Here is a 72,089-nt window from a genome sequence, read left to right as displayed (position 1 = left end):
AGATGTCAAAATCCTGATACACAGATGCGAAGTCTCTGTTGCAGTGGAATTTCTGATACACCTCTACAGAAATCCTGATACACAGATGCCAAGTCTCTGTGGCAGTGAGAATTCTAATGAACAAATGCCACACCTTCAATAGCAGATACCAAGTGTCTAGTGCAAAGAAACGTCTAATGTGCACATGTCGTAAATAGATTCCAAATAACTTTTTACAGTAAAAGTTCTGATAAGCACATGCAAATAGATGCCAAATAACTTTTTACAGTAAAAGTTCTGATAAACACATGCAAATAGATGCCAAATGACTTTTTACAGTAAAAGTTCTGATAAACACATGCCACACTGCACAGAACAGAACAGTGTCTTGAGAAAGCTTCACCAGACCTGGGGTCGCCAAGTTATGTAGTGAAAACGGTATCAGGTAATAATGTCCCCGTACATATTGTCCCCATACATAATGTCGCAGGGAAAAGCCATTGAGGACATTATATATGGTGACATTATGTATGGGCACAGGTTGCAGGGATTTCCCCTGCATGTTCAATGCAATAATGTCTCTGCAAAAAACAGCGACTTTTTGGTCAGGGGACATTTTTGCAGGGACATCATGAAATGGAACCGGGAAAACAACTGAATGTTATACTTAAGAGTTCAGTTTATCCTGGATTAGTATATTGATCACGAAAAAAAGGAGGATGTGTGTATTTGTAAAATGCACAAAGTCTCTTTTTTTATTGAAGTTTGTTTCTTCATATAACTTAGAGCAGAAGCCTCTAACACTGATGCATTTCGGACCGAGGTCCTTCTTCAGGGTGTGTTCACCTATCAGTAGGTGAATCTGGCAATAACTTGAAATATTCCAAATTTCGTTGCTAAATCCATGTGCTGTTGTCGATTTCAGAGAATGAATGTTCTCTAGTTATTTCCTGGAACAGTAGGATACGATAGGCCACTCTGCTTTGGTCACTACACATACACATATGAATCCAAAGAACTGTTCATCTAACTTGAGGCAATAGAAAAGGAAAGATCCGCTTCCACTGCCTTTGAGCCATTCGATTTGACCAATCATCAGCACTTGTTCCGTAAATCTCAAGCATCCCTCTTCCGATATTCTCCAGGATTGCTCGACTGGTTAAGTGGTGGCTTCATGGGCTAAAATGCAAGGGACTACCATACATAGGTTATGCTGTACAACCGCCTCCGCATCTCCCAGCTCCTTCCGATGAGGTTCCAAGACGAATGATGGTGAATTTCTCACCATAATGTTGGAATCTGGATCCTTCAGGACCTATTTCTCTTTTTACTATCAGCGGTAAACAGTTCTTCTGGGTAATGGTGTTGCTCTGGGTCACAATTCAGGTGCATCATCTCCATTAAATGTGATGCGGATTCGGGGATGGGAAGTCATGGCTGATTCTGGATGGTAATCATCAGTGCTCAAAATTCTCCCGATTGATCAGATTTCCAGATGTCCTATGGCCCTCCCTGCTCCTTCCTTCCCTTGCTGGTGAGCAGCAGGGTGAGCAGTGGGAGGGAGCTTCAGGAGTGCCTGGAGGCAAACGGGCATCGGTTCAAGCCATGGAATGTGAACATTACATCAACAATCAAGACCAACGTGCAAAGCACCTTGATTGGCTGGTGCAGCCATCCAGGGTGCTAATGGAGAAGGACAGGCGGACGTAGACACGTGTAATAGTGTTCTCACAGCGCCCTAAATAGTAATTTACTATGACAACACTGAAAGAGATAATGATCTTTAGAATACATTAAGCTTGTACCTGTGGTCTCCTACAGATCAACCAGGGCGTTCTCGGGCAACTATGGATAGTCAGGGACTACATTCAGTGAAAAAAAGTGAATTCATAAACACAAAATCACCTATTTTACCTGTATTAACCCATGCTATTTGCAGTTTGTATGGACCTGTTATAATAATGCAATGTTTGAAGCTCACTGCTATCCATGGACAGAACAGAAAGCATCTTGTAATCATTGGAAAGCGGGTACGCCAAGAGCTATGCAGTGGTGCATGAGCCTGTTTGTATCAACATGACTCCATCCCAAGCCCAGCCTGACTGGAGAGACCTTTGATGTGGGTTTACTGCCAAAGGCCCCTAAGAGGGAGACATTATAACGCTTCTGAATGCCTCAAAGAAACCTAAACACCAGGACTCCATAATGATTGCCCGGGTCCACACAGAACCGTCCTTGTATATGATATTGGGAGAGATCAAGAAAGAGATTCAAGGAAGCATTGAAAAATTAGGTACCAGGGTTGCCGCCTTAGCTAAACAGGTGAGTATGAACAAAAAGGAAATTAAGGAAGTCGTGAATATGGCGCGTGAACAAGGTATTGAGTGGTCAGAATTGTCTAACAGAATTGTGATCCTCGATGCACATTGCAAAACACTACAACTGAAGCAAGATGATGCAAAAAATAGGTAGAGGTGCAACAATGCACAGATCAGGGAAATCCCTGTGCATGCTACCCAGAGGAACCTCACAGGACCCATTCAAGACACATTTCACAGCTTATTGAAACTCCTGGAGGATGGATATATGGCCTTTTTGATAGGTCACAAATGCGCATACTCGGCAGTGAAGCAACAAAAAGATTGCTCCCAGATGTCCTGAGTCATGTTCATTCTTTAGCTCAAAGAAGGCATCATGGGAGCAGCATGGCAATCATAGCAGAGCTTCTTCAGAGGCTCTCACATCCATCTTTTTCAGGATCTTGCGCCATTAACTCTTTCCAATGGATAACCCTACAAGATGTAAACTCTTGGTTCCCGAGCAAAGGTACAAAGTATCACTGGCGAATCCCCGATTCCCTGAACTTTACCCACAGTGATGACAGGTGATCCATCCCCGATTTGAAGTCGATGATCCGTTCTGCATTTTGAATCCAAAAAATCAAAAACCCCTAGTGGATCCTTCCAATCGAGAGTCCTGGAACAAAACCCAAATCATAGGTCGTGATTGACAGGTCAGGAGTCAGGAGTTGGACATCCCTGGTGAAGAAGAAAGATAAGAGAAGGCGCACTGAGAATGGCAAGAGGGAGTACAGACATTTACTGTCTATATTTCTGATACTTCTTTATCCTCACTTCTGTCACTTGTGATGTGGATTAGGTGTCGGGGTGGGGGTTTTGAGGGGTCAGGTATTGAGGGGAGGGAAGGTTGCGCAATTGTGTATGGACATTCTCTTCTATGGTATCCTTCCCCCCTCTCATTTCTCCCTATGCTCTGATGTGGTTCTCCTCCAGTATTGCTGACTGGGTTCCAATGTCTGAGTCTTCTAGTTGGTAAGATGGACAACCATGAGGAAAAGCCATTTTGCAGGACACTAACAATACTTTTTTGCATTCGAAGACAAAACACAAGGGCTTTCAGAATCAATGTTATCATGAGTCAAAGGTCTTCATGCTTCAAGTGACTACATTGTTCTTTCTTCACTCACCTTCTTGGCAACATCCGTGATGTGAGGAGAGAAGGAGAGAGTGGAGTCGAAGATGACACCAAGGTTTCTAGCCTCACAGGAAGGTGAAGGAAGAGGGCCCACGAAGGGTGGATAGAGTGAGAGAGGGAAAGCGGGAGCAGTGGTCCCAATGAGAAGGATCTCAGTCTTCCTGGCATTAAGGCAGAGATTGTTGGAGGTTCACCTGTCCTGAATCATGGATAGACAGTCAGGAATGAGTGGGAGAGGAAAGGAGGCTGAGAGCAGTCTGAAGGAGGCTGAGTGTCATCCACATAACACTGAAAGTTAGAGGAGAATGTAGAGATAAGGTAGGCCAAAGGGGCCCGGAAGACATTGAAGAGCCAGGGTGAGAGTTTCGAGCCCTGGGGAACACCACATGTGGAGAGAGAGGTGGTGGAGAGAAAGGATGCAAGTTGGACCTGGGAGGGTCTGTCCACAAGGAAGGAGGTCAACCAAGCCAGGGCCTGATCAGTGATGCCCGGGTTCTCACAGAGACACTTGATCAGGATGGCATGAATGACCATGTCGAAAGCAGAGGAAAGATCCAGGAGGGTGAGGACAGATGGAATGTTAGAATCCCCAAGGTCTCACCTTTTTTTCACTTCTCATCCTCTATGACTCTAATATCTCTTCTCCTCCCATCCCACCCCTCTACTGACAATGCACATAGTTACACTAACGTATATCCTTATCTCCCCATTCACCAATTCATGCAAATGGTGACTGGACATACTTCACATCTCTATCTCTCTTGTAATGACTGTATGTAACTACCTTGCTTTCCCTGTTATCCCACTGCCTTAATTGGGGAAACCCCTCTCTCGCGCACTTTCTGAACATAGGGCAAATCCCTTTCTATCTACATGGTTGAAGGCTAGGGTGGGGTCAAGATGGTGTGGACACAGGCAAATGTCTTTGTATCAACAGGGTTGGGACTGGGTCAAGATGGAGGCACTTATCAGACTATTCGCCTAGTGCGTCAAAATACTTTCCACCGGCCCTGGATGAGATGAAACCAACCAACCCGAATGGTCAGGGGCTTACCTTGCCAATAAAGGGGAAAGCCACGTTAAAACGATTGTTAGACATGAGTGCATGGTTCGCTATTCTCCGGGAAACTCATCTTTGGCCCCAGAATGAGTTTAGATTGACAGACATAAAAGGTTTCCTATACAGTAGTTTGCTTCCAAAGGGATGGAAAATCACGGGACAGCAATTTTAATTGCTTAGGAAATCCCATTCGCAAAGCAAGCTATCCTCAAAGACTCTTGTGGGAGATATATCTTATTAAAGGGCCTACTATTTCAGACCCCACCTACCCCACACACTTCCATATGTCTCTGTAGGGTAGACGATATCACTTCTTTCAGAAGTACTGAGATGAGGAAGAGTAGGGTTGAATTAGGGAAGACACATTCAGAAACTGGGATGAAGAAGAACACTAGCAACCCAGTAGAGACGTAGAGCATCATCACTGAGAAGAGGAGGAAGTGCAGAGTAATGCAGAATACCCAGCGGAACCAACGTGGACGGACTAGACATTTTAAACCAATTGAATTTGATCATATGATAAAAAGAGAAGAAGGACTTAATTGGAAGATAATCCCGCCGGAGAGAAACCGGGAGATTCAAAAGCGAGAAGAGACGGAAGGTGAGGAGAGCCTGAACCGGGACGATTACCCAAAGGCAGAGGCATCTCGGAAAGGTCTGCCGTGGATGTAGTGGCAGACGAGCAGAAGCCCCAGGCAGCCAGCTAGTTGAGGATGCTGGTGTGGATACTTTAAGGGAGACGTGCAACTCGAAGGCAGCGGAATGCCGCTGAAGCACCTATCCATTAAACTACTCCTATCTGACACTGACACCATTACCCTGTACCTGATCTACCACCCACCCGGCCTTCTCCTTGCCTGCAAGAACATCCTACACCTACTTAGCACTAATATCAAGCCAATTTCAAAAACTATCATCCTGGGCGATTTCAATTTAGGGTTTAAAGACCCAGATGACACCAACGATGGCTCTCTGGCTAGCATCCTCCAAACATTGGGATTCAAACTGTGCATCACAGCACCCACCCACATCAAAGGTCGAACACTGGACTGGTTAGCCGATCTCAACTGTCAAGTCTCCATCCTTTACAATATCCCATGCCCCACGACGGATCATTCAAAGGCCTTCCTTCCCGCACAGCCACACCTATGCTGCATACCATAGCATGGAGCTTGTGCAGCCTTACAAAAGCTGTAACTTGCTGTTTCTGAACATAGTCCAACCAGAGCATCTCCCCAACCCTGATCCTGGCATGCTTGCTAATTTCTATTCCAAATTCATGTCACATGCGGTCGACACCATTGCACCCCTGGCTCCCACCATGCACTACAACTCGTGTTTCACATCTGACCTCCTAGCTCTCCATACAAAAAAACAAGAAGCAGAGGCCACATGGAGAAAATCCGCTCAACCACTCACAAAGCTTAATTCACCATGGTGGCAAAAACCTACAAGCTAGCCATCCTCCAAGCTAAATATACCACTTACAATACGAGAATTGCTAATTCTAACTCTAATACTCAACTTTTCACCATTCTCAGAGAACTTGAGTCACCTTTCCCCCTCACACTTGATTTCCCCAAGGGCAAGATCTGGTGCACCAAGGTCCAAAATGCCCTCCTTGATATAAATTGTCATGCTTCATACAGAAATCCAACAGAAGCAAGCCTGCACTAACAGTCTCCTCCTAAAAAAAAAACCCTCCAACAGACATGTGAATCACCCCTCTCTTCAGCTTCACCAGAATCACAGAAGATGAGGTCAGCTCCATACTGAAAAGTCTGAAACCTTCCAGATGCAAAGGGGACCCATACCCTGCCACAATCGTGAAAGACTGTGCGGATGCATTAATCCCCTTTATCACGACATTCATTAACTCCTCCTTCTCTTTCTGCCATGTCCCATCTAGCCTCAGAGAAGTCTGAGTATTCCTGCTACTAAAAATGTCTTTATTGGACCCCACCACCCCTATGAACTACTGACCTATCACAACAGTCCCCTTCCTCTTAATGATTTAGGATAGGGCAGCCTATCTCCAAATCCAGCAGTACCTTGAGTGCAACCACGTCGTGGGCAGCCATCAATCTGGGTTCCACGCAGGTGATGGCACTGAACCAGCACTGCTCGACCTGAAGAACCAGCTAAACAAGAGCAAGGACGCAGAGAAGCCAGCTCTCTTGCTTCTCCACGACCTCTCTGCTGCGTTTGACTTGGTAGACCACAAGATTCTAATTCAGCATCTCACCTCTGCCGCTAACTTCTTGCGAGAGGCCCCAGTTGGGTTGCCTCCTTCCTAAAAGACAGAAAAATGTAAGTATTTTCAGACAATTCCAGTGCCCCTCCAGCACCCATTTCGTGCTGCATCCTGCAAGGGTATTGCGTCTCTCCCTCACTATACAATATCTTCACAAAACCTCTCTTCGACCTCCTTGATTCAATCGGCATATCCTACAACTATGCCAATGATACGCAGATTCTCCTCTGCCCTCAAAAAAAAAACTCTTACTCGTCAGCCTCCCTTCAGTCCTAAAAAGCCTGAATCACCAATACTCTTCCTTCTCAATAGATGTAATAACCATCCAAGTCTCCCAGTCAGTGAAGACTCAGGGAGTCCACTTAGACGCCTCCCTATCAGTTAAACACATGTCAGCGCCATTTCCTTCTCTGCTGCCCACACCACTAAACTCATGAATGCCTGTAGACCCTTCTTGTCTGCTACCTCACCATCGCCTGTGCCTTCATATGTTCAAGGCTAAACTACTACAACGTCATATTCACAGGCACAACCAAGCGCAACATTCACAAACTGCAAGTAATCCAAAACAACGCTCTCCGCTCAGCACTGAACATTCCCAATCGTGATCACTTCACTGCGGCTAGTCGAAAGGCACATTGGCTCCCTATTCAAGAACAAATTACCTTCAAGGCAATGTCAATCACTCACAAATGCCTCTTCAACACGGCTCCCCCTTACCTCGTTCAAAGATCCACCTGAGCCCAATCCTCAAGACCGGCCAGATCCACCTACACCAACCGACTCATCCTGCCAACCAGAGGCGTTGCTAGGGGGGGCTGAGGAGGCTATAGCCCCACGTCTTTTGGTTGTAGCCCCGGATCGAAGCTCAGGGGATACAACCAAAAGGCTAGCTAGCGCCCAGTCCCGACAGTCCCGACATTAACGTAGCCCCAGATCTTTTTCAGATCTAACTACACCCCTGCTGTCAAAAATTTAGACTCCCAAGAGCGGGTGGATCCTGTTTCCCAGTCAACACGGTAAAACTTTGGAACGCACTCCACCCTGCGCTGAGAGCAGAGCAATCATATTGGACCTTTCAGAAATTGCTGAAAATCTGTATCTTTAAGTAGTTCATTGCATTTCTGCTCGCACATATGCCCTGTTTTGAAGTCGTATACTTCCGACCGTCATGTAACCCTGAATGCAACTAGCGCTTGGATTCCCCTGGGTTTGATGCGTGATACAAATTTTAAAATAAAATAAATAAAAATAGCAGCCCACGCATGGCACTCATCTTTGGGGTGGTTGCATGTGTGTGAGCCAGCTCCAATCATCTGCCATGATAACAAGGGAAGGATGGTGAAGAGATTAGGCAGATCGTGGGGCGGTCCTGTCATGCCTGTGCATACTGCACTGGTGATACTAGATCCTACTTCCTGCAGATTACAGTACTATACCCTGCAAGGCTATCAGAGTGGGCATCATGTCACAGGATCAGTTATACAGAAGACAGGCTACACAGGGGAAAGTGACAACAAACATATGTTTTAATATTACACAAGGAGTGTGAGTTGGCTCTCGCCTTTGTCTCGATTCATCACTGGTCCGATTGTAAAGGTTTTCAGTTTCCCTCGGGAATTTCAAACTCAGTTTTCTCACTGACTGGGTTTAACAAATTACAAGTTTATTGACCCTCTCTTGGCTTTAGGAGTTAGGGATCAAGCATATATTCTTTCAAACAAAAACAGTTTCTCAGGCTATGCTGGGCTTTTAGAGTCAGTTTGCCAGCAAGCCTTATTTCAGCCACTGCATAGGTTCCCTGTGGTGCCTGGGCTCTAATCCCTGTTTTCTCTGGGCCTTAAGGCTCACAATCACAATATGCAACATGTCCACCAACACTTCACTCTGGATAATGGCATGCATTATTCAGGGCGCTACAATTCACTGTTTGGCCATGTAGCATTGAAGCCAGCGAATAAAGAATCAATTTGCTCCTGATTTTAAGATTCACTTTCCTAGCATTCAGCGGTTTAAGCAATGAAGAAGGATTCAGTTCACTCTGGACTTTAAGATTCACTTTCCCAGGAAGCAGAATTTCTAGAAAAGAACACAGACGCACTTCGTTTTGGGCTCTAAGGCGTACTTTCGCAACATCATGAATTATGGTTCAGTTCTCTCTGGGCTTCAAGGTTCACTTTCTCAGGATTCTTCATTTTAGATCATCAAGAAAGGAGTGCTGAGTTATCCCTAGGTGCTCCTCAAGCTGAGGGTTGGCCTAGGTTTTATTTGTTCCCTGGTCTTTTCCTGGGAGTTCTGTGATTCTCTGGTGGTGTGGCTGTGTATATATGATAGGTTATTTATAACGCACTTAGCGTGGACCGAGGATCGAACCTGTGTTGCTCTGTGTCGTCCTGCTTCCAAGGCGAGCACGCTGCCACTGAGCTATCCTCACGAGACTGTAGGGCTCTTGCACTTGGGTGACCCGAAGTAGGCCTTCTGAACGGTCTGGTTATGTGCCTATCCATAGCGCCTGGCTTCAACCCTCCCATGTTGGTCTCTGTGAGGAGAGGATGCACTTTACCACCCCTCCCACCCCCCATGTATTTCCTTGGAGTGGGTTGCTTGTTACTCTCCGGTGAATGGCCACTCACTGGACCTGCTGTGCAAGAGGGAGGTCATTCCTTTTCGGTTCCATTATGTTCCGGTCCGACCTTTGAACCTTTGGGTCTTTCCTGTGCTGCATAGAGTAAGTATTTGGAAGAGAAGAGAGGACATAGAGGTCATGCTCTGATTACGTACCAGCAATCCTCGTTCGGCCTCTACCTACTCTTCCTCACCACAGTACTGACGCGGTATTCTTCATCCACGATGGTGAGATCATCCCGGTTCCTTCGGTACAGGCAGGCAGATTATGGGATGGGATAGGTTCTTTATACCTTGGGCTATGAGCGGGAAGTGCCAAAGAAAAAGCAGATTATTTTGTAAACGGTTCTGTCGGTAGGCGGATGGCCTTAATGCGCTGTGACATGGAAGGGTAGGACTAGGTGTAATGAAGATTACCGGTAAGTAATTAGACAATTGCGCACAACTTTATGTATGCACGCATTTCAACAATCAGGGATGATAGGGGTGCACCCCCAGGTCTTTCTCATAATCTGAAATGTAAATCTTCTGTGTTTTCATATTTAACCCAGTCTCTGATTGGTGTTCAGAAAATGTTTTCTGTGAGTACAATGGAAATGGAGGTCAAATGGGGAAAAAATTATACTATTGAGCTATCTACGGCTTCATTAACTTTTTGAGGTCCCTATTTTCAGAGTATTGGCTGCACCTGTGACCCCTGGAAAAGTGGATGGATCCCAGTAGAAACGCTTCTATCCTCTGGAATCCTGGCCTAGGTGTCCAAGTCTCTGAACTTGGCCGTGTCTAGGGGCATTTCTGGGATGCAGGACACTGAACTCTAAGATACAGTGACTGACAGGACCTAGACCTAGTCTTCACGCTCGATGACTCGTCCTGGGAGGATAGCTCAGTGGCAACGTGCTCGCCTTGGAAGCAACGCAGGATGCAACGCAGGTTTGATCCCTGGGTCCGCACTTAGAAACCTCTGGGTATTTAAGCACGCTATAAATAAGCAACTAAGACAACAACAAACAAATTCTGTAACGGCGCCTTGATGCCCCCGGGCTGTGTGAGTGATTTAAAAATACAAATAAAATAAATAAATATATTTGCGTTTAAAAAATACTTATAAAAAGCAATACAAGTTTTCGTTAGTGAGTTATTTTTCTAAACCAGCAGGTGGCGCTATGCTATCGCTATCCAGTGAACGAATACTTCAGCTAGCTGAGTCACCTGTCTGTGTCTTTGCTGTCAGTCTGCGCTATTTGTTAGTCACTTCACTATGCCTCGCTTATTCCCTTTTCATCGGCTCTGCACTAGGGATGTTTGCCTAGCTGCAAAGCCCCATGTTGTAAACAGCACTAAATGGCCCAATTCAGAGGTCCGTGTAAAAATATAAAAGTGTTGTGCCAAGCAGGAACAACACGTTTCTTAAGTGCACCATATTCTTAACAAGAAAGAATGTGGTGCATGGACATGAAATCCTTGGCTTTTGCACTTGCCTGATTTATGGCCTGACAACGGCCCTGGTAACCATCAGAAAAGCAAGACAGGCTCCTGAGTGTGCTCTGCTTGCAGAACACTGGCTTGCATTTTAAATAAATAGAATTTAATTACGCACGAGTGAGGTGTTGTTAGCATAAACTGCACACATTTCCCCTTAATAAGAAAGGCATTTACTAGGCACCAGCACCACTTTTCTTCCATACAGAAAACTCAAGGAGACTTTCTTAAATTAGAAAAGTGTCAGACTTTTCAGAAATGTGTGCATTGACACTGGTGCGCACGTTGCTCCAACAAGGAAGGAGTTTAGAAGCTTTTGCTGCCGGAAATAACATCTCCCTTCCAATCCCTCCACCCACCTCAGAATGGTGGTGCTGGAAACCCGAGGGGAGAATGTCAGCTTTTCACAACATCAGAATCAGGCCGTCAGTGATCTGAACAAAGTGAACATATTCACGGTTAAGTTGTATTATCCCAAAATATTTTTCAAATGTTTATTGCCAGGACAATCCTGCCTTTGGTCTGCATGACAACACAGGTCTGTCGCGGTTTATTATGCAGTAACACTCAACTCAGGGAGTTCCTTTTTTCCCAATGAATGTGGCGCACGATAAATGACTATGATTTTGATTTGGTTCGGTTTGGTAAGGCCTCCAACCAGTCTCGCACCAAACTCCAACAAGTACCCGGTGCCACAATGGACTAAGAACCAGGCCGGTGTGTAGTAAGAAGATTTATTAATTAATTTAAACCAAATTTGGCAAACAGACTAACATCAGCCACCAATGGTGTAGCAACTCAAGAAATAAATTGACCAACCAAGAGATAATACTGAGATATGCAGTCACAATTTACTTTCAAATCCCCCACCAATACAGAAAAAGAACAATACATGACGCACAGTGATTGCTGATTTGGTTATAATACTTTTTCTCCCAGCAACCTCCACCCTCCAAACATCAATTAGACTTGACCCCTCTGAATTGAAGGCCAGTGGCAGAGAGTGGAACACAATGGGAAAATCCTTTTGGGATTAATTCTGATAAAAATGCACTCTTTGGAAAAGGGAATCAAGCGGAAAAATAGTTTGTTCTACTTGTTACCACAGATGCAATATGTGGGACAGAAAAGCAATGGGAAAATTTGTTTTGCCACACCTAAACAGAACAGGCAGGGCTTTGTGGTTTTGGTCAGAGCGCAAGGGGGCAATTTTGTTTTGCACCCTGCACATGCGAAGGCACTACCAGGCTTCACACTTCTTAAAATGAAGGGGATCAATGGGGAATTTCGTTTTGCACCCTGCACACTCACGTGAAAGCAGGGTTTTGGGATTCATTCTTTCGGCAAATCTTTATGTCTATACCGGCTCAAAACACACTGGGAAGAGCTTGCTGGTTTTGAATGTCAACAAAACACATCCCGTGATTTCTATAGGGGAATTAATTGATATACTTTAATTAACTATGTTAAGGATCTACACAGACAAACAGGATATTTTGCTATGGGGAAATAACTAGAACAATACTTGAAAAATTCAGGGCCTACACAATCTATGGCTTTGAGTGTAGGTTTTACTTACAGATTAGGCATTGGAATGGGCATCAGGGAACAGCAGGGCACCGCTGGGACAAGGGTGTCAGTCAAGGATAGTCTCTGTTGAATCCTACAAGGGGTTCCAGCCAGTTTCTGGTTCCTGTCTCCAATGCACGATTTGGGCCTCTCTGCCTGGATGTTTCTCCCTAGAGTTCAGCAGCAGGTTACCTACCGGAATAAGTGGAAAAATCCCCAGCCCTAATGCAAACGTATAGGGCAAATGACATCACAAACTTGTCATGATTCCCACAAAAGGGATTGGTTGATTTTCTCTACCCACCTCCCACCTGTGTGCTAATAGGACAAGGAGATGGGGGGGGGGGGGGGTGAGTCAGGACAGCTGTGGGAGGAGAACGCTTCACCATCCCACTTTGACAGGTAGGTTTGGCATGTTCAAAAATAAAAAAAATCTATCAACATGGCAAATACCCTAATTTTTCACATCTTTACATTTACATGTATGAATATATTTTTAATGACTACATTTTATGGCAAATCAGAGGATGCTAATGTGAAATTGGCATGCACTTCCTATGCAGGGATACATTTTTTCTTAATTTACTCATAAGCCGTATCAGTGAACAATATGCCACTTCATAGTTTTCATGTTCATTATTTCCTTCACTCCCACGCCAACTTTCAAATCTCTCAGAATCAAGGGAAGGTCCAAATCAAATTTTTATTAATACATTTAGTTATGTTCATCACAAAAAAATCGTTTTAGCATGGTTCAAAGGGGGTTACTGTTGCCTATAATAAAAGTCTGTAATGACCATTGTGGCATCTATGCTGCCCCTTTTATGCAATAATATGTATTTTTCTATTTATTGAACTGCAGCCTTTTCCCTTTGTTCGCTTAAGTGGTATGTACCCTTAAGCATGTGGCTCATGTTTATGTTGGCCTCCCCTTTGAAGCCCTGCGATGGCCCGGATAGCAACTCTAATGGACATGTTATGGGAATTGTAACCTCAAGGTCAATTCTGCTGAAAAAACAGGCACAGCCTTATCTGTTTTTCAGATTGGTTCAATCTAAGCAGTGTATTTCTTTCTATATTTTTAAGTATTAGCCCAGATTGATGGTTGACAATCAGATCTCCCTCCCCAAGACAACAGAGGAAAGGTTTTGGAGGTTGTTTCATCTGTTTGGAGAAATGACCGACTGCATGTAAATATCCTGCAAGCAGTGGCTTTTAAGCTCACACATAATGCATTTTCCATGACATTTTATAACGCACCTGGGCCTTATCCATATGTACTATGTTTTTTTATAATTTCACAGTTTCAAAATACATGAGTATCACTTCTGGATTGTCCATATGTATAGGGCAGTTATATGAGAAAACCATGTTCAAACTTTGAAAGTCTAGTGAGCACTTCTCTTAGCATATTGTCATTTGGATGAGGGAAAAACAAAAAGGCAATTATTTTATTTCTTGTTAATGCCAGGAGCTTGATTTCAATTTTGATGAATGGCGAACAATCTGTTATTACATTGAAAATAATGCATGCACTGCTGTCTCTTTAAGTACAAGTACAGCTCTTCATGGATTCAGTAAAACAGCATTGTCAAGTTTGCCTTTCGTTTTCTTGCTGAAATGCATTGCGTATATCTTTGCACTTTTTAGATTCAGGCCCACTTTCCTTAGAGTTTAGGCCTGTTTTTGGTTCAATGGGCCTCAGGTCTAACATCACCATTTCTGTGCTGGCCTTATACTTCAATGGGCATTTACAAATCACTCTGGTCTCTAAATATCTGCATTATATTTCACCCCACAGGCCCCTCTTTCAATTTCACAGAGTGCCTATTTACCTACCTTGCGCTCTGTAGTGTATAACACCTGCTGGTGAAAGTCTCAACTCTTGTTGACCAGCTTCTTACAATATCTGTTTTTGCACTATGCAACCTGCATGCGCAGATTGCCAACGCAGAGATTCTCAAAGGGTTGTGCAAGCAGCAGCGGGCGGGTTGGGGAGGACACCTGCACGCACGATGCCCCTTCTGAATACACTAGAGATTGAGTTAATTAATTTGTTGCATAGATGTCAACTTGTTAAAGTGGGCTTGAAGGTCCCTGATACGTTGTTTCCCATGCTCCAAAAATGTACATTATCTACATAGCTCCACCCACCTCACCAAAACGACAAAGTATGCTGTGAAGGCCCCACCATTGCATTAGAATAAGAAACGAGCACAGATTACTTTTTGTGCCTAACTCCAACATACATAAATGGCCCCTTTTTTGTTTTGGTGCTTTTTGGTGGTGTAAACCACCATATTTCGCCAGAACATTGGTACTGTATAAAAGAAAGGAGAAAGGGGAGTTTGGGAGCAGTGTATTGCGTTGGCATGGCAACTTGCCGATGCTTGTCATTGAAATGGCAGAAGCGCCAGCACCAGCTGGGCCTTGTTTTTTATCCATGCCCCTTCATCGTTCGAGTTTCAATGAGTTTCTCAAAAAGGGGGATCATGCGCTCATACAAGCAGCAGCAGCAAGGCATTGTTCCCTTATAACAAGGTTTTTTTTATGCTGACGCTCTTGCAGATTTCGTGCCATTTGCTTATTAGATTTCTATTTTTTTTTCGGCTGCTGTCTCTTTAAGACCAGTTACCTAAATGTAGCCATGGGAAAATGGCGGCAGGGCTTTGGCTTGGAGCAGCAGAACAGGTAAGAGCTAACCGAGTGGAGGCTTCAGGATTGGGGAACTGTGTCTAGTGTGAAGGGTGGCCAGGGAGGCTTCACAGGTCCTAAGAACCAGACCCTCCAGTCCTGCGTCTGCTCTTCACAGGCTAAACACAGCGCTGAAACACACAATGGGCCTCATCACGACTTTGGCGGTAACCCTTAAATCCGGCGGTAGCGCTATTACCGCCGGATTTAAGGGTCCGCCGAATCAGGGCTTCGGCGGATTTCAACCCAGCTCTGAGCTGGTGTGAAATCCGCCGAAAATTCGCGCTCATACTGCTGGCGGGAAATCCGCCGGCGGTATGAGCGTGAAATTTCCCCATTGTGCCCAATGGGGTATGGGGCATTCCCGAATTGGCTCAATGGGGAATGGGGACTTCCAAGTCTGCCGAAATCGTGATCCCGCGCTATTAGCGCCGGGGTCTATGGCGGTCACGCTAATAGCCCCCGCACTTATAGCGCCGGCCCTACCGCCGAAGTCGTGATGAGGCCCATTATCTGTGCGGGGTGGAGGCTAGTGCAAGCTGCTAATCAGGAAGCAACCGAGGCTTCGAGGGTAGAGCAGGCCTCTGATGCGAAGCAGTACAAATGCTTAATGGCAGAGCAGACCGCCGCCTGGCCTATTCGGCCTGGAATTAGCACGTCGATTAAGTGCTCTTTACTTAAAGGAAGAAAACCATTCAGTGAAACTTCAGGGTAATCTCCTTTTGCCGTTTTAGTCTCTTCATCCCTCAATGTGTGGTTAGTAAGTGTTGCAATCAGGGCTATCGCCTGCTATCATCCGCCCTTGATTAAACAAGTAGCAGTTCATGTGTTACATTCTTACTGTGCCGTAGTCTGAGGGGAGGAGTGGGTGGAGGGTGATACTGGGGGCGTGTTATTTTTGGATGGGGCTCGGAATTGTTGAAATGCGGTGCTATGATGTTTCAAGCGTCGGAGCCAATGGACAGGGCGTCTTATATTTGGATTGAGGTGGGGGCTCAGAGCTCAATTGTATTTTGGAATGCTTGGGTATAACGCTGCAAGAGTGAGTTTTAGTGCTTCGGGAAAGTGGCTGAGCTCTGATGATCTGATGAAATGTTAGGCACAATAGATATAATTGTATGGTGTATTCTGACCCGATATATATAATGTAATTCTGTCAGTGGTGGTATGTCGCTTATTCGGCCACCCTGTTTATAATCCTACTCCCGTCGCTCAACATTTGAGCAAATAAAGCTGATTCCGCCAGTGTTTAAGGCTGTGTCCGCTCTATGGAAGCGGGTAAATTAAACTGGAAACACAGTGCTGTGGCATAAGGCATTTCTACACTGACAGGGTTATTCGCTAAGGGCCATCGTAGACATGGCAGATGGGAAGACCCTGCTTTGCAAAAACAGCAGAGCAATGCATGGCCACGTTAACCAGAGGGCGCTTTAAAAGGTGTTACTATTGCCTAGTTAATCAGACATGTTAACCCCTGCAGCCGTCCATTTGCCTTTACTCCCAATTATCTTTGCGCATGCACACAATGTTTTTAACCCCCATGAATTGGCATGACACAAGATTTCAATTGGCAAAATTGGCCGCAGTTTTATTTCCATGACAACAGAAGTATTTGTACACAATAGTGACCTCATTCTGCGCGTGTGGCGCTTGCTTGCCGGATTTCCTTTGCTTCCCCCTATACTTGGTATAGTAGGCCCCCAACTCCCCCGACCCATTGTACCTGTTCCTATCCTGCCCGTGCAGGGGTCCGTGGGTGGGGAGAGCGCCGTTTGTTTCGGGGGGGAAGCTGAGCCTTGTTTGTTCCTACCAGGCGCCCCCGCCGTTTAGGCCCAAGAGGCGCTGGTCCAGAAGAGCGAAGACCCATTCTGTTTCCTTCTGGCTCGTCCGGAGTCTATCATTTGTGCTTGGTTGCCCAAACACCGCCAACTTGTCATCTTCTGACCTGGGTGCCCTGCGACAGCACAACCCGGGTGTCCTCCTCCTTGTATTTCGCGGGTGGGTGGGTGGAAACGAAATTCCTTGTCCTTGTCAGGTGGCGGCGACCGGGTCCCAGTGCAGGAGCGAGATGCCTGGTCCCTGGTCCCGCCTGCTTATATCCTGCAAGCCCCGCCCCCTTCCTTTTGTTTATCCTTCGCGGGCTTTCTGGCCCATTCAGCTTTGGCGCCGTTTCGCCCCCTTGTCCTTTACCCTTCCGGGTGAGGGCCCCCGCTCCCGGCGGCATGACCCCGCAGGGGTTACCCTGCTGCCTCCTCCATTTTGTGGACGTTTTCCGTCGTCAGCTCCATAACCCCTGCAGCCGTCCATTTGCCTTTACTCCCAATTATCTTTGCGCATGCACACAATGTTTTTAACCCCCATGAATTGGCATGACACAAGATTTCAATTGGCAAAATTGGCCGCAGTTTTATTTCCATGACAACAGAAGTATTTGTACACAATAGTGACCTCATTCTGCGCGTGTGGCGCTTGCTTGCCGGATTTCCTTTGCTTCCCCCTATACTTGGTATAGTAGGCCCCCAACTCCCCCGACCCATTGTACCTGTTCCTATCCTGCCCGTGCAGGGGTCCGTGGGTGGGGAGAGCGCCGTTTGTTTCGGGGGGGAAGCTGAGCCTTGTTTGTTCCTACCAGGTGCCCCCGCCGTTTAGGCCCAAGAGGCGCTGGTCCAGAAGAGCGAAGACCCATTCTGTTTCCTTCTGGCTCGTCCGGAGTCTATCATTTGTGCTTGGTTGCCCAAACACCGCCACGCCAACCGGTGGGTTCCCGCCCTCCGTTGGCTCCCTTCTTCCTCATTCCTTCTCACAATTCCAGCAATTTGGTGCAAATGTTCCAGAAAAAGAGCTCCATTCCCTTAGGGGATAAGTGCACCCCATCGGCTAAGAAATACTCGGGGGTCTTCCCGTCAATCAGACCATGCCTGATCTGATAGAAACCTCTGCCCTTGCAGAATTTGGCCACTGCCCCGTTCAGCTTCCTCCTTGATTTCTCTACCGCCGAATGGTTTGCTGCCCCCCTCCATTGCAACCGCGGAATCACCTCGGACCAGATGATCTCCGTCTCCCCCATCTGTGCTGATATTTCCTGTAAAGAGCTTGTGATGTCTCTCAGCAAGGTCCCCCTCCCTAAGCTGGTCAGGTCGTTCCCTCCCAAGTGTATTACCAACACATCCGGCTTCCGCCGTTTGTTTAGCAGCGTATGCAATTGCCCTTTCAGCTGGGCCCATTTCATCCCTGGCACCCCGTGCCATTCGATCTTGAATTCTCCTGCCGTCAAGATCTCTTGCTGCTGGTTCCAGCTTGCCTTTGCCCTTGAGATGAATGAGTGCCCCACCACCCATACTGTGCGTAGTTTCCTTTGGTGCACTGCTGGTAAATGACATGGAGGGAACGGCATGGTTATCTTTACACTTTTTCCGGCCTGACATAACGTTTATAACATCCTGACGACCATCTCCCCAATCTCTTAATCTCTTCGGCCCCTAGCCCCCCGACTGATGCTGAGGTGGCGGCCCCAATCCGAAAGGAATGTGTCCCAAACTGGCCCCCTGCCATACCCATTCTCTCCAGCCCAAGGGACATTACTTTTTTGAACTGAAATCGGCTTAGCGCGGACCCATCCTTGTGAGTGAGCCATGGCGCCTCGGCCCCTGATGGCCGCCTCTGTCGCATAAAGTTTGCCGCTGCCGCCACCGGGCATACCCTGCTCGCCTGAATGGCATGTACGGTCAGCGCCGTACCCTTTCCTTTCTGATCCGTCTTTGACCGCCTCACATAAATGACGACCTGAGCGCTCCCCACTTGGATGTCCCTGACGCGCAAGAACCCACTCCCTTTGCCGTTCTTGTTTTCCGGCACCAATTCGCTGATTCTGAGCACCCCAAAAAATGCCACAGTAAAAGCCGCCGAGAAGAGCACACGCTCCGATTCATCCCGACATACTTCCCCCAGGCATTTAATTAATCCGTGCAATTTCCCAATATCGATTGGCCGTCTCTCATCCGGTTTTGCTGTGCCTTGCCTCGCCCAGCCTTTCATGGCCAGTATGACATAATGCTCCTTAGTGGGGTCCTTCTCCCCGTGTACTTTTGCATGATGTGCTATGGCCGCTAGGTGATAGCTTACCCAAGCCCGAGTCTTCCCTGTCTTCCAGCACCAGCCTATGAATGCTCTCACCGGGTTCTCCCCGGGGTCCCCTGCTAGTACCTCCTCTTGGAACTGTGCAAACCGAATCCAACAAGCCCTGTACCTCTTGGTTGTACCGGGTGCCAGGGCAGTTTCAACTAATGCGGTCAGATCGCCCCAATCATCGCCCACCATTGTACCTCGAATGGGGTCATCTCCTCCCTTGCTTCAGGGCAGCTCTCCCGGAACCGGTCCCACTGTAAACGAGACAGAGAATCAGCGGCCGTGTTTTTCACCCCTGGAATGTGCCGTGCTCTAACCTCAATGTTCAACTCTAACAAACTCCTGGTGAGTTCTCTGAGGAGCCTCAGCACCCTCGGGTTACTGGACGATCCTGTGTTAATGATCTGTACCACAGCCAAGTTGTCCGACCATAGCGAGACCTTGGAATTTTGCAGCTGCCCGCCCCACAGCTTGAATGCAACCACTATGGGGAATAGCTCTAGTAGCGTGATATCTTTTGTGACCCCCTCCTTGTGCCATTCCTCTGGCCACGCCATGCCGCACCATCTGTCCCCCAGGATAGCCCCGAAACCCAAGGACCCGGATGAATCCGTGAACAGTTTGAGCCTCTGACTGCTTGCCCAGTCCGCCCTCCAGATTGCCACCCCGCTGGAACCTGACAGGAAGCCATCCCACATTCTGAGATCCTCTTTTACCTCTGCACCCAATCTGACGTGCTGTGCGGCATGTTGTAAGCCCACCGTTTTTAGTTCTACACTTCTGGCAAATGCCCTCCCTGCTGGTATCACTTTGCCTGCAAAATTGAGGTTTCCAGCCAGCACTTGCAATTCCCTCAAGGTCGCTTTGTTTTTACCCATCAGCTCCCGAATCAAGCCCCTCAGTTTTTCTACCTTGTCCTGAGGGAGCCTACACTCCCCTTTAACTGAATCGATCTCGATCCCCAGAAATGTCAATGTCGTTGCTGGCCCCACGGTCTTTCCTGGTGCAAGGGGAACCCCTAGTCGTTCCATTTTATTTTGAAATATCTCCATCATGGATCTGCACTCATCCGTCCCCTCCCTCCCCACGAAGAGAAAATCATCCAAGTAGTGCAACATTCCCCCATTTTTTATCTCCTGCCTTACCGTAAACTCCAGAAAGGAGCTGAATGCCTCAAAATATGAGCAGGAAATGGCGCACCCCATGGGGAGGCATTTGTCATAGTAGTACTTGTCCCCCACCTTAAAACCCAGCAAGTGGTGACTATCCTCGTGGATTGGTAATAGACGGAAGGCAGATTCTATGTCAGCTTTCCCCAACAATGCCCCTTCCCCTGCCGCTTTTACCATTAGTATCGCATCCTCCAGGGAGGCGTACTGCACCCTGCACTGTTCCTCTGGGATGCCGCTGTTCACTGACTGACCCTCGGGGAAGGATAGGTGGTGTATCAGGCGGAATTGACCCTCCTCCTTCTTCGGCACCAGTCCTAGCGGCGATACTACCAGATTGCTCATGGGGGGCCTAGAAAATGGGCCGGCCACTCTCCCCAGCCCCACCTCTTTGTTAACCTTCCTTTCCACCACCTCGGGATTCTCCAGAGCCGATCGTAGGTTGGCCGCCTCCCTTCCCCCTTGAGAACCTGCCCCCGGGATCCTAAAGCCCCACCTGAACCCTTGCCATAGCAATTTTGCGTCGGCTTTGTTATGGTACTCATTTAGGAAGGGAGTCATGGCAAGAAGGCTAACTGGTGTGGGCAATGCCCTTTTAATCATACATTTGTCATTCATTGTTACCACAGCATTGCCTTGTTTTGTCGGCGCATCACTCAACATTCCCTTTATTCTTTTGTTTCCCTCCATCCCCGGGTTTAGCCTCTCCCGGAGTGGCCCTGCGGGTGCCCGTACCACCGCCCCTCTGGTGCTTGTACCTGCATGTCTTCCCGTATGAGCAATACCCTTCTGCAAACCGCCAGCAGACTTCTGGCTCCCCCTGGTGGGCTGCTGCCCGGTACACCCAGGAGGAGGGCCCGCGAAAGGACCCTCTCCCCCGTTGCGGGAACCCGCCTCTGCCTCTCCCACCCCGAGACTTCTCTCCTGGTGACTCGTCCTGTGATTCCCTGCAGGGCACCACTTTGTCCATGTACCCCCCGACATCCATCTCGTCCCATGACATTGCTGGCCATATCTGCATTTTTAATCTAAAGCCTCGGTCATACTCCAGCCATCCCTCGCCTCCATACTTCTGATACAAATCATGCACATATTGTTCGTACGCTATCATCGCCAGTGCATCCTGCGGGTACCTCTCCAACATTACTGACATGTACATCCTATAAGCTTTTAGCCAGTTGTTAATGGAACGCTCCGCCTTGGTGGCCTCCCTGTCCCTTTTCTCTTTTTCCTTTTCAGACAGTTCCTTTAGTCCTCCCCCCGTGGGGACGATCCCCAACAAATCAAAGATGTCAATGAATTCCTTCCTCCACAACCTCTCCTTGATCCCCCATGGAATGTGCCACACCAGAGAATTCACCGTAGCCCGCATAGGTGCGAACCCTGGCATTGGCCTCCCATACTGGGTTGCCTGCCCCCACAAACCCCCTGTTTCACTGCTGATCAGGCCTGCTGCTACGGGCTGCGCCGCGCTCAGCCCCCCTATCAAGACTGCACCAGGCCCTGCCTCCTTCTGCATCCCCTGTGCCCCTGCCGGCGACCCTGAAGCCAACTGCTGGGCTCCTTCCATGCTTACCGACGCCCCTGGCCCCTGGTTTGTCCATTCTTGACCCCACGGGAGCCCTGCCAACTGTGCTTGCTGCCCGCCTCCCATAGGTGGGCCCACACTAGGCAGCCCGACAGATAAGAAACCCCCGGGCGGTATCCCCCTCTTCTGAGGCAATTGACTTATTCCACCTGCCTGTGCCCAGCCTTGAGTGCTACCGCTGCACCAGGGCCCTCCCAGCCCTTGTGATGCCCCCAGATGCGTGGCTATACCTCCTTGAGACAGTCCCCCTACCACCATACCAGTACTGGGCACAACATTCGGCATTTGCCCCATTTTCCCCCATGCTTGCATGCATTCTAACACCATACCTTTCACTGTCTCCAGGGATGTTGTTCCTCCACCCGCGACATCCACCGTTCTGGTCGCAGGCGCGTTGGGTGGGCTCACTCGATTCCCTGGAGCCTCAGCAGGTGTAGGAGCCGTTAAGGCCGCATCCTCCTGCGCCCTCCCCTTCTGCCGTGGTCTCTTGGTGCTGCTGGCCTGCTCCTTGCTCGCTTTAGCCCTGGCCGTCATTGTCCTTTTCCTTTTGCTCCCCTGGGTCTCCTCTTCTTCTTCTTCCTCCCCCAGGCTGTGGATCTCGGCCTCGATCACGGTGGCCTCGCTGCCACTGTCCTGAAACATCAGAGGGGAGCTTTCCACCCCCTGGCTGCGCCCTTCCTGGCTAGGTTGGGCCACCATCCTGGACATCCAGTCCGGGCCATGGGTTGCTGCTGCCACCCTGGCCAATTCCATGAATGACGCCAGATCCATTTGGCGGCCTCGCAATGGGTCAACCACCTGCTTCTTGCTTCTCCTGGGCCGCTCGTTGCTGCTGCCCGTGTTCAGTGCTCATGTGTAGCCGCTCCTCCCCTGCGGCTGCCTCCTTGCGGCCTGCCGAATGCTTCCGTCCTCTTGGAGGGAGGGCGTGGGCGTCTGCGTGCCCCTGCGTTGGCCCCTCCGCCCGGGATGTTTCTGGCCGTGAGAGGGGGGGGGGCGGGGAACCGGGGGCGGGCTTGCGCTCGCGGATGCGCCTCCGGCTGGTGTTCCCCTCGACCTGTTCCTCCGACCGGGTTGCAGCCCCGTGTGACCCGGCCGACTTTCCTTGCTCCTTGCCTCCGGCAGCCGCTAGGCGGGCTCCCCAGCAGCTCTGCTCCGCCTTCGACACCTCGATACCTGGTCCTGGGCTGGGCCCGCCTTCTCACGCCACTGCTTCAGATCAGCCGCGCTGCTCCTCCGCGCCCGCGGCTGTCTTCCCCCGGCTGCGCGATCCCGCCTGCCGGATCCTTGCGGTCGACCTCCCTCCGCGTTCCTGGCTCTGCTCGGCTCCTTCTGCTAGGCGGGCGATCCAGCTAGCAGTCCTCCGTCTCTACTTCCAGCCGCGCCGCAACTCCCGATCAGCTGGGCCGCCCTTCCACGCACGCCGGCTGTCCTCCACCGGCTGCACGATCCCGCCTGCTGCTTCCTCGTGGTCGTTTTCTCGACGCGTTTCCCGGCCCGGTCACTGGTCCTCCTTCCTTCTGCTGGGAAACGAAATTCCTTGTCCTTGTCAGGTGGCGGCGACCGGGTCCCAGTGCAGGAGCGAGATGCCTGGTCCCTGGTCCCGCCTGCTTATATCCTGCAAGCCCCGCCCCCTTCCTTTTGTTTATCCTTCGCGGGCTTTCTGGCCCATTCAGCTTTGGCGCCGTTTCGCCCCCTTGTCCTTTACCCTTCCGGGTGAGGGCCCCCGCTCCCGGCGGCATGACCCCGCAGGGGTTACCCTGCTGCCTCCTCCATTTTGTGGACGTTTTCCGTCGTCAGCTCCATATCCCCCGTCCTGACCGTGCTAGAGCCATCTGTGTAATGGTTTCTGCTGAGCAGACAGATGTTTGGATTAATCGAAGCCAGAGTGGGCCAACTAGGCCATGACGCCAGGGCATTCTGGACTTTACTCCTACAAGTCCCTGCACCAGACACAAACCACTGTATTACAAGATTATATATAACTCACAGAGTACATTCAGTTGTCAAACGAATGGCCAAGACTGCAGAAGTAATGTGCCGGCGCCATTTAGTATGTGTGGGCTCTCAGTTCCGTGTAGGCTTTGCTCACAGGTAACCGGGGCAGCCTATAGCATGCGGTGCCTGTCCCTGCTCACCCTAGGAGCCCTGGCCGCCTTCACGCTGCTGCTAGTAGCTACACCAGGATCCTAGCACAGCCTTTGGATTGTCGAGCCGCCCACCAGCACGCTCTTCCATTTTGAACGATTTTTAATTGTTTTGTCAGCAGCATTGTCTTGCATTCTCGGTGGCGGCTCCTTCCCCAGCCCTGCCAGCCTCTTAGGGGCCCCATACTTTCTTAAAATATGTCTTTTCGGTGCACACCAGCAGAATTTGGGCGTTTTTAGTTTTACGTTGGCTGACCAAATGATTCCTATCGCTAGGCCCGCCCGGTACGGTTTACCCAGCCAATGCATTCTGGGAGTTGAAGTCTTTGTGGACTATTGCGGCACTTACACACCTGAAACCAATGATGTGTACAAGGGAAGAAGGGTGTCGCTGTGACACGAGGTCATCTGGCCACACTACTGTGACGCCTCGGTGCAAAAAAAGGTGTTAAATTTAGGATGTAAAGCATAGTGCCACCAGGTGGTGCACACTTTCAGAAGCCACTTGTGATAGTTGTGTGCTATAGAGAACACAACATAGCACAAATGGGCATAGCATGCACAGTATGGTCACAGCATAATGTAATTAGACACATCATAACAAACAGCACATAAGAAAGGATGGCATTACAGAAATAAGAATAACAAAATATATCATAACATAGTCTGAGACAGCATACCATAACACAGCATAGTGTAACATAACAAAACACAGCATGACTGCACAACACCGCAAAACACAAAGCCTATCAAGGTATAGCAACACAGCCCATAGTTTGTAACAGCATAATACAGTTTCAGAGATATTGCATATAATGGCATAGCACCATTGCATGACCTTGCATAGTCCAGAATAACATAGCATGACACAGGACAACCCACCATAAGGCTCCTGCTGTTTTTTATCGGCACAGTCACTGAAAAGTTAGCAGTGCAACAGCCAGTCAGATTCCTATACATACAAATTGCAGCGAACATCAGTAAACGCCCAAACTATTGGCTTTGCCAGTGCTTGTTTATTTAGCTGAGGCATCAAGGCTATACTATTTTGTGCTCTAGGCTGCGAAAAGTGCAAACTTTAAGAGGTCACAGGAAGTCAGCAGTTCGGCAGAAGCAGATCTCAGTAAACCCATTGTGGAAAGCTCGCTGCTTTGCATCTAAAACGATCATCACTGTAGGAACGCAATTGCCTTGCTTCTCAGCCGGCCCTCTTCAGTGTTTCCCTGACACCTTTGCAGCCTCAAGAGCTTCGTGGTTCTTTTATGGCCAAACCTGCGAGTCACGGTTCAGTTCACAACTATGTTGTTGGCGTCACGCACCTGGGTGGAGGGACCCGCACCCCCAAATGTCCCAACTCCAACTGCCCTTTCAGTGACGGTCCTTAATGGGACCCTCACTCAAATGCATCTTTTTCATTCTAAGCTCAGGTTGGGAAGCTCGGAATTGAAAATTTAATAAAAATGAGAACCCTTAAAAGCAGGCACTTTCTCCCGTATCTGTAATCTGACATGGGATCTCAAATGAGAGCATAGAGGTGCACAGCGGCCAGACTTAGAAGGGCACCCCATTGAGAATCAGGTGAGTTTCCAAGGTCACGCCCTTACCAATCGCCCCCCAACCCCCAGCAACTGTGTGCTACTGTTTAGCAGAAATGCATTTGGGACACGGTTGCATTTGCGTGTTACAGATGCAGTTTTGAGAATCAAGGCCACACAGAGGTGTGTTTTACATGCATCGCCAGGTGCACACAACACCTTGGAGAATCAGTCCCTAAATATATCCTGGGCCAGGAGCCAGCCTTAAACGTTTTGGGGAGGCCTGGAGGACAATATTAAAAGTGGGTCATGAGCAGGGTCATGAGTGATCCTCCAACGCCACATGCCCCTCCAATTGCCTGCATGCCCACCATCAGTGGTGCCTTTGCAGTGTACCCTCTTGCCTTGGTAAACCTTACGTATAAGCTGTCTTTCTGCTCCCAAAAAAGAACGCAGGAAAAACAGTAAAGCATAGGAACCTGTGTTGAATAAGTTACTTGTGCAGAGTATTGTGGGGAAATCTACACTGAAGAAAAGGATGCAGAGAAAGTGCTGAATGTACAACACACAAATGCAAGCTGTGGCATGCGCACATAATCTGAAAAAGACATGTGTGGGAAATGTGCGGTGTTAGCGACCATCTGCAACAAGTGTCTATGACAAATGTGTGACAGGCATGGTATCAAGAGAGACACAGACTCAAAAGAGTACGATTAAAGACCTTTATTTACCAAGGTTCCTGGGTTGGTGGAATACCTGACTGGCCCTAACTCGAAATGGATGGTTCCCTTAACTGATGTTTCTAATGGCCGTCGTTGTCGGCTGTCTGTGTCTAAACCTATGCTTGCCCTCATTCTGTACACAAATGTGATAGTAAGCCTTTTCAAAACAAGAAAAATAATGGTTCAACAAAAAGTGGCAAACCAGAGTTAGTTTCCGGTGGTCTTCTCGGATCTGAATGATCCGACCACGGCTGATTTGCCCGCAGCCAGAAAGTTCACATGAGAAAGGTGCGAACCACCAAATGTTTGCACCTTTTTCATGCGAACACACATACATACCCACACCCCCACCCACAACACACCCATGACACACACCCCACCCACACCCTCAACACACCCCCAACATAAACAAATCCCACTTACCTTTTTCTTCACGCTGAGTCCCTGCAGTGCCAGTTCCCTTTCACTTCCGTGATTGGGAACTGGCGGCGCAGGGTCCTTTTCTTTTTTTTTTTTCTTTTTCTTTTATGGGGGCTGGAGGGGTTTGCCCCACAACCCCCACTCACCATACTGCCCCCGTTGTTTTTCTTCATTTTTTTTTCACCGGTGTGCTGCGGGGGTTCCCCCGCACACCCCGCTCACTATACCACACAGTGTATTGAACGCGGTGTTGCGGAAGACAACCTCGCAGCCCCTACAGTCTTTTTTTTTTCTCTTTTTACTTACCTGCAATGCTACCACCAAAGGTTCAAACATTTGGTGTTCGAACCTTTGATGGTTACACTTTTAGATCTTTTTGTACGTGTGACCATTTAGATACGGTCAAAACGTACAATACCGTCTTCTCACCAGGTGCTGTTTGGTCAATGTCACACAAATTTGTTAAATCAACAGGGCTATTTGTAAGACCTTCTCCTCATGCCCCTTGTAGTTATTCCAACTACCTTCAGTATCTTTGAGTTCCTTGGGGTTCCCTTCCCCAAGCTTCAGTTTATTCAAGTTTCAAAACACCATGGAAAAATTGTAACAAAGTTCCTTTTGTAGGTTTTCGGGGTACCCTTCCCCGCACTTCAATCCTTTCAACGGTACAACAAAAATGAACAGGTGTTCATCTTGGTTGGGCCTCCTTGGGTTCCCATCCGCAAGCGCAGGCCCCTTTCAACCTTCAAACACAAAGTCACTGTTATCAAGATGCTTTCTGTCACAGGCCTCTCAGGGTTCCTTTCCCCAGGTCTCTTCCAGCTTTCAAATACAAAAAATAATATGTCACAGTTCTTTCTTGATTTCACATGGTGCCCTTCCAAAGGTGTAGCCCTCTCTAATTCAAAACACAAATTCCACTGAGTAGAATGTACCTTTTCCTTATTGACAAACTTTTTCATATACCATCCTCTCATGGGATAGAATCAGAGACTTTCGAAAATGCCAGGCTCTTTGCTTTTCCTAGGCATGACCACTCTGACCCTTTTGCCCCTCTCTTTGTTTTCTTGCTCTTACTTTTCCTGACACCTTTTTGTTTCCCTTCAAATGCTTCCTGCACCCCTTTACTTCTTCTTTCTGTTCCATGCACACTTGCACTGTTTACTCCTGCTTTTCTTATCGTGCCCCTGGCACTTCTCCTTTATTCTTTCCATGCAACCTTGCACCTTCTTCTCTGTTTTCATCTTTGTTGTGCCCCTTGCACCTTTTCTTGCTTCTTCTCGTGCCCCTCAATTTTCCGTTCCAGGCCCTGCGCACCCTTGTGCTTCTTTTCACTTTCCACACGTTCCGCTAAGATCAGTCTTTTGCTCGCTTTCCTCTCCAATCTGCTTTTCTTTCTTTCTGCTTTACTTTTGCTTACAGCTGTGCTTTTAGCATTTACACCCTCAGATGCGAAGGAACTAACATTATATGACACCAGAAGTTCTGGCAGAGGAACTGGGGATGCCCTTTAATATTTGGTTAAAGTGGAATAATGTCTGCCTTTTAAGTTTGACATATGGCATAATTTTTCAGTTTATAAGTGTTCAACGAAATGTCATAGAAAGTTGTATTGTTTATATATTCAGGGTGAAAAGCTCTACCGCGAAACGTAAAATTATATAGATATTTAACACAGAAAAAGCACCTGTCAGTTATTCCTATGTCATAGCATTTGTACCAGCGACCCTTTTATACTGAGCTGGGAATGCAATTTTGGTGTAAAAGTAGCAGTGAGCAAAAGACAGCAGTCTGTACACTCACATCCCATGTCGTGCCAAGACGAAAATTGCATTATTCGATTTGCCTTAGTGAGAGCAATTGAACCGATTAGTAACATAATCACAGGTGAGGAACGGGATGTTTCAGAAAATTACTTTTTAAACAAAAGTAATTTTCTGAAACATCCCGTTCCTCACATGTGAAATGGGGAAATCTCCAAGATGACATCACATCAAATTGGAGGGAACTTGGGTTAGAGGTCACTCCAATTAGACTGCCCTCTACAATAACATGCCCAATGAGTATGGCAGGGATGGATTACTGTGATTTCACTTTGGAACACTGTCCAATCCCATACACTGACCAGTTAGATTTGAGAAATGACACACACCTCTAAAGGGAGTGGTTTCTGATATATAAAAGCCCAAGCCCTTAGATTCTGGGGTCCGACTTGATTACTAAGTGACTGTGATGGACTAACTGACAGACTGGAAGAAGAAGAGAAAGGGGAATTGACAACAGGCAGGAGACTGGAATAGATTGCTTTCCTTTTGGGCCCATTTTAAATTACTGTTAGTTTACTACTAGAAAGGCCTACCTGGAGGTAAAGGCTGAGGCCTTCTTCAGTGGAAGAGACACCAGATAGACTCCATCTGGCTGAAGGATGCCTACCTGTTCCCAGAGGGAGAGAAGTGAACTAGTCCTTAAGAGGGTGCCCACCTATCTGCGAGAGAGCAAAAAAGAAATGCATATGCTACTATAATAGTAAGGGGAAATAGTTCTCAGGGGAGTGATGCTCTAAAAGGGAATAGATTAAATCCCAGCCCTTTTTATTTGTGAAAATACTGAAGGGGTGGTTGTATATAAATTGACTGTCCCCACTATGAGATAAGTGAATATTTTACACATAAATGCAGTAGAAACACCACTCAAGAGAATCTAAATAACATACACATTAAACATATATTTCCCCTTTTGCAATCAATTTACATGTGGCAGTGTTAAGTAGCCTGAGTTTTCATTGAGTTTCTTGAATGCTGTTTGAGATGCTCACATATCTATTGGTTAGAGGGGATCTGCTTATGTTTATTCCAAATAAGTGGAGAAATTTACATATGCAGGGATGTTCCGATTTAATTTTGTTTTTATCAAATTAAAGCTTTATACTGAAGTCTGGTGCATTTTTCATTCCATGGTGGAGGTGCGCTCAGAGTAAATCAAATGTATATATGGTGATGTGTGTTGCAACCATCTCTATTGCTGTAAATGTAACATTGAACATTTATGTGTCTGATGTATTGATTATTTGTCATGGGAGTCACCATTGTGATTGGAATTTCATAGGTGCACAATTTGTTCATATTTAAATGAACTAAATGATTTCTATTTTATTAATAAATAGACCTCCGGTGCAGCCCTATGTGCTTCTTGTCCTGAAAGGGGAGGGAGGCTGTAGGGAATCAATATTGTTAGGTTAGGGCTTACAGGTTCATAGAATGAACTTTATTAAATAAATACAAATTGTGCGTGCCTGATATGGAGAGGGAAGACAATTCCCCTGAAAGATGTGTCACCAGATTGAAATATCCTACAGAATCAAACGGGGCACCTTCTCGAGGTGATGTGATGTGCGTACAGGTCCCAGCATAGCAAGTCAACATGTAGCAGTATCTCACCAGCAACTGGATGTGTAGCCTGAGGTTTATGCACAGATTGCCGCAGTAGGTCCATTACACCATGCACTGTCAACCCTGCCTCTTCAGCAAAGACCAGGAGGCTGAATATCTATTAACCTTCACTTGGCCCATTAGATCCATCTTTCCGCCTAATTCAGAGGCTATTTAGTTGAAGAAAGAGATGGCAATCATTGGGAGGTGTAAGCCATCTAAATATTCAGAGCAGGCAAGTCTTTGGCTTTACCGTGGCGGTATATTGATGTGGGCGGGCTCCTGTTCTCCTCCTCTGTAGTTTGGTGATGCAGCCTTTTTTGTGATTGCTTCACCTTAAACCCTCTGCTTTGAAAGAGACACATTTTCTAGGCTTTTGAATCAGTGCCTTTCCCTCACTGGCAGAGAGGTGCCTTCTGCCTTCAAATTCCTCAATGTGGGAGCAGTGACTGGCTCCGCCACTGAATGCATCCAACTGATCATTGCTGATGATGTGAAGCCAGAATTCCATGTCATCTAAATAGCTGTGATACATTGATTGACTAAAGTGCAATATATATTTTGCTCAGTGCAATTTCGCAACATTTAAGCAAAATAACGTAGAAGTACAATATAGCAAAAGAATCGTAAATTAGCCCACCTGGAGAAGTTTATAAGTCCCTTCCCCAAGATTATAGGTGCTCCCTTTAAATGTATCATCCACCAGAGGGAATTCTGAGGCCAATGCCATTGTTTCCTCGTCCACACTGATGTTTTTCTGCGCACATGCATTGATTCTCGATATGCAGTCTAAAAGTCTGGTATTCTCTGACCTTGTGCCGGGACAGCACTCGGCCGTGGTTTGCAAGTGACCGACCTACATCACCACCTCCGCGCTCGGGCTTTTGGGCCAGAGGGAAATATGACTCTCAAACATGTTGGTCAATACCCGGCACTTGCATCAAGAGGACAGGAAATCTATGTGTGTGGCATGCAGGCTGCCAAATAGAGAGCTCTTAAGCCAGGGCAGTCTTGTTTAGTTCCTATATTGCCTCATTAGGTATTGATCTGCTCAGTTCTGCCCCATTTAGTTATGGCCACTCGGTAAATGCGCGGCACTCCATTCTTAGAAATGGAAACAACCTGCCCACAATATGCATTCACTTCATCCAGTTAGGATGAATTAACAAATAGTGCTCGCTGTTGATATGTGCTTCTGTGCGTTTCACAGTAATTATGACACACGGGTCTGCTATCATAATCCTTACGCACTTGTTTGCAATGGGGCAGATTCTCACATTTCTTTTTGCAGCAAGTGATGAAAGGCACTACCAGATCTCATTTCTGCCAAAAAAGGCGTGCCCCATTAAAAAAAACAATCTGAATGGGCGCAGCATCGTAGATGTGTCCGTCCAGGAGCCCCTTCCTTCCCCTTTGGACAATGCACGATAAGGACCTTTTTCAACCTTTCATGTGTTTTTGGAAGTGTAACTCTGTATTGCATTTTGTTGTGGGAATGTAGCGGCATGAACTGCCACTGTCCCACTTGAATGTAAGGGTAATGGAGTTCTGCCTCAGTCTGCATTGGGCCAAGCAACTGGAGGCAGACACAATAGGCTGAGCGCATAATGGAGCGTGACATAATGAGAGGCGGCAGAGCAGCAGAGGTCTGGCCCCGCCATCCCTCAATACTGCACTAACAATGGGGGGACGCTGACTGACAGGAGAGGAGTCCTCTCCCGACAGTCCATGTCTCCACATTGTGGAGGGGAGGGCCATCCGGTCCTCCACAGTGGTGTGTGGAGAGGGTGCGAGCAGGTACATGATTTTGCTGTAATGTGTGAGGGTGCGTGTGTTTGTATGTGTCTGCTCGTGTATGTTGGTGTATTTGTTTTTATGTATGCATGTCTGCAGGACGTTGTTTGATGTATGTATCCATGTAATAACACTTATGCTTACTTTACTCCCGATCTTCTATGGAGGGTAAACACACATGATACGTGATCTTACTGTTGCTAGACTGGCCTACATTGAATGCAGGCTACTCTATTCACATAACAACACTTATGTTTGCTTTACCCTTGATGTCAAGTAAAAAATGCCATCCCACATTAAGACAGTATATGCAGACTGGCACTACTAATACATCCAGTCTGCATATGATCTCTTAATGGGACACAGACCTTTTTACTTGGCATCACGGGTAAAGCAAACCCATTCCTCCCCCTGGCACTCTCATTCCCATCTTGCACTGTCATTCCTTCTCCCCTACACTGTCATTCCTTCTCCCATGCACTGTCATTCCTTCTCCCCTACACTGTCATTCCTTCTCCCATGCACTGTCATTCCTTCTCCCCTACACTGTCATTCCTTCTCCCATGCACTGTCATTCCTTCTCCCATGCACTGTCCTTCCTCCCCGTGTGGTGTCACTCCTCTCCCCTACACTGTCATTCCTTCTCCCATGCACTGTCCTTCCTCCCCGTGCGGTGTCACTCCTCTCCCCTACACTGTCATTCCTTCTCCCATGCACTGTCATTCCTCCCCGTTTATGCTGTCATTCCTCATTCCTTCGCCCGCGCTAAATAGGGGTGTAGTCTCAAAAAGTGGCACAAGAAAAAAACTCAGAGGATCCGCTTGTTCTACTTGTGCCACTTCACAAAATTCACAGGTAAATATAAAATACAATAAACTACAAATGCCAAAACTAGTGGCCTCGTTAAAGTTTGCTTTATTTTGAATGATTTACGACGACATGCCCTTTTAGGGCCCTATGTGCAGAAATGCCCTCCCAGCACCCACCTGGGCAGTAGGAGCCTGTTATACATTAGTATTGGAAACGCGCTCCCAACACTAATGTTTGCAATGGGGCTGGCCAGAGCATCTTTTGCAATGCTGCACAGTCCTCCAAGAGGCATGCAGGTTACCTTTGTGAATAAGGTGGCCTGTGCATTTCAGGAAGTGGCGCAAGTGAAACAAGTGGCTTCTCTGACTTTCTTCCTTGTGCCACTTTTGAGACTACACCCTATTGTTTTGAGTTACATTTCTGTTAGTGCTCTTTCTTGGATTATTAGTACAAGGTGTTCAGTAATTAGAACTAAGGATTGGCAATAGGTTTATTAGTACAGGCCCTTTTATTTTGACAAAGACTCCACTAGGACTGCATTATCATTAATAGATGGTCGTAGCTTGCAAGTGGCACAGCAGGCGCTCGCTTTGACATCTTTGCAGAGCCTGCTGACACAGGTTCGAATCCCGGCAGGGCCAAACTCAGCCTTTCATCCTTTCAAGGTCGATAAATGAGCACCACACACCGTGGGTAATAATAAGCAGCGCTCAGATCGCTGAGGGTTCGAAGCGCTATATAAATGCTAAATTATTATTATTATCCTTAGATTTAGGTTTAGATAGGCATTCAACCAACTCATTGAAGTCCAATAAACACCCATGAACTGTGATCACTTGTGTATGTCTTCACTGTTTGATATCATGCTTTGCTTACACATTCTTTTAAATTCTTGCACCATTAGCTGTTATATTTGGTATACATATATTGTGTCGGCAACCCCCCAGGTTATATGAGGACTTCTTCAGATTGTTCTGTACTGCAGCGACAAGGAATGAAGCGACTGACCAAGTGGTGCCATAGTGATTGCTATAAACCTTCAGTAAATGAAAAACCAAACCTATCTATCCCTAACTCTAAGGGGATTTCCCTACCTAAATTAAAGAAACTCAGGGGCTCTTCAGGAAGTCTGTGTGAGTCAAAACAAAAAGGCATCGTCCCAGTCACAAATGCTCCTACTCTATACGTATTGCTAGAACAAAACGCCATCAAGTCGAACTACTATTATTTATCCAGGAGAGTGACTCCCTGTTCCTGGATGTAAAGTGTCCAAACGCCTATCAGGTTTGTGCAAAGCAAAGGTTCCTTAAAGTGTCTAGGTTCTCCGTAAGCCAACAGAAAATCAAATAATCACATAAAGTTCTTGTGGGGCTAGGAGAATGGTTTCATTCTCCTAGCCGGTTCCCCAATCTCCTTCAAAGTTCTTAATAAGGTCTGTAGTTCCCTTATGGAGATTTTCACAATCTCAGGGTTTTGCACATCTCTGACTTTGCCCCCACTGGGACAATGAAGCCGTTCCTGGAGTCTCTCTTGACTTTCCAGTATCACCCTTTTGTGGAATTGGACTGGAAACTGTATCACAAAATGGTTTAGGGCTTCCTCTATTTGTTTATCGTTCACAGTTTCGTAACTTCCCGGACCCCTCCCGGCCTTGTACGAGTTCCCGTCACCTTCTCCTGGGTGACTCTTCACTGGTTTTGCCAGGGGTCATGGGTTCGTTGTTCTTACTTCTTCCTTTGGTAGTCCTCTGCGTCTTGCCTCTCTCCACCTCAAGTTGTTGTGGACAGCCTCGGCGTAGCTGGTGGACCCCTCAATCCTGCTGTGACAATTTACTCCTCCGAGCCAGTCTCTCGCCTTCTCCTGATTGTCAGCTATGCGGTTCTTCTGTAGGCTAGGTTAGGCAGTTTAGGCACCATTGTCAGACCACCCCATCCACCCACTACAGGTCGTGCCACCACCTCTCAGTCTCCAATGTGTCCTCCTCAGTGACCTGGTTCTCATTCTGGTCGTATCACAGATCCAGCTTGCCAGAACTGTATGGGCCATTGCTGGACGGGTCAGGGGATGATGAAGAACACAGTCCTTCTTTGCTGTTCAGTTTAAATAGCAGGGACGGCCTCAGCCTTACGTCTGTCCAGTTGACAGCAGCTTTTCTAGTCTTTGTTCAGCTCAAATGTAGCATTTTTGAGTTCTTCTTTCTCTCAGTACCTATGTCATCAGGATGGTTCGATGATTCACACTAACGCATGGATTTGGACATGAGTTTAGACCCATAAGGTGCAGGTGTTACCGTCAGCCAACCGAGTTAGTGGTTTAAAGGGGCTGTGCCCCCAATGACCACCCCTAGGGGGACTATTAGCTAGCAAACCCATCTCCCTAGCCTTGTGGAAAGGGGTCCTACCCTCAGGAGAAGTAACGCCATCTGAAGGATTGTCACAATACCTATGTTTTTGTAATCTTCATGTGCTTTTGCTCTAGCTGATACTAATTACTTTATCATTGGTCATTTCACTCCTACTCCTAATCACACTCACGCACAAAGAAAACTCATTTTTTTCTGCAGCCCTGAGGAAGGAAAGGATTTGGGTATTATAGTCTCCACTAAGTGGTCCTGAAAAAGTTAAAACAATAGTCATGCTGCATCCATATCCCGTAGTCAACCTTGCTGTAAATAAATTCATGCTTTTACCCAGAAAGCAGGATGTACTTGTTCAAATTACAGTTAACCATTTCCAAATGGATTCAGTATTGCTCAGTGATGGCTGTTCATATCTCTATTGAATTTCTATCAAGAAATGTTCTGGGGTGATTTTATCTTATCAGCTGAATTCCATTATTAAAACCATAATCTGAAACTGGGCCCAGTAGAAACCACCTCTTAAATGTCGATTGGATGTTTACCAGTATGAGCAACTCAGAGCTGACATGGACCCACTTGCAGTGTTCCACAGTTCCTCTAACCAGCCTTGTTGTCTCAGGATTTTTATTTGTAGGCAGAGTGTTCTGTTGAAAATTCCAAATAAATATTTCCAAATAATGGATCCAGTTGCTGACATGTGGGTTTTTGCAAAGCTCCCAAACAACTTTGAAGATGGTTTTAGTGGCAATTATTGTTGATCCATGTGCACAACACCACCTTCCTCTCCCCAACCATAGATTTACAGGCAGAGCTAAGCATGGTGCCCTTTTTTTCCTCACTAATCACTACCCTTCTTTCCCTCACTCATCTTCACCCTCTTTCCCTCTTCCCCCTTTTTTGATCGCTTGTCACCGTCTCTCATTGTCTAACTCCTTATAGATCCTCATTACAATGCTTATACCAAAGACAAAACTAGTGGCTTTGCCACTGCTTGTTTAGCATTTATTTAGTATATCTTAAGGTGGTCACTGATTGACGCACTCAGAATTTGACACGCAAGTAGAAAGAGGCACCAACAAAAGTTCCCCTTGGGAAGGTACTCAGTGGGTGGATCTCACGGGGAGGGAAACCATCCATGGGACCAGTGATGACTATCCCAGGAGAACGTGTTATAAAAAAAAACCATTTCTGTCCCCTCTTTCCTTTCAGCCCTCTCAGGCTCCACATACATTTATGTACTTCTGTAATGTGGAGGATCCCGTCCATATAGACCATACTAGGCCGAGGAAGCGAGAGGCCTACCCAGATGGATTTGACAAAAACACTGAGATGAAGAAGTGCTCGACAGGAGGCAAAATCCCACCAACCGAATCAACATATGCGGTACAGTCATCCAGAGCCTAGGCCAAACATAAAAAGGGAAGAAAGAATCTGCTTTCAGACAGATCCTCCCTGTAGGAACCGAGAGCCGGCTGTAGGCTTGCCATGAAGAACAGAAAGGACTGGCAGAGACTCATACCTCTATCCCCACCTTGGGATAGTGCAGCATTTCTACAATTCAACAAACGCCCTGAAGACGACCCTTGAGGGTCGAAACAAGTGTTGGCGATCTTCAAACACTTTATCACTCAGGACCAACTGAGACTATGTGAAAATGCATTATAGCCAATCTTTATGCTGCTTTACAAGGCTACGCCATTTCATGTTATTTGGTCAGGCTTATTGAGAGCCTTTTGGAAACTGTGCATGCAAAACTAAGTAGTCACACTTCCCTGCATAATAAACCCAGCATTTTTATGTGCATTAATAATAAACTGGTTTACAACAAATTATTTTGGAAGTGAGCGCGGCCCGCGAGGATACCCCTTTAGTCTATGTCAATTTGAACTAGGTGCTAGTGAAAAGTCACCTACCCTTCCTCACCACTGCAGCCCGCTGCTTCTGTTTGCTTCTTGTATAATAACTACAGAGACGTTTGCACGCACCCAGCACAGGGTTTTTTCTCACACATTAGCTATATTGTATAGCCCAAGAAAGATATGGTGATATGTGAGGGAATAAAATTTATCAGCCAAAACCGAGTTTGCTCACCTTCTTTATCCACCTACTTTGGCTTTCCACTTTTGCCCACATATAAAAGATACATCTGCAGAAGACTTCTTCCTTTGAAACTGTCCCGACAACACCCAGGTGTACTTACACTCAGGAAACCTATTGCACTCCCCGTGTGGATTCTGTCACCTCCATAGGTAGGAGAGCCTGGCTTCCTTAGGAGCGAAGTGGTTGGAAAAAGACACTTAAAAGTAGGCTGCCGGACAACGGGGAAATACTTGAAAGGGATAAGTACCATGGAGATCCTTTGATCTCGGACAGATAGGTGTGACAAGAGGTCTATGGAAGCCAAGGGGGCAGAAACCTATATGAAGAAGACTATGTACATCTTCAATCTTCCTATACATCACTTTCCTCTTAACCCATGACTTCCTTCAAGTCAAGGACTCTGGGTATGACACTGCATAGGAGAAGAACTCTGAAACAGATTGGCCTTTAACAAAATACTTGAAATAGGACTATGGCCATCTTAGGCTTTGACTATAATTGGGAGTGAAATCCCCCATTTGGTGAATTATCTTTTGGACTCCTCTTTGGAAAAGAAGAATGATCAAGATGGAACTCTTGTTGAGGCTAAATCTGCTTAGGGTCTCTTGTAAATGGTGAATGCACGATCTCCAGGGGAGTTGACAGCTCCCCCCACAACCACCTCTGGTGGACACAAGAGGTGACTAATGGAAGCAAGCCTGCCTGCTACTGAAGACTGCAGGTGCCATGGGAGCACTGCCTAGGACTGTGGCAAAGACACCGCAAGGAAATCTTAAGTATTTCCCGGGGCTGGGAAAAGCAGCAAGGGTAAAGCATCATGTTCTTCCAGGGTCCTTGTGAAAAGAACCACAGTGTGTTGCAAGATCAAAGGTGCTGGTTTTAGCAGTGCTGGTTCCAGAAAGCAGCACTTCCTGATTGGGCTTTTTTAAGTGGATTAAGCCAGAGCCAAACTACTGTTAAAATGGTTTTGCTATCATATTTTCTCATCACCTGTGGTTCAAGTAATCCTGTCTTGTCAAGCCACACAGAAAATCCAGTCAAGAAGCCACTTGCCACTGCTTCCATATGTTCAAAACCAACTTGTCACATCAAGCAATCATAACCAAATTGCCTGATTTTTAATCTCCAAGCCACCTGGTGAGTGATTGAGCAACTGGAACCAAAACATCTGCACCTGGACAGTGTCAAGCTCCTGAAGTCACCTAAGGACACTGATGCCTACTTTGAACAACAACTCACGCCAGTGAGAAAGCACTATGAAAATACTCTCAATGCTGTTGAGCCACTAAAGACTGTGGTAGGCTTTTTTAGGGTTTTTACTAGCTTCTGAGCACAGGTCTTTATACATTGGGCCTGAGATAGTTACAACACTATATGCTTGAAGTTGGAGACTTCACTGAGCCAGGGTGAGTCTTCTCAAAAGCGTATTTTTTTTTTAACATAAAAGATAGAGGCCTTCCTGCTGCATGGGAATCTGGCACCAGGGGAACATGTTCACATTTTTATACAGTGCTGTGGAACCTTATCAAGATTTCATGTCTCCTGGGAGACTACAAAACATGTTTGTTGTGATTTGTCACAGATATGGCAACAACAACAAGATGCACATTCAAATTGGGCATGAGACCACAACATGTTTATACTTACAGTGTCTACTAGAACCGCAACATATTTATTTGTCACAGTAACCAGGATGTGTATGCCCTTACATGGAAATGGCATCATAGCAAGTTTATTGAACATTTTTGTAAATCCTAAAAATGCTCATCACATAGCAGAAAACATTGGCCTTATAAGGTAACATTACCTTTTATCCAAAGGAATTGATAAGCTCCTATCATTTGAATGAAATAAAATAAGCGAGAGACATAACAATGCTAATTTAAAAAGACAAATAATAGGAATAATGTTGTGTTTCCTTTATTTTCAGTGTTTCTGCTTCTTTTTTCTCCCCTTCTTTTTTGCTCATACCCAGAGTTAGAAGCATATATATCTATGTTTGCCTTGATCGGTGAATGGACTTTAAAGGGGTAGGATCATTTAATGTTTTTAATCCATAACCTGTGCTTTAGAAAAAAGATCTATATTTGATAAAACACCCACTATGTTCACTCATTTTATTTTGGTACCCCTCTGCTATTAGTGTTAGGATGCTTTTTGTGCTGTTTCACATTTTCCTGAGAAGTATACCCTGCCCTCAGCCCACACTCCTTTAAGATGCGAAGGAGATATACAATTTGTTTGGATGCCTTTCTAACCTTTATGTTCAGATCACTGTTGCACTACCAGTGGTGTAGGGTGATGTGTAGTGCTTTGAAGACATTACTCTCCCCTGTAATATTGCTGGTTGTTACAAATCACTGCCGCAGGCCAGGAGGGTAGGATTTTCTGTGGCACCCCTTGCCATCACACAATATCACTGCCGTGGCACCGGATCACTCTTCCGCACTCACTTCCGGGAATAAGGGGGCACTGCCTCCTCACTCTGCTCACTGTACCTGTGCAAAGCTCGTGGGCAGGCTGCCGAGTCCTTCTCAATGCAATAGCGTGGGTCAGGGCCACCACAAGACCACGACTTGGGACTTCCTCCTTCAAGGGCCTCATCTACTGAGCTGCCCCAAGGACCTGGGCCATTACTTTCTCCTTCAACAGCCTGCCCACCTGCCGCTGAATGGGCCAGCAACACCAACATCATTCATCTGGCTCCCTGGCCACCCCACTCACAAGGACTGGGAGCACAGATCTTCTGGACCCACCTCGACTATCCCAGAGATGGCCCGTAAGGCCCCAATGACATGCCACTGCATTCCAAGCCACTCTGCTCATTCAGACTGAGCTAGGAAGCCCTGACCTCACCTGGTCCACACCCCCACCTACCTAGGGATTAATGATCATGGATCCATCTGCCCTGTACCCCAGGATGAACAACTTCCTCTCAGGCCCTCTCAGTGCCCAGGCTGCACAAAGTATGCAGCCCGGGGCTCACAGCGGGTCACTGCAGGTATTGTATTGTAATGTATTGTACAGTTACTTGATAGAGCAGGAAAAAGACCAGTAAAGGCATCCAGTTGCTATGTTAGGGAGAGAGTGAGATGTCCGAGGGAAAAAGTTAAAACAAGAAGGTTTTTAGACATTTACAGAAAGGCAGAAATGTAGCAGTATTCTGCAATTCAACTGGGAGAGCATTCTAGAGACTAGGGCCTATAACGAGAATGATCTTCCTCCGGCCGGAGAGCGTAGATAGCGAGGGATGCACAAAAGTGAGATGCTTGCTGAGCGGAGTTCTCTGCAGGGTTTGTACCGAATACATTTCGATTGCAGAAATTCCACTTCATTACTATGGATAGCACGGTGAACAAGGCAAAGGGCCTTAAACTCAATATGCTTTTTCACCGGGAGCCAGTGAAGCTGGAGAAGAAGTTCCTGGGAATTTGCTGATCTGTAAGCATTTAGAGCCAGGCGGGCTGCCGAGTTTTGGAGGATCTGAAGACGATGTAAAAGAAATTCAGGCTGGCCTGAATAGATCCCGTTGCAATAGTCAATCGACCCCATAATAGAGGCCGTGAGCACTTTGGCTCGAGCGTTGTTAGGAAGAAATGGGAGAACCTTTCTTAGCACTTTAACTTTGGCAAAGCCTGTTTGGCAAATGGCAGACACTTGGGCTGACCTGGAACCGGAAGAGAGAATTTGTAAAGCTAGGCTCTTAACCATAAGAGCAGGTTCCGGACAGGGCCCAAGAGATGAAAGCCAGTATCCGGAGGTCCAGGGGGACTCGGGGCAGATAGAACCAACCAGTAAGACTTCAGTTTTGTTCCTGTTAAGCTTAAGCCAGTTTTGTGACATCCAGTCATCAACAGCAGAGAGACAATTCTTTAGTTTAGAAGGAGGATCAGAGGATGAGGAATTAAGACGGAAGAGAATGTGAGTGTCATCAGCATAAGAGAAGAAACGAATGCTGTGACTGGATATAAGTTTGTCAAGATCCAGCATATATAGGTTAAAGAGAAGAGGAGAAAGAGCCGAACCATGCAGAACCCCACAATTCAAAGTAGTGCATGCGTAGCTCAGCTCTCAGGAGTCACAATGCCATGGGGCGCTCAAGGCTGCCCTCCACTTGGGAGCCTTTCAGCTTGTCCTCTCAGGCTCCCTCCTTCTCCAACCATTCTTCTCTGAATTCAATGTTTTCACCATGATCAGTCAATTCCTTGGCCAGGGGAGGCCGCTCCCTTCTTCTTCTGGCCAACCATTTCATGTGGTCCCTACAAGGGGCTAGATGGAACAGTCCAGTCCATGAATGGAGTGAAAGGTAATTCCTAATTCATGTAAAAAACTCATTCACTTACTAAAAATACTTTTCTTTCCACCCCGGTGTCCATGACTTTATTTCCATATATTCCCTAAGGTGGTAAGCAATATAAGCCTAACAAGCCAGGCCCTACACTTGGCCAAGGGGCTACATAGGTCTATGGTGAAGCCAAGGAAAGAAACCGAGGGTAAGGACTTTGAACACATGCTACAGCATTGTACCCAGGCTGCACCACCATTGTTGTCCTTTGGTATCTGACTCAACAGACACACCCTCCTTATCAGGCTGTATTCCCAGGAAGGCTCCTACTTGAAGAGGGTGTGTTTATCGGGGGCCAATTCCAAATATCTATGCCTACCAAACCCCTCTTGAGTAAAGTCAGTATCACTAGATGCTCCTCTTTACCATCACATCTCCAATATAACTTTACCAACAAATATTCACTAAATATACACAAACACAGGCACATTTGCCTCAGGTGCAACGTGATTTTCCTACAATGCCCACTAAGCATGACTTTAACCTTTTCTGTGGATTGTGAACCTTTCCCTTCGGTGTGCTTTGGTTAGTCTTTCAACCTAAGCCACTGTAACTAAATGAATAATTGTCCATTTAGAGTTAGCCATTCACAAAAATCGACAGCTGGCATCAGAGAGTGTCATGAATGTTAGTCAGTAAAAAATTGGTTATCACCAATTTGCGATTGACATCCAATGGTCCTAGGTGCAACTACCAGGGTGTTTAACAGTGATTTGACAAATACAGGGAATTTGTCACTTCCAAGAGTGAGACACCCCTTTTGAGACTAGGGAGGTGAGTCTACTAAGCAAAATACCCCCTACAGGACAGAGCACGCCAGATCTCAAAGGGGGTGCCCATCCCCTTAGGGGACAAGTATTTCCATCTGGACCAGTTTATAACATCTCCCTTGACATCAATATCCCAAGTGAATTCTGCATACATTAGAGCTCAGGAGCCTTTTGAAGTAAGGGGCCCTGTAAGTAGGCTGCGGTTTGCTGCTAACCTCTCCTGGAGGCCAATCATCTTGTGTCTCTGATTGCCAAAAGAGACCAAAAACGACCGAGAACCTTACCTGAGGAGGTGGAGCCACTTCAGAGCTCAGCTGTAGCTGGAAGAGGGCCAGCCCAAGTACCGTGCCACACAGCCTGAACCTTGGCTGTAGCGCAGAGCCCGGAGAGCCTGGAGGCGGGACCACATCCCAGGCGGTGGGCAGCCAGCCCGTGTAATGCAGCCGAACTCAGGAGGGCTGCAAGTCCTAAGCCCTAAAGTCTCCACCAACAGGAGACCGACCCGCCACCGACGCTGCATTCAGACGCAACTGGAGTAAGAGGCCCGACTAGAGGAGGAACAGAATTGAACCGACAACCCGAGATGTGCTGAGCCAACTCAAGCCAAGCCGCCGCCTTGCCCGACGATGAACACAGTGGAAACAAAGGTACACAGTTCCACGCCAATGAGAGGGAGGATGTCGGCTGAGTGCCGGACGGTTCCGGAAGGGAACGGAACGAGAGAAAACCCAAGGAAGAAACCGGAGGACCTGCTAGGTTAATGAATGACCCAAGAACCATAATACGACCCCAAAGGGGTGAGCTGAGTACAATGACCTCTGAGGGGTTACCAGATTATGAAACGAGAGACAAACACTCCAAGGGGGTGAAGCTGAGAATATTTACCCGTGAAGGGTTACCAAAGACAAGAAGAAAAGTACAACACTCCGACAGGGAAAAGCTGAGAATAATAACCCACGAGGGGTTACCAAAGGTAAAACCAGCATTGGCAATGCCAACAGTTTGGACTTTTGTGTAGGCATGGGAAAGGCGCTTGCCAGGCACAGCTTTAATGGTATTAACTGGCCATTGATGGTAGCAGGTGAAAATGGTGTGAGTACCTGGACCTCTAATAGCAGTGCCTGGCAAATGCCTAATAGTTATGCACAAGGCAAAACTGTGGGCTTTGCCAATACATATTTTTAAGAGGACTTCGGTGAAGGACACACAGAGTGCTTATAAATCGAGTGGTTGAAGGCAACCTGGTTAAGACATTTTTATTATACCAGTAGTGGGTTTACAATGCTAATGAAGTCATTAACTCTCAGAAGACTTTTTTGATGAAACAATGGAAGGCACTTTGAGTGCAAAGCATAATGGTAAGGCTTGATTAAAGAGAACTGAAAGATTCCCCACGAGGAGGTGTTTTGGGTGGGGAGGGGCATGTACTGTGTGGCAATGGCCATAGTGATTAGCATGAACATGAGCAGTCAAGGGGTGGGAAAATAACCAAACAACACCTACAAGCTGTGTGTTCCTCCTCATATAACATTTCTCCCTATTTGTACCCTAATGCAAAGGTTTAGACTTAAAGGTGTCACAAGTGACACCTAACAGCCCAAACTAAGGAAAGTACAACACTCCAAGGGGTGAAGTTGAGAATAATAACCCACGAGGGGTTACCGTATACTCAAACGAGAGGCAAACACTCTGAGGGGGTGAAGTTGAGAATAATAACCCACGAGGGGTTACCGTATACTCAAACGAGAGGCAAACACTCTGAGGGGATGAAGTTGAGAATAATAACCCACGAGGGGTTACCTTATACTCAAACGAGAGGCAAACACTCTGAAGGGGTAACGTTGAGAATAATAATCCACAAGGAGTTATCAAAGGCAAGAAAGAGAGAAAAGCACTCTGAGGGGGCTTTGTTTGTACCAGTTTTTGTTAGAAGGGGGCAGGGACCCCTTTCCTGGAGAAGAATAAGGGACTTAGATTTTTGAACCGTACGATTAGGCCACGACCTGAGACTCCAAAGAAAAACGCAGAGACATTTGGGCTTTTGTCTTGAACTCTAGGATCAGGCGAAGGACTTGGAGATAGACACTTTGGGAGGAGTCAAGCACAAACCAGCACAAGCCATGAAAGTGGAGTAGGGACACTTCGCCAAGCTAGGTTTTGCTTTTCCTTTATGAGTGGTAGGATCAGTTAGCATGATAGCATAGGTTTGGACAGAGGCCAAGGATATATGTGTGTAAGACATTCGGACGAGCACCCTATTATTACTTTGTAGAGTAGAGAACCTTCATGGTAGCAGTAGGGCTAGGTGAGGGTTTTTCTTTATTTTAATAAAGAAACGCACTGTGAACCATGTCCAGTCGTCCATCTTCTATGTCTGGCCTATCACTGCAACCTGTCCACATCAACATATGAAATGCCCCCTACACTGTCTCCCAACATTTGGACCCCTCCCTTTTTCTGGCAATGATGCAGGCCACCAGCAGTGAACTTTTCAACCTCTTTTAGAAGAGTACACTAATAATGTGTCACCCTCTTGCCCCTCCTTCTGTTTACCCTGGTGTTATGTTTAGAAGTCCTGCCCACTAGAAGATGTGCATTTGGCCCAGAAAGATCATGAATGGGGTTCTTCCATAATAGCTTCCTGTTGTGATCTCACTGAGCTTTCCTTTGCTTTGTTCCAGGCTGTAATAGCGTATTGCTTGTCTGACAGTCATTGTCTGCCCAGCAGGCAGAAAGGGATGTAACATGGGTCACGAGAACATGCTCGCCTTCAGCCAATCTTTAACGTGAAAAGGTCCAAAAACCTTTTTAAACATGTTGTTAAGACTGTGATTTCCCCCCTGAATATTAAATCTAAATCCACACCATGATCTGGAGTTGATTTGTTAATATGTGAAAGAAAAGGTAAACTAAGTGCATTTTAAAATGTACTCTGAAGTTTGCCTGATTCACAATTGTGTTTCATTTTGAGCACTTCACAATTTATTTGCTCAATACATCCCACATTTCCTACCTGTTTCAAATGATAATAAAACCTGTTTGTATTCCTCGCATTCCTTGATATAGCAAAGTGGTTGCAGAGTCTCAAGTTGTGAAAACAACAGGTGGCCCTGCTTCCTTGCAATGCATTCTGCAACTTGCATCTTCCAATTTATAATGAAAATTAAAACGATTCGAATGCAAAAGAATAAGAGATACAAAGTGCATCCCTTGCTCCTCACATTAAGCATATTGACATAAATTAGGTTATCAAGTTGATGAACACACCGTCATTTTAATTGTGCTCCGCACCATGACTTATACATTCTACACACAGTCCTGTTGCCCATTGCCACACATAAGCATGCAATCATTCCAGGGTTTCCTTCGTCTTTTCAGACTTCTGGATCTGCGTTTATAATGTCATTAGCATAAATGATGGTATGTTAGGTTATGTTATTCCGATGTATACCACACATTTCTGCAATTTGCATGGTCTCCAGGCATCCCAGCGGCTCTGAAGGAGAGGTGGGTAGGAGGGAGGGGGAGTTTAGTAGGGAGATAGGAGAAATGCAAGATAGCTTTGCTGCTGTGTTGATGAATGGAGAACAGAATTACCCCGAGGCATTTGTGCACAAAGGAGAGCCTTGTGTGCCTGTGCTGCTAGGATTCTTTGGCCCGATGTGTGGTAGGAAAGATGATTGTAGAGGTGTAGTGTTCTGATGTTTGATGTCTGTTGCACAGGGTGTTTGAATGCCATGTGTGAGTGGCTTAGTTGACAATGGTTTTTTGGGCTTTAACACAGAATCTGAGAGTGTTAGTACAGGGAGGTGTCAGAGACCTCGATGGGCAGGCAAACCTGAAACCCCCTATGGCAGGTCACAACATGTTATGAAAAAGGCGTGAAAGTCCTCACCAGTCCTCCAATGGCATAAAAGCACATGAAAAGGGTCTTAAAATCTGGTGTCCTCCCCTTGCCACTGCCGCTGGTCTCTTGCAGAGAGGTCCTATTTCCCTTTCTCACATTGCCACAGTCAGATACAACCCTTTCTCTCTCTCTCCATCTCTCTCTCTTGCGCTGCCCCTCTCTCTATCCCCCCCTCTCTCTCAAATAAACCCATATAGATTTATATGTCACAAGGATCTCGGATGAGGCAGATGAGGGAAGGGGGCAGTCTGGAAAATGCACTCTTTATTGTAAGCTGAGTGCTAAGCGTAATGGAATTCAAGAACATTTGGTTCAGAGAAACAGATGCTTAAGAGATATAAAAAAACAGGCATCAATTTCAACTTCCTTAGTATGAAAGGTTAGAAAGCTGAGCACTATTAAAATGTCATTCTACTTTGCTCAGGTGCTGTGCCCAGTAGCCAGCTAGGACCTTTGTCTGTCGGGCAAGACCTTTTGGGGCATTAAACAGTGCTTGTCAGGTGATCTGAGCATAGGTCAGAATCTCTGGTAATTTCTCCCAGAAGTCAACCACAATGTCTCCCACCATCCTCAAACTCCTGTCACACAGTACACACAGGCTTAGTCAACATTCAAACCCCCAAACACGGCCTCTCACCTGGTTTCATGGCCATTCATAAACCTCTGTTTGAGAAGAAAAGAAACAGGATAAATATCCTTAAAACCTTTACTGAGGGTCTGGACCCTACCAATTGGAGATCACGCTGTCTGTCCCTCTTCTATCCCAGCTGAATTAGGCCAGCAGCCAATAAGACAATCAGGGAGACTTATCAATGAATTCCCAAACTATCCAGCTTGAAGCTGTAATGATATATAGGGAGAACACACTCGACATAGGGAGCCCCCCACACTTAAGAGAGCCCACAATATACCCTTAATTTAGGATCCAAAGCCCTACTTATGACTCATATAGAGCCCCGTGGATCCCTCCATCTGTGCCAACAATGAGCCAAGAGCCAGGCCGCTGTACAGAAAGAATGTATATTTATTTAAAGTGTAGGTTCAATGAGGTTTGGTTATGCTACACATGCCACCTTCTTTGTTGCACAAAACAAAGCTTCAACACATACACTACTTTCTCCATTTTTTTTCAGGTACATGAACACAGGCTATATAAACAGTTGAAAGCTCCTGTCGCACAAAGCCCTTTGGTATCAAAATGAAATAATAATAACACGGCACATTACTAGAGCATAAGCCTTAGAAATTCTGGATAAGGGTTTTGTTTTTAAACACAGGCACAATTTTGTTTTGAAAATTAGTTACACATGACATACACAATGCTTGATATATGTGGTTCCTCTGCACACTTGCAAAAGCTTGCCGTTTTGAAAACACAGATTTTTAAAGATACATCTGACAAATCGCACCCTGTTTTCTTGTCACCCAAAAGCAGTACAAACTTGTTCTGCTCTTATGGTCACTTACTCTCCGGAGAGAGTGCATATTGTTCAATGGAAATTGCACTAGATTCACTTTGCACAGCACTTCTCTCCCCAGCACTGAAAACCCAGGCATCACTTACATGCAGCACCACTCTGTTCAAAGGCCAGGTCTAGGGAGTGGGGGCAATTTAGAAATGTGGTTTCTGGCCCAAGGGCACCCCTTTATTAAAACAATGTTGAAAGAGTGATAACAATTGGGAATTACGTTTTTGTGGCAAATACACCTTTCTGTTTTAAAGGCAAGGGTTGGGAATGGTGGCAATTATCAATTTCATTTTTGCAGCCAGGAGACCCCAATCACTTTATGTGACTATAACTCTATCCCCGCTAGGAAGTAGGTTGGACGTTTCCGACACGTGCAAGCTCCCCCCTGAGTCAATTAATTTGGGAATTAATTAAATGAATATTCCGTCAAATATGCTAAGGGTCTACACAGTTTGCCTCCCACCCACAATTAAGGGAAAAATATCAATGCAGGAAGATCCCCCATGCATCTAGTTCCGAATGGATCAATTCTACTTACATTGGACCTCCGTTTTGGGGCCTCATGAAGGACAGGTAGGCTTTTCTGTGAACCCACAGGGTCTGGTCACTTCAGTCGGCTGTTGGCTTCCCCAGTTTCTGTCTCTCAGGCAATGTTTAAGGCCTCTCAATGTTAAGGCCTCTCCACCCAATATGGTTTTAGGCAGCTGTCTCAGGTTACCCAAAGTGGCAGTTGTCCTTCAAGATGTTTTGCAGCTCCCCTTCCAAGATGGTTTTAGGCAGGATCTCCCCAGTTCTGTCCAGTTCCTCCCTGTCCCATAGTGCAAGCCCTTTTTACTCTCTAAGCCCTTCCAATGGAAATCTAATATTATGAGGTGCTAGCTTATGATCTTGCAGCCAGGATTCGACAGTTACATTTCTCTCCACCCCCAAAGTCCAACCCCTATCTAAAGATTAGTTCAGGAGTCTAGAACAGAAATATTGCAACTCCCCTTTGAGATTCACATTTATTTTAATGTCCAGTTTTACCCTCCAAAAAGTCCAACGTGGCAAATCTTTACATTTTACAAATAACTTCCATGCAGGGACGTCATTTGGGGGTCACCAGGGGTCACAGCTGTGAACCCTGGGGGCCACAGTTGCAACCCCTGACAGCCCCTTACAACCCCAACTTTAATTAAAAAAAAGAAAAACATTTTTTTTGCCAACAAAAATAAAAACGGGTGCTCCTGGTGTAGCGGGCCGACCCACGGTCTGGGAGGACCCATCACACCAGGTCTGGTGGGTCACCGGCCCAGTCCTCACCCATCAGGGCCACTCAGTAGGGCTTGGAGCTGACCGTGACATGTGGCACATGTCAAATGCCACATTCTGCTCCAACCCCTTCTCCCTCAGATTCATTGCAGCTCACATACAGGAACCAGGAAGCTCTTGCAGCTTCGTGGTTCCTGTTTGTGATCAGCACAGAGGAGCCGAGGGGGCCTGGAAGGACAGACCGAAGCTGCAAGAGAAAGGTAAGAAGGCTTTTTTTTGTAATATGATGTGTGTTTCACATGTGTGAAATGCGTGTCAGATGTATGTATATGAATGGTGGGGGAATGAGAAGTGATGTGATGTGTGTTTATGAATGTTGTGGGTGGGTGTTTGTGTGCCTATGTAGAGAATGCAAGGAGTGGATGTAAGAGAAAGTGTCAGTGACTGGTGGCTGATTGAGAAGTGATGTGAGTTTTTGAATATTCTATGTGGGTTGTTGTATGTCTGTGTGCAGAGAATGTAATGAGTGGATGTAAGAGAAAGTGTGAGTGAATGGTGGGTGAATGAGAAGTGATGTGATGTGTGTTTTTGAATGTTCTGGGTGGGTGTGTGCCTGTGTAGAGAATGCAATTAGTCGATGTAATAAAAGGTGTGAGTGACTGGTGGGTGAATCAGAAGTGATGTGATGTGTGTTTTTGAATGTTCTAGGTGTGTGTCTGTGTAGAGTATGCAATGAGTTGATGGGTGTGTGCCTATTTAGAGAATGTAATGACTGGATGTAAGAGAAAGTGTGAGTGAATGGTGGGTGAATGAGAAGTGATGTGATGTGTGTTTTTGAATGTTCTGGGTGGGTGGATATGTGCCTGTGTAGACAATGTAATGAATGGATGTAAGAGAAGGTGTGAGTGACTGGCGAATGAATGAGAAGTGATGTGATGGGTGTTTTTGAGTGTTCTCTGTGTGACTGTGTAGAGAATGCAATGAGTGGATGTAAGAGAAGGTATGAATGACTGGTGGGTGAATGGGAAGTGATGTGATGTGTGTTTGTGAATGTCTGGGTGGGTGAGTGCCTGTGTGCCTGTATAGAGAATGCAATGAGTGGATATAAGAGAAGGTTTGAGTGACTAATGGGTGAATGATAAGAGATGTGATGTGTGTTTTCGAATGTTCTGGGTCGGTGGGCGTGTGCCTTTGTAGAGAATGCAATTAATGAATGTAAAAGAAGGTGGGAGTGACTGGTGGGTGAATGAGAAGTGATGTGATGCGTGTTTGAATATTCTAGGTGGGTGAGTGGGTGTGTGCCTGTGTACATAATGCAATGAGTGGATGCAAGAGAAAGTGTGAGTGACTGGTGGGTGAATGAGAAGTTATGTGTTGTGTGTTTTTGAATGTGCCGGGTGTGTGGGTGTGTGCCTGTGTAGAGAATGCAATGAGTGGATGTAATAGAAGAAGGGAGTGACTAGTGGGTGAATGAGATGTGATGTGTGTTTTGGAAGGTTCTGGGTGGGTGGCTGGGTGCCTGTGTAGAGAATGCAATGAGTGCACGTAAGAGAGGTGTAAGTGACTTGTGGGTGAATGAGCATACATGTCGTAGTGTGTGCTTTAATGTTCCAGGTGGGGTTTGGTGTGTGTCTGTGTAGTAAATTGAGTGTGAGCGAGTGCGAGAGGAGATGTATGGTGAGTGATCGGTGGGTGAAATGGGATGCATGTGTGCATATGGCCGTGGGAGACTGGGTATCACTGGAGCATTTTTGCCACATCTTTTATTGTCTTTGCATGTTTTACTGGTATTTTTGGGCAAGGGCAAGATCATGTGTGCCATTCCCTGGCTAGACTGTCATCTGGGTGCAGTCAGTATAGTCATTGCTTACTGTGGCATGACGTTTATTACTCTGCATCTTTACAAAAGCAAGCATGGTAAGTAGTGTTACCTCGCTAGACTAATGTTTTGGTGCAGGGGCCTGTATATTCTTCACTGTGGCATGACTTTTTATTAACTGAGCATCTATGATGATTCAAGCAAGATAAGTGTTCTTATGGGTCTAGAATGGCTTACATTGGAACCAGCCTGGACAGGTTTTCCTAATGTGACATGTCACTTTTAATGGCCAAACCAACAGGACTATGTACTTACATAGGAGTACTGGCCTATATTGGCAGAGCCAGTTTTGTGCCCAGTGCCAGTAATGATACTATATAAAAATGTTGTAAAGCAAACATATGTATGGTCTTATATGGGAATACTAGTATATATTGGAGGAGCCAGCATGGAAATGTATGGGCAAAGCCAGCATACAAATGTTTTTTATACTGGCATATATTGCAGGGACCAGCATGATAATGCATTGGGAAATGCCCTGTGCACTTTTGGTGACTTGCATCTATTGTACTTTTATTGATGATTTATCCTACACCCTACAAAACTGATTGTTGGCCTTTTACCCACATGGTTGGCCTTTTACCCAAATTTTCCCTGAAAGTGTGCTTTGTAATGCACCATTCTAACCCATTATTCAAAACATGTACTCTGGGGAGGGAGAAGAATCTGGTGGCTGGTATATTTGTGGACCAGGCACTGCCCTCTTCTCTCTATGTTACGTTAAAGATTTAAGCTTTTATTGAAAAACATATTTACTTCTTTCACTTGCAGTAGTGCATGCCCCTGCAGCGCCATAATCATCTTGGATATTCCTCACACCTGGTGGTCCGGACCAGCCCAGGGTGTGCCGTGCCCTGTGCTTTATTAAGGAGCTTGGGGCGGGGGGGAGCCACAGCATGGCTTGCAGGGGAGCTGCCAAATATTGTGCTATGCCATTGGGCACCACTGGGTCTAGCAAAGGGTTTGTGTGCCAGTGAGTCCCTGGGTGAAAAGCAACTAATGGTTGTTTTCAATTTTAAATAACTGTGTGGTGCTATGAATTCATGTGTGCAGCAATGATATAACATTAAATGGTGTTTTTTTTAATGTCCTCTGGCACCCAGTATTACGCTTAGATAATAAAATCTATGGGGGGGGGGGCTTGGGTATATTGAAATAAATTTTCCCAGGTATTATACTCCAGAAAAGATAATATTATCAGGTGCACCCCCCCCCCCTGTGCAGCACACAGACCAGTCTAATAGGTTTCTTCTGTCAGAGTGGTAGCTGAATAAGATATACATTTATAACCAGGGAATTTTGTTGCTACCAAATCCCGATCCATGGTTTCATTTTCAGGCCTTGCTCGTGCAGCATTTTTCTCCTGGTTAAACAGCAGCGCACGCCTCCTCAGGTCAGTGCTTTTTTGGCTTGTTTGTTTCATACACTAGCTTTAGCCTGCATTACAGATTTCCATTCCTCTGTTGGAAATACTGAATTATGTATGTTTTACATATAGACCCCACGTCGAATCTGGAAAATGGCATTCCCCAAATGTGTAATCATGTACAAATCATGCCTCCCTCTGTGCCTCGGTTCTTATATCTGGATGAAATGGGAGCACCTCGAAACACGGGTGCTAGATGCATCTAAAAAATCGGAGGGTCATTTGTCATCACTTCCTGTGATGTCACTTGGGGGTGGGGTCAATTTACATCACTTCCTGTAATGTCATCAGGGGGTCAAGGGTCGTGTGGTGTCACTTCCGCTACCACTGGCATTTTGATGAAATGACGTCCCTGCTTCCATGATATATAGATATTAATATTAATATACCCCTCCTCATGACAGATCAGTAGAAGTTATTTTTATTTTGGCACCTTATTGCATCGGTGTGCTATGAATGTTCACCCTTCATACAAAAAGTATAATAGTTATGAATATGAAATGTAATATCCAGATACCTAATTTAACAAGCCATCAGCTCACCGACATTCACATTTTTTCCAACTTTCTCAGGGCAGCTAGAAACAACATTTGGATTGTCACATGGTTATAAAACATCAAATCCAGATACACATGACATCAGTACCATCACCTTGATAACAGCTTTCAAATGAGACCTGTCCCAAGTCGGTGAGTCTCTAGGTCTCCAAATTATTACAGAATATAACATTTGCAATGAAAGTCAATGGCTACATGATTAACATATAGATGATTTAGTTTCACATCCCATGCCCTATTCTTGGGTTTCATGTCCTTGAAACCACATGTTTCAGAGTCTATGGGGCTGCAATGTTGAATTAGTCTGCTATTAATCCATTAGCTCTAAACTGCCCAGGGCTAATGGTCATTGTTATTGCTTCAGCCAGAGACCAAGCCCTTCAGATCCTTTGATCCTTTCTCAAGGGTTATGCATAGCAACAGGCGCAGGAATCAAAACTCAAAGCCATCCATTTCCTGGGCCCACCAAAGCCTTTCCCATTTCACCTCAACAAAATAGCCAGTTCACCCTGTGACATGTATTTTGCATGAGAAGCCTATTATTCATTTGAATAGATTGTGTCTCGCCATCACACACCAAGCCTTTTCCCTGATATTTTTCATTTAACTGTATACGTACATGGAGTTCATTTCTGGGCTGGTGAATGCCACATTTCCCATGGAGAATGAGCCTTTCATTTTTCTGTGGCAGATACAAGTTAAATGCTGCTGTTGTCTCCCAGCCAACACAGTGATGTGCCTTTTCCATGTTATAATGTTCCTTGTGTCAACTGTAGAAATACCTGAATTTCGATTTGCTGGGAACATTTAGCAGTATTATAGTTTTAAGGCAAGCTTTTCATTAACCAGTGGGCCCAGCCATAAGAACTTGCATTTCACAGTAAGTCCTTACCTGGCCTATGTGTTGAGGCTGTGATTACACCCCACAAAGCGATCAACAAGGCTAGTAAGCTCTTTGAAGCAGAAGGAAGGTGACATGTATCACACCTCACAACACCTCAATAAAAATAAAATACATGTAAAGCAGCAGCCAGTCCACCAAATGAGCAAAGGTAAGCAAAGTAAACATGGAAATACAATCTGGTAAGCCGACTCTGTACCCCTGTAGAGACCCAAGATCACACTACTACCGCCTTTTAACAGGCAACCTAATTGCAGCCCAGAGAGAGAAGGCTAGAAAAGGCTCAGTTATGCAGATAATCAGAACATAAGATTGTTTTCTGACCTAACCGAAAGTAGACAATTGGCCGTAACAAGAACTGCCTTCACTCTTTCAGCTAGCATAACATAGAAGAGAACAGGGGCCAGATTACAGACATTTTGCAACAGTGCAAATTCAAAGTTTGCACGTTATTAGCACTAGGGCAAAGTCTGTCCTATTTTTAAAAACACTGTGACACATTAAAAAACCATTGCACCTCTACAAGTGCAGTTTAGCATATTAAAAGCACCAGGGCAAACATTGCCCTAGTGCAAAAAAGATGCATTTCCACTACATTTTTGCACCAGGGCTCAATTTGCCCTAGTGCTAATACGGAATGGTATTAGCACTAGGGCAAACTTTTCTCTGATGGAAAAATTCATCAAAAATGTATCTTTTTAGCACCAGGGCAATTTTAGCCCTGGTGTTTTTAATATGTCAAACTACACTTGTCGAGGTGCAATGGATTTTTAATGTGTCACAGTGTTTTTAAAAATAGGGCCAACTTTGCCCTAGTGCTACTACAGTGCAATCTTTGCACTTGCACGGTGCAAAGTTTCTGTAAACTGGCCCCAGGTTTGAATTAATAGAGGGAAAGCAATAACTTTCTAATCCCAGCAACCGTAAAAACGTCCCTATAATGTTATGGAGCCAAAATGGGGGACAGAATTGGGGATAAAATGGGGGTGAAGGGGTGTTGTTTGCACAACGCAGACAGACTTTGTTGAAGAGGCAGAATCTTTTGAAGGTGCCGAATCTGTCAGGGTACAGTAAAGTTGGGGCAGGGGATGTACTTATTTGGGCCTAGGCCAGCAGAAAGCCTAAATACACCACTGTGCACCGGCATAGAAGGAATTTCTTTTCAAAAGCTCAGACATCAGTCTAGTGCAGAGGTGGACTGGGAACCAAAAGAGGGCCAGGAAATAATTTTCAAAGTGGCCCCATATTACATATTTTCAGCAAGCCCAACCCTTTTCCTATAGGAACATTTGGAAATACCATTCAAAAGAGGCACAGGATGCAGTGGCCTACCGGGAAATCTTCAGAGTTTGCCATGGCCTAGTCCAGCCCAAACATAAGAACAGCTTCGATTTGAGGTAAGGTGCGGTACAACTCTTGTACGTTCACGCTCCTAGTCTCTCTGATTTTCCTGTTTCTCTTGTACTTCTTCTTCTGTGTCCTCCTCCATCCTGCAATCCTCGTACCTTTGTTTTCACTACTTCCTAATATTTCGTCCTGTGACTGACAACCTCCGGATCAGCAGCCTCTTTGAAGACTGTGTGAGAAATCCCTGCAACATCAAAGTTTTTCTCACAGTGGGGAGTTTTTCACCTTAGGGTCTGATCCTACTTGGAGCGACTGGCTGGTGATAGTATTTTATAGTGAGTCGTGGTTGCATGGGAGGAGCTTTCCTACTTTTGCTACAAGATGTCCTTCTCCTGTTCAGGTAAGGTGCATTGCTGAGAGACTCCAGCAGTGCAAACTTCCTCAAGAGTTTACTCAACCCTGCAGTATTTTAGCAGTGAAATGTCAAACACCACTTTATCTGTGGCACAACACAATAAATCTCTCTCAACATAAACAAAGTGAGTTGAAAAGAACACAAATCACAATTCTTTACTTTTTACAAATTTCACTTCAAGAAATAATTGCCACTGGTCAGTAAACACAATTTACCAGTGTAGTGCTGTACAATTTCAATTTTCGCTTAAAAGGTTAACAGTTTGTTTTTTCAGTTTTGGACAAATGCAAATGGCAATTATGATTTCAACCACACTTTTGGTTTAAAATAAACAAAGGGTGATTTAGCAGTTTGTTTTTCAGACCCCACCCTACTTTGGCCTGGGGTGGGGAAGTCTGACAGAAAATTAAGATGATTGAAGAATTTTGGATTTCAGACCCCCCTTCACTGAAGGGCCTATGCTGGGGGAAGGTTAAACAAAAAGATTGGACTGATTTAAGAACAAAGACACCCCTGTCGGGGGGGAAATTCTCCCGGGGTCGGCTGGGCCGTCCGCAGACCTCCGGGCGGGAGGCCCCAACTCCTCCCGTATATCCCAAAAGTGATAGAGTATGAGACATACGCAAGAAGCAAGGTGATTCTGCTGTTTATTACGGCAGGGATGGCCAAGGATCTTACGCGTCCGTCCTGACACTCTCTCCATCGTGGGGCTAGCAGGCCCTTTTTACCTTAGTATGACGCGCTACTTGCGTCACCTGAGAAAAATTAGCAAAAAACCTATCGCCACTCTGGATTGGTTCCCCGAGTGGTAGGGTTAGTATAGCATATGTATAGAGAACGTTGTTATTGGTTAAGGGTTCGTCAGGTGGTATACTTGGGTTGTCCCTTCAGTTTGATACATAAAAATTGTTACATGAAGACCCCTGAGGATTGGTCAATGTTAATGGCGTCAGTGATAAGGGCCCCATGTTCTGATTGGTTCACCCGCGAGCCCCCCAGTCTGGGACCATCGCTGTTCCCAGCTCGCGGTGCACCTGTCACTTGCAACAATGTTTCACTATGGGTATGTGCAGACAATGTGAGGATTTATTCATAAACAGGAAGGCCGACTACTCCCACCGCCGCAGATGTCCATTGAGTCGCTTAATTGTATCTGCCTGTGTCTTGAGACGGGGGGATCCAGGCACCTTCTTCCTCCTGGGCTTGGCACCCTATCAAGTTCGGCTTGGTCACGTGAGGTGGGACCGTGGTTGAGGCAGAATTCTGCACAATTAATATTGCATTTCTCGCTGTGTGCCTGGCTTATCTTGCAGGTGCGACCTTGGCGTCGGCTTGCGGAACGAGAGTTTGCAACGTTGTGCCCTTGACTGTCTGCTTTCGCTGGGCTCATTCTGCAGGATCAGCAACCGAACTCTTGCTCATTTAATGTTCATGGAAGCTTTTGTTTGCGGCCTACTTGGGCCTGGTGCATAGGTGGAACCGTTTGGTACAGAGCGCTTTAGGTTATGGTATCATATTGCTCTATCCCCAGTATCGTGTCTTGGTTATATTTCTCATTATGGTACATGGTTTTAGAAGAAGCGTGAGCAAGCCTTTTTAGATGAGTTCATTATGCGTCTTGCGTTTCTGCATTTTGAAAAGCCTATGTGGAAAATAATAAAGATGCACGTCCGTGGGTGTGTCCGTCGCCTATGTCATAGCACTGAGTATGTTCTTCGTGTGGATTGGTGTGGGAGTGTCCGGTGTGTATGTTTGCACGAGTGTGCTGACCTTTGGCTAGGTCGTCATGGCATCTCTAACGATGTGTTGATTAGGTGCTGGATGGTTTAATCGAGTCCATCCATGCCGCAGGTGTCGGCATGTGCAGGGCAGGCTGGTGGGCAGGCGGGTGGGCACGCGAGTGGGCACATCCGTATGTTCTTGTACCAGGGTATTTGGCCGTCTGGGAGATGGGCAAACTCCTCTCGTGGTGGGTGTCTGGGCTGTGATCCTCTAGGCCAGGGTTGAGAGGGGATTGGTGGGAGCCTTTTGTTCACTTTTCCCACTTCAGTCCCCCCTCTGGTCGACTTGTCGACCACAAACATATCCTTTTCCTTATCTCCTCTCACTCTCCATATTTTAGTTACTCCTCCCGAATGTCCATAGTGGTTAACATGGTCTTCAAATGACCAGTACATATATACACAGGTTCCTCCAGGTGTGCAGTATACCCATTTCCCCATGTAGCTCCTTGGGTTTCTTGGGTTTTCGAGCTTCACAGAAGTGCAGCTCCAGCCAAAATAATGCATCCAACTATAATCTTCAGCCCATCTGACAGCCAAGATGGCATCCAGGACCATAGCGCCGAAAACCAGCTCTCATCCTTTTTCACACCTTTACTTTCATCCATCATTTTGGAGTGCATCTGGGCCAATTGTGATACTGCTTCTGTCAGTGTACCATTGTCAGCATCGTTAGCAGGAATGAATGTGCAGCATGATTGTCCTATCTTTGCGCAAACTCCTCCTTCCATTGCTGTGAGGAGGTCCAGTACATATCTGTTCTGTAGTGCTACCATCCTCACTGCTCGCAGTTCCTCTTTTATTGCGTTGAATCCATTTACTGTAGAGTTAATTGTCATCATTAGTTCCCATCTAGTTATCTGGAGCCATTTTGCGTTTGCGTAAGCCTGTAGTCCCGGATGTATTATTGAGGAGAAGAACATTGCTGCTCTGCTGAATAGTCTTTGTTCTGGCGGAATTGAAGTGAGTGCTGTTTCCGACCTTCCCCACAGGTAATTTCCTGTCAGAGGTTCTCCTTGTCTTTTCCTTCTGTTCAGGACAGTGTTGTTGCCGTTGTTTCGGTTCTCTGGCCCTTTCTGAAGCTGTGCAGATCTCTTCTTCCTTTTGTTTCCTTCATCCATTTTGGGGAAGTTCGCTACATTCACATGTTTCTGGGGCACCACTAGTGATGGTACATTAACGTGTACTATTGTGCATACACCATTCCACAGAGGGGGCAGTGTGTGGTATGCCTTGTCTCCACAGGTCCAGTAATGGTCCATTACTACTGCTGTTCCTGCTCCCCCCTCAGGTGCTCTGTCACGCTTGCACAGTTGGTGTTGTATCCTACGTCCACTTCTCCTTTGTGTTGGTAGCATACCTTAGGTGCAGTCATCGGCAGTATTGTTATTGGGTCTTCATCCTTCTCTATCCACGATAGCATGGGTACGTACTTGACCCAAGTCATCCAACATCTGTTGTTGTGCTCAGCAATAGTTGTAGTATCTTCTCTCGTTATCATGTTGCTGCCAACCACTCCTGTGTCCCATTTGTCACCCAGGTACACCTTCCCTGTTATTATTATCAGTGGTCTTTCCCAACATCCTTGTTTACCAGGAGCTTCAGTGGCGTACCAATCACATGGTAGGTACTGTAGTGTAACTTTCTCCGTTTCTCCTTTTTCAGGGCCACTTGTTATGTATCTGAATGCTTCGGCATGTAAACAGGTCTTGTGGTAGCTCAAATAACTCTTAAGGAAGTTATTTTCGTACGGGTATGTGTCTCGTGATTTCCATACCAGGTGCACTGTGTTCCCTTGAAATCTCCCTTTTGTTTGGAACAGTGCCAGGTATATTATACACCGTGCTGTATTTTCATCTATTTCCGTGGCAACGAAAGTTCGGGAAGCACTCATGGCGTATGGGATCAATGAGCAGACGTAGCAGCTGTCTTCTGTTGTTTGTTTACCTATTTCAGTCATGTGTTGGTACCACATGTTGTTAGAGACGTGTGCTGAATTTTGTATGTAGTTGTCAATATCTTTATTCTCTGAGTATGTGCTGCGTTTAACTCTATTTCCCTTGTGTGGAATTTTGCTAGTACCACCTGACGTAACACCTGTTGCAGCTGGGGGTGGGGGTATGTTAGGTTTGGGTACAGCAAAAATATTGATAGCATAACTGTTCCGCCATACAGAGGCAGCCACAAACCCGGTGATCATCAAAATCCCTATCATCTTTATTACAGAGGCTAGTCTCACCGGCATTTTGCTCTTACCTTGCTGCAGTCCGGCAGCTAATTCTTGCGACGTTAAAGTTGCCCGCCTGAAAATTCTCAATATGCTTGTTATTAGTGTTAGTTGTTGTTTTCAAGCTCTCCCTATCAAGTAGTCGTTCAGTGCCCAGGCGAAGAGCTGTTCCCACGCCAATCTAAGCGATCTATCTCTTAGGACAGGCAAGTATGGGTGGAGGTGGGGCATTGATTGTTCTATGGCCAAGAGAAGTGCTGTGTAGTAGACACATACCCTCCTCCTTTTCAGGTACTTTGGCCTTTTTATGTAATAGACAAATTGGTTCGATAATTCTTCAGGGTAGTTATTGTCTGAGGGTATCATCTACTCCTGGGCAGTGAACTTTGTTAGTTATCTGTTTTCTTAGCAGTACAATAATACACCGTACCTGCATGTGCGAGAGAAAAAAAAGAAAACATTCAAGTGTTTACATGTGTATGTGCAAAACAATGTCCTTCAGTTGGGTTATTACTGCAGTGGGTAGGGGGTCAATGGCAGAGGGTTTGGGGCTCAACTGGTAGAGGTTTCTTTACTCTTTGATCGTGTGACCATGGGGTGGGCGGTATGGTAATTACCCCTCTTTATTTCAGTAGTTGTTTCTGGGGAATCAGGGGGGTGGCAGGGTGTGGGGACACTTTGGCTGTTAGTAGAAGTCCCTTCCTCCGTTGGCGACGCTGTTGCTGCTCTTCCAATGGCCCTGTCGGTGACGCTAGGGCGGGTCTGGAGTTTGCAGATCTTTACGTCGTGTAGGTGATTCCAGGCACGTTTGTCCTGTAGCTTTACTGCTCTCGTTGATACTTCCTCTACCAGGTGGGGGCCAGTGAAGCGTGGGCTGTTCCACTTTCTGTTGAAATTGCGGAGTAGTACGTGATCACCTTTGGCAATTTTGCACAGTTTTCCCTTTTCCAATTCTTCATCCGCGTCTTCTTGTTGATCACTCTTAGACCCGCCCCGCGTGCGCTCGAGCTGTTGAGACACAAACACTACACTAGTAATCAAAGAAGACACATATTGGTACATTTCATCACCAAGGACATTTGCAGTACTCTCATGGTCGGTGAATGCCCTTGATGTTGGCGTCAGAGGAAGGCGCATTTGGCGTCCGGTCACCACCTCGTGAGGGGTGAGGTGGTGGTCGGAGCCTGGTCTATTCCTTAGCTCAAATAGGGCTAGCGGAAGGCAATACAGCCAACTCTTCTTTGTTGTTTGCTGTATTTTTGCAATTGCCTCTTTTAATAGGCCATTCAGGCGTTCGCATATACCGTTGGCCTGCGGGTGATATGCACATGCAAATTTATGCTTGATGTTCAGTAAGGATGTGATATGCTGGAACATTTCATTGGCGAAATGCGGCCCATTGTCTGACCGCAGTATTTCGCACACTGCCCACCTGGGGAAGACCTCCCTCACCAGGAATTTAGCTGCTCGGAATGCATCTGGGTGCGAGCAGGGCCCTGCCTCGATCCACCTCGAGAATGGGCACACAACTACAATCATATACCTATTTCCTTGACATACGTTGATCATATCAACATAGTCAATATGGATGTGTCGGAAGGGTCCCTCTGGCCGGGGTATAGTACCTTTTATCACCTTCAGCGTGTGACCGGCCGTGAACTGCTGACATGTGAGACAGTTGCTGACAAAATTTGACACATGGGAATTTAACTCGGGGCAGAACCAATCTTCCCTAATTCGTGCTGCGATAACTTCCTTGCCTGTGTGGGCTGGGTGGTGTAGTTGGCTCAGGGCGATGTTCAATAGTGCCAGTGGCATTACCATCTTTCCAGTGCTACCCTGGCGCCATAGTGCGTCAGTTGGCGACATTGTACATCCTCTTTTTACCCATATTTCTTTTTCTGCCATTGGTGCAGCCGCTTGTAGCTCCATTATCTGTGTGGCTGGGAGATGGGTGTACCCTTCTCTTATTAACATCTCCTTAGCTATTCCCCTCCCTCTCCCTCTCTCTGACTCTGGGGGGTTCCAAAGCTCGCCAAAATATGCAGCATACTTCGCGTGTGCGTCTGCTGCTGCATTCCTTTTGAAATATGATCTTCTCCATTAGTGTGTGCGGTGCATTTGACCAAGGCTAATTCTTGGGGGTCGTTTATTACTTCAATTAGTTCAGCTAATAAGAGGGCATGTTGCACTGGGGTGCCGTCAGCTCTCCTAAACCCTCTTCTCCTCCACTTAGACAACCCTGAGTGGACAGTGGATGTGACATATGCACTGTCGGAATATATGGTCACTCGTTTGTCAAAGCTTTCCTTCAACGCCAAGATCAGTGCTACTAATTCCTCTGCTTGGGCAGAGTAATGCTGTGGTAATTGTACGCATTTCACCGCCACACACACCGGTACCTCCGTCATTTTTACCACTGCTGCCCCAGTTCTCCTAATCCCGTCACTTTGGTCAATTGTGGATGACCCATCAATAAACAAGAGATCACCTCCATCTAGTGCATTCTCTTCAACCCTTCTAGTGCATGAATACATTTCAGTAGTCTTTGTACAATCGTGTGCATAGTCTCCTTCCTCAATTGCTTCTGCTATAAACCTTGCAGGGTTGACCGTGCTGCATCTAACAATTGATAGTTCAGCTCTAGATAATATTATCTCATAACCTGACGCCCTCTGCATTGTTAGTGTGGACTTAGGCTTGTTCAATATTGCAAATAGTGCATGTTCCACAAATAGTGTGGTTGGGCACCCCATGGTGATTGCTGATGCTTTTTAAAACGCTACTGGTTTCATTACTGTTGAGTCGCAATGTGAAAATATAAAAAATTGTCGTTCATAATCTGGGGTGGCCAGTACCGGAGCGGCTGATTGCATCTTTCAGTTCATCAAAAGCCTCTTTCATTTCCATTGTCCACCCCAACTTTTTCTCCCCTTTGTTAGCTTCTTTTAACCCCTCAAGTAGGGGTCCTATGTATGAGCTGTAATCAAATACCCATGCTCTGCAGTAGTTGCACAGGCCCAGGAACTGCTGTAATTCTCTCACTGTTTGTGGCAATGGCGTTTTTAAAATTGCCTGTGCTCTTTGTGGTGCAATTTGTCTTCCATATTGGGATATGAGCTGTCCAATGTAAAGTACTTGTTCCTGACAGTATTGTAACTTTTCCTTGTCTACCTTGTAACCTTTTTCAGCCAAGATTGTCAGCATCTTTAATGAGTCCTCTCTGCATCTTTTTTCGTTTGTGCTACAAATTATTATGTCGTCAACATACTGTAACACTGTGCTTTCTACTTCAATGTTACCCAAATCCATCTGTATTACTCTGTTGAATATTGAGGGTGACTCGCAGTACCCTTGTGGCAATCTGGTGTGTTTCCACTTTGTGTTTCTGTAAGTGAAGCTTGTCAGATCTTGTGAGTCTGGGTGCAGTGGTATTGAGAAAAAGGCATTTTTAAGGTCGATCACTGTAAACCGTGATGCCTCTGCTGGAATGCCGCACAATATTGTGGCCGGGTTTGCTGCTATGGGGTATTCTGCTTCCACTATGTTGTTCAAAGGCCTGAGGTCCTGTATGAAGCCCCAAGATCCACCTTTAGCCTTGCGCACTGGGTATACAGCTGTGTTGCATGGAGATTCTGACGGGACCAATATGCCATTATTTATAAGGGCCGTTATTGTTTCATATATGCCCTCATCTGCCTCTTTTGATAGTGGGTACTGTTTTACTCTGGGGAGTATTGCACCTTTTTCAATTTTATTCTTACCCCCCCTATGCTTTTTATGCACCCCACGTCATAGGGGCTAGTAGTCCATAATGATGTGGGTACTTTTGCTATGTCCTCCTCAAAAAAGGGAACTGGGGTGGACGTGGGTGCCTCAAGTGCCATTGCAATTTTCTGTGCCACTTGTTTGTACGTCACCCTTAGCCATATTTCCACACTCATCATAAATACCATTTCGCCTTCTTCCTTTTCTCCTGAGAAGAGCTCCTCATCTGACACCTGGGTGAGTCTACATCCCTCTGCTAGTGCTATCACTGCCCTCCACGCTCTTCCTTCTCTGTCTTGGGCATGCACTGCAATGTAATCAGCGGTTGCTATAATGCTCTCTATGTCCACTGAAATCACCTTTCCTTCTGGTTCGTTGGCTGGCGTTTCTGGTCTAAACAAGTAGGCTGCTGGCCTCCTCCAGATCTTTCCCTCTATCCCTGGCATCCATGCAAATGCCATGTCCGTCCCGTACTGGAACAGTTCACCATCTACTGGCTCAGCCCTAATCACTGTCTGTCCACAGTATGCCTGCATAATCTGTCACGCAGTGAGCATGTTAATTCCTGGAGTGGAGCAAATTATGCCGTCCTCCGTAAAGGAGATCGTCATATTCAACCTGCTCATTATGTCTCTCCCCATTATATTTACTGGTGAGGCCCTAGAGTATAAAAGTGGGACTGACATGTCATAATCCCCTATTGATAAGGGAATGTTATCAGTAAAGGGAACCAACCCCCTAACCCCAGAGAATCCTTGGGTGTTCATGGCTTCACCTGACATCTTAAATTTACCTTCCCTTATGCAAGACCGGGTCGCCCCGGTGTCAACAAGGAATGATAATTTTTTGTCACCTATCGTTACCTATATGCGTGGTTCCTCCGCACTATTAGGTGTTACCGACAGGATGGGACACACCAAGGTCGTCTGTGGGCTGTCCTATTGGGGGTATAATGATTGACCACTTCCCGTGTAAGGGTTGTGTCCCAGGACTGTCACTCTACCCAGTTGTGTTTGCTGTAGTTGGGTATTGGTTGAGGTTATGTTATGGTCTTGGACTTGTGCAGGTGGCTGTACTTGCTGTGCTTGGGGTTGTTGTGTTTTCGCTACCTGTTGTTGAGGCGGTGGATATGTCCGTGGCTGTTGTTGTGTTACTAGTTGTTGCTGTCTATTTCCCTGTTGCAATGTCTGCTGTTGCTGGATGCCCTGCTGTTCCTGTGTGAGCTCTTGTTGTCCCTGTTCACTCCACAACGGTGTGCCTGGTCTCACTCTACACGTATGTGACATGTGGCCTACCAATCCACAAATCCAACACACCAGTGGTTCCCTGTTCTGCCATGGAAAGCTTCCTGTGTTGTCCTGGTATACTGGGTGCCCGGTGGGGTAGGAATTTCTAAGTCCCCCCACCTGTTGTTGTGTGTTAAATCTGTATCCTCTCCCTCTCATTATTCCTCCCCTTCCCCGGTTGTAATTATAATACCCAGCCCCTGGCGTTGAGTATCCTCCTCCCATGTTAGTCGTGTATGGTTGGAGTGGCGGCATCTGTTGTGTTACAGTCTGCGATGATTGTATTTGGGAGGGGTCTTGTGCAGCCACTACTTGTGTGGGGCTTTGAGTTATTGTGGCAGGTGTAGTTATTAGTGCGCCTTCCATCGTGTATTTAGTGAGTTTCTTCTGTACTAGTTTAGCCTCTTCCGTTTTCCTATCCTCTTCCTTTTTTTTCATTTTCTTGCCATGTCCTGCAATGATGTACTATAGTCAGTTGTATTTCTGGCCATGCTTTTGCTTCCATCCCCACTACTTTCTTCAGTTGTTTCTGGACTGCTTCTGGGAGCCCCTGTACTAGTATATGATAGAATATTGCTGGTGTTTTGTCCCATTGTTCTCTAGTTTCCATACGCCACTTCTCTTGAATTTCCTGGATATAATCAACAGGATCTTCGTTCTCACGCATCTTGCGCGAGGTAATTGCTCCTATGTCTGATGTGTCCGGATACTGTACCCTCAATGCCTGCCATAATGCATGTCTGCAGTTTGCGAATGGTTCCCCATCGTGAGATGTGTTTGTTATTGTTACCCCGGGGAAGCCCGCTCTCTTCCAGATGTCATCCGCAGCATCACCTAATATTGATATGAGAAGGCCCTTTACATCTCCCACTGCCAACTTCTGTCCTGCGGTGTGTTTTTCCATTTCATATATCCATTTACCCGCACCTCCACTTAATGATGGGAGTCTGCATTTTATATTTTCCTTGTCTGCATGCTTCCAAGGGACGTATTGTGGTCTAACCCCTCCCCTCTCTAGAAGAGGCATTAAGTTGTGTCCCGTTTTACCCCCTGGGTTCCACAAAATCGAGTCCTCACACCCCTCCTCTTCTTCCGTCTCTTCTACATTGTCAGTTTCGTCCATATTTCTCCTGGTCTTTACTCTTTCTCCTCCACCACTTCCCCTTCTTTCATCATTTCCTTTATTTATTGTGGGCGTGTGTATTCGTTCTCCCTGCCTGCGTCCAGGGAGGTCTCTAAGCCTTCCTGCATAGGGCGTCAGTTCGCTTGTGAAGGGCGCTAGTTTAGATGGGCATGTTGCACGCAATGGGCGTGAGGTGGTGGAGCATGTATGACGGGACGGTGACGGCGTGGCTTCACGTGTCTGCCCTTCTGCCATTCCATGCTCCTCCTCCTCACTTCTCTGCAGTTCTTCCTTTCTCCTGCAGATCCATGGTGAGTCTCTATTTGTCCGGGTGGTGTATAGTTTATCTATGCTTTCCCTTTCACTATTTCTTCCTTCCTTCTCCATACCTTCTTCTTCCTCACTACAAAAGTCATTCATAAATGGCAACCCCCAAACTGTCTTTTTCCCCCCAATCGTTACTGTTCTTAAGTCTATTAGGTCCGTTCCTCCCTTTTCTTCTTTACTAATCGCTCCCCTTTGTGCCGATGTTGTTGCTACTTCTGTGCCTCTATATACATGCCTCCTTACTTCACTCTCCCCCCTCCTATCTTCTCTTTCCCCTTCGTTTCTCTCCGCTATTCCTCTACCAATTTCCTCTCTTTTCTTTTTTAATTCTTCCATTACTTCACAACTCATTTTTTCCAATATCTTTTCATCTTCTTTCTTCCTTTCCCATCTCTCCCTCTCCCTTTCTAATATACTCTCTATCATCCTCCCTTCTTCGTATTTCCTTGTCGTTTCTGACAGTAATCTCTTCTTCCATATTGCCATTTCTTTTTCTTTCTCCTCTTCCTCTTTTTTCCTGTCGCGCAGTGCTGCTCTTGATACCCTTTCTGCTGCTGCCTTTAACCTTTCGGCTTCTCTCCTTTGCTCCTCAGTTCGTTCTCTCATTTTTCCAGACTCATTTTTACCTTCTTTCCTTTCCCGTGCTCTCTCTCTTTCCCCCCTCTCGAGCTGCTTGATCAGTGCATTCTGCTCATCCCTCAATTCTGCTCCAAAGTCTCTTCCTTTTGTCTTAACAGCTCTTCCCTCTTTCCTTTCCCCTTTTCCCCTTCCATTTCACTCTCCCTGGCATTATCCTCATCCATTTTCCTTACCACCTCCTTCTCTTCTCCTGTTAATGAACCTCGTAATTTTAATAGTATCTGCGCAGCTACCCACTCATCATTTCCTACGTCCGTAGTCTGCTCTTCTTCAGTCCTCCCCTCCCCTGCTAGCATCTTCCTATGAGCTGATCCCGTTGTACTAGTCCGCTCCTCTTTCGGGTGGCCACCTGTAGCTGTATATGGAGGCGGGCTGTATGCCGGGTTCGAATACCCCTCAGCCGCCCTTAATTGTTCTCTTGCTATTTCTCCTAGTTCTCTTAAAGGGTACAACCCCCCTCCCTCTGTTTTCACTACCTTCGCTAGAGGTGTATCGTCGCTCTGTTCCTTTTTTATTTCATTTTCGGTTGAGTTGTCACTCTTTTCTCCTCCCTCTTGTCCTTTCCCCGTGTTCAGTGTACCTTCACTCTCCTTTTCCCCATTCTCTCCCTCCTCCTTAATCTCCTTATCTCCCGTTTTTTCCCCTACAATGAACATTCCGTTTGGTTCTGGTCGGGACCCTTGGAACATCCTCCATAAGTTGAACACCTCCACGTGGTGCGTCAACTTCTTCCCCTTGTATGTATTGTGCAGATGGTTTAATAGTGAGTGTTGGGTATATGGATCGAAGCTACCATTAGGCGGCCATGGTGTCGTCATTTTGTTGTCCGTCCCCTGTGTCCATTCTATGCTGTACTTGATCAATTTCTCCCTATGGGGTGATAGTGTTTTACATATGTGTTGCAGTGGGGTAGTGAGGGTGTTCCCCCACCCCCCCGATCCTGTCCCGTATGACATAGTAGCGCTCCACTTGTTACCCTTCCCCTATTTGGTAGCGGTTACCTCACTAGCAGTTTACAATATACAGCCTTATATCTTTACCTGGCCCCGTAAGTTTGGGGACTTGCGATAGTCCGCTAAGGAAAAATTAGTAAAATATAGTATTTACATTTGTATATTCTTTTCTTTTGTTTCTTCCTTTATACAACACCCTTACGGCCCCCTGCGGCCGAGGCGCACGTAGCCCCCTGCGGCTGCGTGCCCCTTGTTACGATCTTATACTGCCGTCCTACTTTCACTTGCTCCTCCTCCCTCTTCTACACTTTGCCGTGGCCGGCGTTCTCCGTGCGCAGCCACGTCCCCCTTTTCGCCTTCCCCCGATCAACTCATTACCGTGTACCTCCGTTTCCCCGTCTTTAACACAGCTCTCCTCCCCACCACTCAAAAACAAAGATGCCTGGTTCTCGAGATGTCCTATGTAAGCCCTGCTGGTGACGTCACCGATCTCTTCAGACTACTGGTAAGTTCTTCATATATTCTTTAAGTCCAAAATACACTTGCAATCTACCCCCGTTAACCCCACAGCTGTCTTCCTGTCACTCCTGGAACAAGGTAATCAATAATATAATCGGACTGCGCACACTGCGTCGCCTCGCGTGTGATACGCCCCTCGACAGGAGGGCTTAACCAGCCAATTATCTTCCGTATTGGGCAACTAGCTAGCTACCGCCTACAGGGAAACGTCATCTATCTATTGAGTTTCCTGCTCGAACAATAGGGATCCTCATCTACTCATTGATCAATAATTGCCAAATGGTAGGAAACCGCACACACACACCCTTACACGTGGTCGCGACCTAGGCCAATCAGTGTCTATGAGCGGCCGCACGTGATGTTTTCGTGCTCCGCCCCCTTCTCTCCCGCAACGTAGCGGACTGCTCTCGCATTTGTCCGGCTACCATTCATTTCATTGCCAACACTAAATTATCAAACCTTCGCCGCGCACCTGTGCAATACCTCCCGTATTCAATTCCTCCCCCCTCCCTCACAATTTCACATTGCTTGTTGGGCGTGGCATACTCACCAAGTTCTCTTGATGCGGGGCCACTCGACTGCGTGCACCCCTCCAAGCGGCTCGCCACCTCCCCTCGTCTGGACTACGTCTGGACACTCGCCAACCGCGGGCGGGATACTTCTCAACCGGCTCCCGAGGGCCAATATCCGGATTGCGCCGTCCGGTCTTCTCGCAGTTCCGCAATGGTCCTGTAGTCCTCAAAAGGGGGCAGCGGCAGAGGGGGCCGCGCCGCCGGGCCTCCTCGCAACGGGAGTACTTGGAAAAATAAAAATAAAAGCGGACCTTAAACAGATCTCAGCAGTGCCTCCAACTTGTCGGGGGGGAAATTCTCCCGGGGTCGGCTGGGCCGTCCGCGGACCTCCGGGCGGGAGGCCCCAACTCCTCCCGTATATCCCAAAAGAGATAGAGTATGAGACACACGCAAGAAGCAAGGTGATTCTGCTATTTATTAAACAAAACGGCAGGGATGGCCAAGGATCATACGCGTCCGTCCTGACACTCTCTCCATCGTGGGGCTCGCAGGCCCTTTTTACCTTAGTATGATGCGCTACTTGCGTCACCTGAGAAAAATTAGCAAAAAACCTATCGCCACTCTGGATTGGTTCCCCGAGTGGTAGGGTTAGTATAGCATATGTATAGAGAACGTTGTTATTGGTTAAGGGTTCGTCAGGTGGTATACTTGGGTTGTCCCTTCAGTTTGATACATAAAAATTGTTACATGAAGACCCCTGAGGATTGGTCAATGTTAATGGCGTCAGTGATAAGGGCCCCATGTTCTGATTGGTTCACCCGCGAGCCCCCCAGTCTGGGACCATCGCTGTTCCCAGCTCGCGGTGCACCTGTCACTTGCAACAATGTTTCACTATGGGTATGTGCAGACAATGTGAGGATTTATTCATAAGCAGGAAGGCTGACTACTCCCACCGCCGCAGATGTCCATTGAGTCGCTTAATTGTATCTGCCTGTGTCTTGAGACGGGGGGATCCAGGCGCCTTCTTCCTCCTGGGCTTGGCACCCTATCAAGTTCGGCTTGGTCACGTGAGGTGGGACCGTGGTTGAGGCAGAATTCTGCACAATTAATATTGCATTTCTCGCTGTGTGCCTGGCTTATCTTGCAGGTGCGACCTTGGCGTCGGCTTGCGGAACGAGAGTTTGCAACGTTGTGCCCTTGACTGTCTGCTTTCGCTGGGCTCATTCTGCAGGATCAGCAACCGAACTCTTGCTCATTTAATGTTCATGGAAGCTTTTGTTTGTGGCCTACTTGGGCCTGGTGCATAGGTGGAACCGTTTGGTACAGAGCGCTTTAGGTTATGGTATCATATTGCTCTATCCCCAGTATCGTGTCTTCGTTATATTTCTCATTATGGTACATGGTTTTAGAAGAAGCGTGAGCAAGCCTTTTTAGATGAGTTCATTATGCGTCTTGCGTTTCTGCATTTTGAAAAGCCTATGTGGAAAATAATAAAGATGCACGTCCGTGGGTGTGTCCGTCTCCTACGTCATAGCACTGAGTATGTTCTTCGTGTGGATTGGTGTGGGAGTGTCCGGTGTGTATGTTTGCACGAGTGTGCTGACCGTTGGCTAGGTCGTCATGGCATCTCTAACGATGTGTTGATTTTGGTGCTGGATGGTTTAATCGAGTCCATCCATGCCGCAGGTGTCGGCATGTGCAGGGCAGGCTGGTGGGCAGGCGGGTGGGCACGCGAGTGGGCACATCCGTATGTTCTTGTACCAGGGTATTTGGTCGTCTGGGAGATGGGCAAACTCCTCTCGTGGCGGGTGTCTGGGCTGTGATCCTCTAGGCCAGGGTTGAGAGGGGATTGGTGGGAGCCTTTTGTTCACTTTTCCCACTTCACCCCTCTTCCTTAAAGAAGTTGGGGTCAATAGGACAAAAAGGATTACCCAATTAAATTGTAGGCTCTAGCTTTTCAGCGCAACCTGGGTAGGGAGCTTTGTTCATTGAGAATTTTAACAAAAATCATCCCGTAGTGTTCTGCCAAAGGGAATTAATTAAATTAATATTTATCGTTAAATAGGCTAAGGATATACACAGCTATAAAGGTAAAGGATTTATGGCCAGCAGATTCACCCACGTTTTGGTTACAAAGGGTTCACGTCTACTTACATTCAAAACCTCTGTTTAAAGTTCAAGCCAGTCAGCTGCATGTCAGGACCCCTGCAAAGATGGAGCAGGGTTTGGTCACTCCACTCTCAAGGATGGCCTCCCGATGTCCACCATAGGACCCAGTCAGCTTTTAGGCCTTCCTAGAAATAGACAGCTCCACCCAGAGGCACTCTCAGCAATCTCCTCTGGTGTTTCCTTGCAGCTGTCAAATGGTAAGTTTCAGCACATCTCCCGATGGTAAATTTCAGCAGCTCTGTCCCTTCCTCAGTGTGCATCCCACTTTATATAGCAGCAATGACACCATTAAGTTTACAATCTTGGGGGAGTACCCTGCAAGAGTTCTCACAAATAGGATGGTACAGTTACCCTTCTCTCTCCTCCTAACTATCACCTCTCTCTATACATTGGTTTAAGAGTCTGGAGTAGACATTTGGCAGCTTCACTTCATTTGCAATCCCCATTTGTTTGCATGTCAAATTTTTGCAAAAATCTAGTTGTGTGGCAAAACTTCGTAATTTTACTTGCAGTTGCCATAATATATATGTTTTCCAATTCAGCTAATCAGGGGGAATTAATTAAGACGACAGCAAGGTCTGCACCATTTTGCACATACATGTGGCAATTTTCAGCCGTTTTCACAAAAAGCCTAACCTTTAGGAAAATGCAATTTATTCCCCATATCCCTAATTTCACACTCCACCCGTTCACCAACTCCTAAATTTGGAACATTTTCTGATCAGCCAAGAATCCATATTAGATGGCCATTACAGTGCCATGGGTCATAGGGGGATGGATTTTATAACACCAAAATCATCTAAAAATTACCTCCAAAATGACACAGACATGTAACCAGTACGACCTATGGTTGGTGAGAAAAAGTCGTAAATTATAATAGTCCTTTTAAATTATTAGTAAATCTTCATGTTGGAAAAATGGCAACTCCCCTGCCTCTAGGCCATTTGTCCTCACTGGGCCAGCCTGTAACCAGAGTTGTTTTTTTTATTAGTCTATTTGTGTTTGAAGCTTGCTCTTTAAAGCTGGAGTTTCAACCTCCATTAATTGGAGCCCCCGTTTTCACACCTCCTTCTTACATTTTCGTCATGCATCAGCCAAAGGAAATTGCCTCTGCACAGAGCCCTTTCAAACACACCAAGTCTAGAGAAAGTCTGTTTTCGACCCCT

Source organism: Ambystoma mexicanum, chromosome 4p (assembly GCF_040938575.1).
Source record: "Ambystoma mexicanum isolate Mex_15411 chromosome 4p, UKY_AmexF1_1, whole genome shotgun sequence".
NCBI lineage: Eukaryota > Metazoa > Chordata > Amphibia > Caudata > Ambystomatidae > Ambystoma > Ambystoma mexicanum.
This window is presented reverse-complemented; position numbering follows the sequence as displayed.